The 70,368-nt window shown below is 41.6% G+C and overlaps 7 protein-coding genes across 9 annotated transcripts in view; 3 read left to right on the top strand and 4 right to left on the bottom strand.

Moving 5' to 3' along the window:
* Window positions 1-1,884, bottom strand: part of ddias (DNA damage-induced apoptosis suppressor) — a 7,093-nt gene extending 5,209 nt beyond the window's left edge. Inside the window, exons 1-3 of the mRNA XM_079294253.1 lie at window positions 1,633-1,884; window positions 1,224-1,385; window positions 683-782 (exon numbers count right to left, since the gene is read on the bottom strand). Coding sequence (XP_079150379.1) covers window positions 683-782; window positions 1,224-1,385; window positions 1,633-1,754 — 384 coding nt within the window. The 5' untranslated portion in view covers window positions 1,755-1,884. The remainder of the gene's footprint in view (window positions 1-682; window positions 783-1,223; window positions 1,386-1,632) is intronic.
* Window positions 1,885-6,900: 5,016 nt separating this feature from the next.
* Window positions 6,901-11,749, top strand: LOC306796015 (uncharacterized protein). 2 transcript variants are annotated; one of them, XM_079294778.1, is made up of 11 exons: window positions 6,901-7,030; window positions 7,126-7,190; window positions 7,274-7,382; window positions 8,475-8,623; window positions 8,767-8,909; window positions 9,055-9,208; window positions 9,457-9,504; window positions 9,751-9,844; window positions 10,002-10,080; window positions 10,420-10,493; window positions 10,575-11,749. In XM_079294778.1, the coding sequence occupies exons 1-11, from the start codon at window positions 7,017-7,019 to the stop codon at window positions 11,557-11,559; spliced, it is 1,914 nt and encodes a 637-aa protein (XP_079150904.1). In that variant the 5' UTR covers window positions 6,901-7,016; the 3' UTR covers window positions 11,560-11,749. The 2 variants fall into 2 exon arrangements, with proteins under 2 accessions (XP_079150904.1, XP_079150905.1); XM_079294779.1 differs by lacking the exon at window positions 9,457-9,504.
* A 19,447-nt stretch (window positions 11,750-31,196) lies between these two features.
* LOC306789999 (kelch-like protein 10) lies at window positions 31,197-32,931 on the top strand (the record flags this gene model as incomplete). The annotated part of the gene is made up of 1 exon (XM_079286104.1): window positions 31,197-32,931. Exon 1 carries the CDS (start codon window positions 31,255-31,257, stop codon window positions 32,929-32,931), a length of 1,677 nt encoding a protein of 558 aa, XP_079142230.1. The 5' UTR covers window positions 31,197-31,254.
* A 4,882-nt stretch (window positions 32,932-37,813) lies between these two features.
* On the bottom strand, window positions 37,814-44,537 carry cdc42se2 (CDC42 small effector 2). The gene is made up of 5 exons (XM_079294980.1): window positions 44,451-44,537; window positions 42,457-42,695; window positions 41,754-41,855; window positions 41,577-41,655; window positions 37,814-40,166 (listed from the first exon to the last, which is right to left on the bottom strand). Exons 2-4 carry the CDS (start codon window positions 42,508-42,510, stop codon window positions 41,581-41,583), a joined length of 231 nt encoding a protein of 76 aa, XP_079151106.1. The 5' UTR covers window positions 42,511-42,695; window positions 44,451-44,537; the 3' UTR covers window positions 37,814-40,166; window positions 41,577-41,580.
* A 32-nt stretch (window positions 44,538-44,569) lies between these two features.
* On the top strand, window positions 44,570-46,686 carry nip7 (NIP7 nucleolar pre-rRNA processing protein). The gene is made up of 5 exons (XM_079294966.1): window positions 44,570-44,713; window positions 44,831-44,917; window positions 45,001-45,139; window positions 45,732-45,872; window positions 46,263-46,686. The coding sequence occupies exons 1-5, from the start codon at window positions 44,658-44,660 to the stop codon at window positions 46,380-46,382; spliced, it is 543 nt and encodes a 180-aa protein (XP_079151092.1). The 5' UTR covers window positions 44,570-44,657; the 3' UTR covers window positions 46,383-46,686.
* A 100-nt stretch (window positions 46,687-46,786) lies between these two features.
* terfa (telomeric repeat binding factor a) lies at window positions 46,787-56,871 on the bottom strand. 2 transcript variants are annotated; one of them, XM_079294943.1, is made up of 12 exons: window positions 56,717-56,871; window positions 55,124-55,219; window positions 54,842-54,978; window positions 54,666-54,752; window positions 53,921-54,061; window positions 50,925-51,049; window positions 50,130-50,666; window positions 48,946-49,044; window positions 47,944-48,069; window positions 47,570-47,652; window positions 47,432-47,478; window positions 46,787-47,116 (listed from the first exon to the last, which is right to left on the bottom strand). In XM_079294943.1, exons 1-12 carry the CDS (start codon window positions 56,865-56,867, stop codon window positions 46,958-46,960), a joined length of 1,788 nt encoding a protein of 595 aa, XP_079151069.1. In that variant the 5' UTR covers window positions 56,868-56,871; the 3' UTR covers window positions 46,787-46,957. The 2 variants fall into 2 exon arrangements, with proteins under 2 accessions (XP_079151069.1, XP_079151070.1); XM_079294944.1 differs by lacking the exon at window positions 56,717-56,871 and adding an exon at window positions 56,338-56,445.
* A 526-nt stretch (window positions 56,872-57,397) lies between these two features.
* On the bottom strand, window positions 57,398-68,833 carry zdhhc7 (zDHHC palmitoyltransferase 7). Its single transcript, XM_079295871.1, has 8 exons — window positions 68,722-68,833; window positions 67,693-67,788; window positions 63,642-64,001; window positions 62,076-62,200; window positions 61,803-61,899; window positions 61,379-61,460; window positions 60,725-60,855; window positions 57,398-60,484 (listed from the first exon to the last, which is right to left on the bottom strand). Exons 3-8 carry the CDS (start codon window positions 63,993-63,995, stop codon window positions 60,302-60,304), a joined length of 972 nt encoding a protein of 323 aa, XP_079151997.1. The 5' UTR covers window positions 63,996-64,001; window positions 67,693-67,788; window positions 68,722-68,833; the 3' UTR covers window positions 57,398-60,301.
* Between the last annotated feature and the right edge of the window lie 1,535 nt (window positions 68,834-70,368).

The following is a 70,368-nucleotide window of genomic DNA, read 5'->3' as shown; positions in this document are numbered from 1 at the left end:
CTCTGTAGAGGCATGCAAGGCTTCTAGAGGATGAATCCTAAAGACTTTAGGGATCCCTGACCTTTCCTCCTCTGCCACCATGTAGTCGACGTCTGTGGTTCGTGGTTTTTTTTTCAAATGTATTTGACAACCGTTGGACGGATTGCTGTGAAGTTTGGTACAGACGTGCACATTCCCCTAAGAATGAATTGTAATCTCTTTGTTGATCCCTTAATTCTTCCTCTAGCCCCATCATCAGGTGAAAATGTATTTTTTCCAATATCAGCAAAACTAATGACATTCCCACCAGCCTCAACTTCGTGTTCTGTTCTATTTAGCAATTATTAAAATGCAGCTATGCTAAAGTAAAACATTAGAATACCAGATGTAAACATCTGCATATTAGCAGAGCAACTTTAGGATTGAGATCAACGTACAGCCTACTTAGCCGGTAGCATTGCTGTGTCGACTCTTAGTCTTGTTTTAAAGAATTTTGAACACGATACATACTAAACAGGTTGTTAACTTGTCACCGCTCTCTGGTGGGCCAACTATGAAATGGTGACTCTGTTTCCAAGTTACCAAAAACACTTTTTAGTTACCTGTTGGCCAACATAAACACATACACCTAGATACATATCTATATGTATGGAATGATGAGCTAATATCAGCTAAGTAGAGCAATACATAATTGCAATTGTACCTTTATACCAAAGACAAAATGTCTGCCAATGAAACAATCCTCGACCGCCTTCATCAGCAACGTGGATCTGGTTGATGGTCCATCCGAGTTCTCCACCAACCTACAGCATTACAGAAACAACAGAGACCCACAAGGCTTTCTACTGGACTGGCAAAGAGAGAAAGCACCGATATCAAGATGAGCTTTTTAAATGTGCCACACTTAACACGAGTAAAATAAACACGGGTCTTCCCACTGACTTACACGGGTTTCCCACAGTGTTTTATGACAGTTATGTCACCTTACCGGACACAAACAAATCATAAAGGGTTAATACACTTGCCAGATTAATACTAATAATCGTGTTGTTTAGGCCACAGTCTTGAGTCTTCTAACTACAACAAGATAACTTTAAAAAGAGCTAAGTCTTGAGAGAGTAATTGAAAATCTTACCTAAATAAAAGATGTTCACACTTAATATGGATACAAGACTGACGGAGGTTGACCGAGTAATAAGTGCAGACATTTTGAGTTGGTTGAAAGATAACTTCCCGTCGCTCACCTCTGTAAACCTCTTGCATGAATGCCAAAGAATGGGTTCAAGCAGGCTCCAAATACTGTTACTCCAAATATGGAGCTGTCCCGGGCCGCCCTCAGTGAGAGACGATATCTGTAATCAACCTGCTCCCTCACACAGCTGTAACCACACTTGGAACATCTGCATCTGTGGTGGACAGACAGAGAATACAGGTGAACTTGTGTGGATGTGTCAAGCGTGTTTTATCGATCTAATTTGCAATGCAAGAACACAGCCTTTATATCGTCTAGCTAACGGTACTTCAAAATGAAGTGCTGGAATTGATTTCAGTTCAATTAGTTAATGTAAAGTTTTGAAAATACACTTCATGGACCCACTGCTTCCCCTTCAGAACTGAAATGAATCTTCTTCGTTGGTTGTTTAGTGTGTTTACCTCGTCGTGTCCTGCGGCTCAGCATCAATCCTCGAGAAGCAGTCTTTACAGCACGGATAAAACACACAGGCACTCTGCAGAGACAGCACGACACAATCCACCAGAGCCCGTCTCACAGGCATCCAGCCGGCCTCTCTGGAGAGTAACGTTGAGTTACTGCTCCCTATATACAGGGATGGGTCAAATGCTGTCGTCAAATTTCGTGTATGTGTATATGACAATAAAAATGGTTTCTTCTTTCTTCTCTCTGAGGCACGGACCCCTGGCTGCAGCTAGCAGGCTAACGGAGTGCTGTATTAACTTAACGCTACATGCAACCTCAGCAACTTTAACACCAACAATTGTTCATAAAGATAGAACCATGTGTGGGTCAGAGCTAAAACACACACGCGTAGAAAGTAGGTCAATTTCAGATTCTTAACGTCTCTACCGTAGACACCGCGTACTTCTTCTGCTTGTTTTGGTTTAGTGGCGGCTAGAGAGCCAGTTTAGAGGCGCACGGTCGCCGCCTACTGGGTTGGATGTGGATCACACGATTGGCAGTAAAAAGCTCTGGAGGGATTTTAATTTAAAAAAGACTTGTTTTTTATTGATATGTATTTCACTTACTTGTAGACAGAGAAGAACAATTATCAAAGAGAAACAAAAAAACGCAGCCGTTCATCAAAAGAAAAGAATCTCACTTGTTCTCCTTTATTTAATTGATTTCATGGTGTACACAACATAAGGTTACATCACAGTTTACATTTAATCATTTGGTCAACCCATTGCTTGGTTACCATAGTAGTTCTAGTAACGCACGGCACAGAAGTGTTACAAATATGTTGTTACTCAATTATACCAAAGTGACTACATTTCCTGGCAGAAAAATATATAAAATATTTCTGTTTTACATACCATAAATAGCAGTTAATCTACTGAAAACACTTTGTAGCTATTAAAATAAGTTGTAAAATGTGAATGAAGAGAGTGACCATAGTCCCACTGATGGTTTGTGTTTTCTAAAACAGCCAGAAATGTGAGTGTTTGTTACCACAGAGGGGCTCTGGTCAGCACCCCTTTCCAGCTGCGAGAATCTGCCACCTTAAAACAGAGCAAGGAAGTGTGTGCAAACATGAAACCGAAAAATAATGACATGCAGTAAGAAATACAAAGACTGCAGAAACAGCGTAGAGACTTGGAGCATACATGAACATATTTCTGAGACGGTTGCAGCTAAATACTATACATTCTGGAAAATTGCAATTTGCAAGGTTTAAACATTAATTTGATTAAGTTAGGTTTTCTATGTTTGATCAGAATGACTAAAGAGGTAAAAACTCCAGCAGCACCTTCAACAAGGTCATGATCACAATGACTCACCTGCATTCTCTTATGAAGAAACCTCAACTTCTGGTTGAGACATTCAATCTCCTGCGACAAGACAGACACGAAAGTGTTACGCGGTCAAGTGGATGTGGAGATACACTATCACGGTGATGTGGTCACATTTTCACAAACAAAATCAATCAAATAACATGTCTGATGAGTAAGTGGCCAGGGTTACACTCATATGCATGAATGTGTTATGGTTATCGTTGTGTTCACTGTTGACGAAGGCCCAGAGAAAAGTACCTGGCTTAGTTTTTCGTTGCGTCTGAGTTTGATCTGAGGCAGAAGTTCCTCCAGTCTCTGAATCTGTAATAAAACATGGAATCTCAATGCAAGTTCTGGCAAGTAATAAAGCTTTACGATCAATACAGAATAAAACTCCCATGAAAATATAGTACATTTTAAAAATGAATATATACAATAAAACAAGCAAACTAGCTTGTGCTAGCCACAAAGAATCTACTCCAAATTCAAAATGCTGAATCTTAAAAACGTTTCTGAAAAATGATCAACACTATTACTTTGTTAATTTCTCATTTGTCTGAAGGAAAATAACTTCCCCCTTCCCAGAGAAGATGTATTTTTGTATTGTTATTGGCAGTATTGTTCTACATTAGATAATCTCATTGACAGTTTTACATAAATACTAAATGGTTATTTCAAAGGACGCGTGGTTGAACATTTTCTCCTCCAGAGAGGAAGGTCATTTTATGTTGGAGCAGCACTGCTGAGTGATTCTGAATGAATCATTCATAATCCTACCCTCTTGTCAATAGTCTGTAGCCTGGTCTTCATGCTCTTGTTGATCACAGTCATGGTAATGGTTCTGGGCTTTGGACGCACTGGGAACAGAGACATCACAACCGTGACAGATATCTAAAACTGCCTTTCCTTCAGACTGAATTTGAGTTTCACTTGAATATGAATATGGCTAATAACTGATTGAGGCAAAAGTAAAGGAGTACTATCACATTTCTGCAGCAACTATGTGTTCTAATGCACAAAGGAGAACACAATATACACTACCAACAAATCCAGATGCTGATAAACATTTGTAGCTGTGGACAGATGTGTAGTTAACCAGGAACTATATGACTAGCGATACTGTGTTGCCTTTTCTCCTCCTTTGTGACTCAAAATGTATTGCAATCCATTTTGGTTGAACCTGTACTTTATGTAACCAGGATTTATGTCATAATCTAAATGTCATCTGCTTCAACATAGTGTAATAGTATTTAACACTATAATGTAGTTGTGTGCAGCCATGCTTATTAATGTACAGTATTTGTAAACAATTATAACTTCTTCTGAGAGGACATATTTTCATATCACTACAACTGTGTTTTGTTATGTTGTCATTTATTATCTGTTTATACGGGTGCCCACAGACAAGTTAGCTTAGCTTAGCACCCAGACCTGACACAGAGGGAAACAGTGAGCCTAGCTCTGGCTAAGTGTAATAAAATGTGCCCACCAGCATCTCTAAAGATAACGATTTATGTCATATCTCGTTTGTTTCATTTAATTAAAAATCCAAATGGTAAACGATTAATTAATGGATGAAAAAAAACAAGATATACGATATTGTCAGCAAGCTTTCGAGGTGCAAAAAGTGAGTCCACTCTTACCATGCTGAAAGATCTTGGCTACCTCAAGCACATAAGGCCTGTGGTGAAAAACACATGACACCAGTAGTAATTAATAAGAGTATGCACTGAATAGATGTAGAGACTTAACTGTGTGCAGTCAAAGACTCCTTACATGTGCTTGCTGTTAGCAGGGATCGAGCTGTTCAGAGGGATCAGAGAGCCGCGGTGGTTCCTTAACTGCAAACAGACCAAAGCACAAGTCATTTCACAATTTCAGCTGCAACCAAAAACTGATTTTTCTTTCTTTTTTAACAATATTCTGCAGACGCATGCGTTTCTGTAGTAGGGCTACATCTCTACCATTAGGACAAAAGAGTCATTGTACCTTGAATATGACATCGGAAGAGTTCAGCCCAAAGGTAGTGGTGATAATCTGAAAAAAGGATTTAACGTGAAAATATACGACATGAAAAAAACACAGAGCTTTAGTTATTTATCTTTAACATTTCAATTTTTATATTTTGATACTTTGATGTTAAATAGGTGAACAAGAACATACTATAGTAATAAAAACAACAGGTGGAGTTCACTTGCACACCTGTATGATCACGGTGGCCTCAGCTGCTGGAGGAATGGACACTTCTCGAAGAGCCACCACTCTGTCGTCTGCAACGGACACAACATGAGATGCTACCACTATCTAATATGTCAACCTTTGAAAAAGTGTTATAACTACTGGCTTTATTGATGACGCAAAACAACCTGGCCCAACCAAAACATCTCAAGACAAAAAGAAAATAATTCCAAATATTGGAATGAAACCAGTAAATCATAAAGTAAAGTAAAGAGAGTACACGGTTACAGTCACATTAAGCCAGGCTGTGTCTGTGGAGACAGAATCTCACTTCTTACTGTACTGTGAGAAACAACCATTAAGATAATAAACATCACGCTCCAGTATGCCACTGAGGCTAGATCCATCACAAGTGTGATGTGGACAATTAAAACCTCCAGTACACATAAAGAATGTACGTTAACGTGAAGTGTGTCCAGTATTTAAATTTTTGACAGAAAGAAAATATTTGCATCTTTGTATATTCTGGATATTTCAATGAGGGAGCAGCAGTAGATGTAATTTTAAGAATTGTCCCTTTTGTGGAAAAACATATACCGGTAATAAAATCGCAAACACACACACACAGCTGGCCCTAATCATTCCGTTTTACCGTAATCCATATTCAGATTAAATTGGTGTTTATTTCCCTCTTTAAAATACTACACCAGAGAATAAAACACTTAACACTCAACAGTCAAATGCAGCTGCTGCTCTCCTCTTTGACCATTTATGGATACAAGCCTCATTAGCTACAGCTGACCAATTGCTGAAGTAGAAACAAAGTAAAAGAATGAAAGTATGAATAACGTGAGTATCCAGCATACTCACGTTATTCATACATGACATGACAGCAATATGAGCGTACAGTGAGTCTTTAATGGGTTAAAGAGGCTGGTTGACATGGACACCGACGCAGGCGGACACAAACAGAGAGCAGCGGCTGAAGAATAATCAATAACTGATTGTAAAAGTCATAACACGTGCAGAAACATACGAACCGTTTTTGTCAAGTCGTCTCAGCGCGATCCAAGCCTTTGATGCACGTGGTGATCTGTGAAAACTGACGTTAGACATTTTAATCATCCGAACAGCAACACGAGAGTAGCCTACCTGCGACTTCCGGTTAGGGACTTTCAGGGTACTTTTAAAGTCCTACATCAAACAGATTAGTCAAAATAATAACTGCACAAATGGATAATGAAATGACTTTGGGACACCAAGACAGGTCAGTTTTTTTCGACAAATGTTACATTTATTCCTATAGTCTGTTTTAATTTAATTACACATGCGAAACACCGATTATCCACTGGATGGCACTAGAGAGAGAGAGAGAGAGAGAGAGAGAGAGAGACAGCGAGAGAGAGAGAGCGAGAGAGAGAGAGAGAGAGAGAGAGAGAGAGAGAGAGAGAGAGAGAGAGAGAGAGAGAGAGAGAGAGAGAGAGACAGAGAGAGAGAGATTCTTTCCCCACTTTTAATCCATATGGCCACCTATTACACTGGTGTATCCACTTATTTACTTATTATTATTTTGCATCATTCTACATTGTGATTTATGTTCGTATAGCTTGTACTTAATTCTGCTGTCGGCTGGGGGAGTGTGTTGCCTTCTTTTCACTCTTTGAGGAAATGGGCGTGTGATGTGAGGCTCTTCCACAGAGTTAGTGGCGCAACATTTCCAGTAACAGCTTTCCATATCAGGATAACTGTGAGACTGTCATGTAAACACGCCTACGTTCCATTTTCACAAAATGCTTCGTAGGTGACTTGGATTGTTGTTTCGAAGGAGAAGTGGAATAATTGGTTTCAGCATGGATTCAAAGAGGTAATCCGGAGTCTTGGAAAGTGTCTGTGTTACTTAAAGCATCCAATCTGTCGCATTAGAGTGAAGAAAACATCTGCTGTTGTTTTTTCTTTCAGGCGCGTCCGAGATAGGATATCTTTTGTCCTGCTCATTTTAGGGAATATTGCAACAGCTCTCTCTGGTACGTATCGTGGAAATAGACATCGTTTGTAGTCTATGCAATAACTCATTATCATAATTATTTTCTTCGTGTGTCTCTTTCAGGCCAACATCTTGAATGTACCAACGACTATACTACGGGATTCTTTTGCCACTTTGGAGCACAAAACTGCACTGAATACAGTTTGACTCTCCGGGGCAACGACTTCAATGAGTGAGTTTTGTTTTTTGTAGTTGTTAGCCTATGTGTTTCACTGCAAAGCCATTTATTCTGTATTTTTTTGCTTTGTTTTGAATGAGTTCTGTGTCGATTCAGGCATTGTTTTTCTTATGTAATGTTAAATATCAACTGAAATACAAATATATCATATAGGCTATTTAGAACAGTGATTCTCAACTGGTGGGTCGCGGACCCGTTTTCAGTAGGTCGCGGGCCTTTGCCTGACAAAAAAAAAAAAGAAAAAAAAATCATTTTATTTTAAAGGGCATTTTTATGCAGCGGAATTATTCCAGCATTTACGGCACTTGTTCAGCGGTGCAGGAAAAACACCCCAATGCGTCGTGAATCACATCATGTGATGAAGCTCAGCCAATCAAATATGATTATTCTGTCAAGTTTCCTGACTTGAGTGAGATGTACACACACCGTGACACACGGGGAGAGACGAGGACATATGAGCAGAGCAGGACTGTTTATTAAGGTGTGAGTCGTGAAAGTCAAATCATAGGACGATCTCCAAAAGAGAGAAATGGCCAGAGAGACCAGAGTCATTACTCTGAAGAATTCACCGACATGAGTCTGTCCAGTCAAACACTAATTTCTCTTTTTAGAAGATGAGAAAAATATAAATTGTGGCTTTTTCACTTCACCCTGAATGAATTGAATTTAAAGCTGCAGGGCAATTCAGTGAAAATTATTTTGCTAATATGAATTTCATTCAGTAATTTCTTTTTTAATCCAGCCGTTATTTTACATGAAATGAGAAGAACATTTATTCATGTATTTCTATGTATTATTTATAATCCATCCAGTTAAATTTGAAAAATGAGAATAATATTTGTTAAAATATAATTGGTGTACTTTCTTTATTTGATTTGACAGTTGTTTACTACACAGAGACGTTACTACGACTAGACTTCTTGAATATAGATACCCAAATTATATAGATATATATATATATTTATATCTATATAATTTGGGTCGTGGGTCCCGGCTTGTCATTAAGGGGTGATGGTGGGTCCCGCAGCCAGACCAGTTGAGAACCACTGATTTAGAACATGATGTATGCCATCTTGTATTCCACAGGACTGGGAGTAGCACTTTCACACAGTGTGACAATGGAGGGTGTTGTTGCTCCGTTAAAATGAGTCTGATCTTGGGGGAGACTCATACAGCCACAGTTCGGAAAGGAGACAAGATCATAAAATCCCAAATCATCAGCGTCACAGACACCAGTGAGTTGACTTCAATACCTACAAATAACCTGTAGCTGCCAGATATAGACGGTTCCAGATCCAGGTGAAGAGTGAATGGATGTCAGACTGGATGGAGGTTATGAAACATTCCTCTTACTATTCTTATCTCTCTTCTTCTACAGTAAAGCCTAACACCCCAACAATCCGCTCAGTGGAAAAATCCGATGGGAATTTTGAAGTCACATGGGATACACACATGGCACCTTATATCAGGACTCAATTGAAACATTATTTGACTTACTATAAAAAAGGAGACACAAAAACGGTAGGAGCAATTTCATATAAGTTTCGTTAAACACTGTTAAACATTTGTCCTAGACTTAGTCTTGGCCATTTGGTTATGTCAGGTTGCCGGTAAGTTAAAGAGACTATGATTGCTGCTTTTTATAATTATTGTTTCTTCATACCAGGAACCTGCGGTCACACCAACTACAAATAATGAATGGAATTCCTATGAAATACTTGGTCGACACTTGGACCCAAGCACAACATATGTTGTCAGCGTGAAAACAAACTACTATGGCAAGTTCAGTGACAGTAGTAAAGAGGTGGAATTCACAACTGGTAAGTGTCATCTTCTCTGTTTTATTTACAACAATAGGAGAGCATGTCTTAAATAGGTTGATGGACCCACATAGACCAATCAGGTCACACTGCACTACACAATGACGTCTTTCATTCAATCAAGAATCATAAACATCACATCATGGCACCAAAGGCCTAAAATATCAGCATGAAAACATATACATACTTCAGCCATTTTCTCGTTTGCCCTATGGGGCAAATATGTGCTTTTCTCCTGGTTTCTGTAGGGGCATTGAGGCGGTATTATGGAGCTCTGCTGGCCAAATTTAGCAAACGTAAACAACGACACTGTGTGTGTGTGTGTGTGTGTGTGTGTGTGTGTGTGTGTGTGTGTGTGTGTGTGTGTGTGTGTGTGTGTGTGTGTGTGTGTGTGTGTGTGTGTGTGTGTGTGTGTGTGTGCGCGCGTGTGTGTGAGAGATTCCATAACCATATGAGCAAGTGGCTCTAGTTGTCTCTAGTTTGTCTCTCTACTGCATGTCATTTGTGATTTCTAAATGTACCTCATACATCTTACTTCACAGCTATGTCCCCTTTTATCCTGGCCTTGGTTATCATCATCAGCCTCAGTTTTGCTGCAGTCATCATCAGCGGTGTGATATTCATCTGTTATGTAAAGTAAGTCATGCAGATATGAACAGACATAAAGTAGTTTTTGCATTTCTCTATTAGTGAATTATATGCAAGGCTTTTTACTTCTACACTGTAACTCCTGTGTTGTGTTTATGTGACATGTTTGGGATTTTTGTTAATTGATTTGTCGAATTGATTTTAGGCTCAAAACAAAGTGGAGGGACGCAGTTGCCAAATGTCCAAATCCCAAACTTGGTGTTATTCATCCAAGCAAGCCAAAGGTGAGTCACCTATGATGTAAACTTGATGCTGGCTGAAAATACAAATAAATACTTGCAGCTTCAATTGTTGCATCTGTTTATCTTACTTAATTAATACATGTGAGCAGCATATTTTTTAATCCTTAATGCTGTTTGGTTTGGGCATTTTCGAACATTAGCCATTCAATGCATTTACATTCTGCATTCTACTCTTCAATTGAAACGTTTGAATACAGTATAGAGTTTGTATGGCTGCACTGTAAACATATATAGCAGTTCAAATAACTTTTACAAATTGACCCATTTCACCAAAAAGTTTCAAATCTGTAGTTGTAATTGTTTTTATCCTCCTTGTTGCAGGTCTTGGAGCCTGGAACAATCTTCGTCTCCCCTGCCTGTGTTGTGATCCTTGTTCCAGATGACAGCAAACTATGGTTAGTGTGGCTGCAGAACATTTCCTTAAGGATTTATATGCGTTTGTTTTTGGCTCTTTAAGTCTGTTTCTCTCTATTCAGGTCGAAGGGGTCACTGGGAGACACGAGCAGTGGAAGCCTTCAGCAAAGTAGTGGAATCAGTTCTGGCTCTTCTTGTCTCAGTTATGCTAATACAGAACCTGCTGACATTATAGCCTCTGTTGACGATGCCCTTAAAAAAGTCTTTGCCAATTTTGGCCCGTTCTCACCATTGACCACCAAAGACAGTGGCTTACTCTCCTCTCCATACAACCCTTGTGGTGTCCGAGCTGATGACATGAGTTGTTGGTCATCCGGCTTTGACAACAAAACCTATTCCATCCTCATTCCCAGCTACCCACATGAGATTCTGATGGACAGCTCTGAGGTCCAGACGCCGGCTGAAATGCTTTGTGACTCTGCATACCGTCCTAGTGCGGGTGACATTGTGACCTGTGTTGACCCACAGGCACCAACGTGTCCGCTTGTTAATTCACTACCAGGGGTTCCATCTATTATGCCAATGGACATTTCATACCAGCAGCGCAATGCAGATTCTGGGGCATTTTCACATGCAGAAGACTTCAGTTTGTCCGCCGTCTCCAGCGGCACCAACACAATTGGGTCATGTGATCCTGTGTCCAGAGTTGAGGCCAATTGTGAGAGCTCTGAGGAGGCGGTTCGTGGTGCGACAAAGCAACATGGAAAAACTGAAGGGGCAGCTATATGTGATGAAAACCCCTGCCACGGCTGCGTGCCTGCAGGCTCATGCAGCTTTCCTCCAGTGGATGACGACTACCAGCCATTTCAGAATCTGGTGGAGCAGCCTGATGTTTTGTTGTCCGAGGAGAGAAGGGATGAGAAAGAGGAACATTTGAACAGGTATACAGAGGAAGTATTGACCAAGATGCCTGAAAGCTTCCCTTGTTTCATTAACAATATCCAGGGAGGTCAGTGTCTCTCTGAGCTCCAAAGACCTTTTCTCTGTTTGATCCCTGCTGACCAGTCGATGCCATTAACCTCAGACAGCGGCTATCAGAGTGTGTAGGGCTGACTTTTTATGCATTCATTTGTTGTGTGTCATCTTAGCTTTTTTTAATTGCTGAGAAATGTAGATGATGAGAGTGAGGTAGAGGCGGACTTTGAGATGACATTAGTTTCTCAATTATAACATGACTGTTAAAGTGTATGACTGCCTGTGATGTGAAAAAAATCCCTGACGTTTGCACATAAAAATATTCACGCAACATTTCTGTCATCAACAGGATTCACTTGTTTTGAGTTTTAAATGTGTGCTTGAACAACACAGATACAGTTGCTCGCATGTCCGTAACTCACATGTCATATTCAAATATGTTATGTGTAAGGTCAAATGTGTTCCCTAAATGTTGAACAAAGCAAAGAGGACTGCGTCACTGTAAATCATGTCTAACTATCCAGTCTGTGCTGTTGTGTGTTCATAAGACTTCAGTAGAAATGTGAGTTAACAGAAGGCTCATTTCTGGGAGATAATTTCAGTCTCTCTCTAAGCTTACTTTGACTAGAGGAGTCAACATGAGAAAAGGGCACATGTACCCAATTTGGCCATCAATACTGACGAGTAAACGTCTGAAAGCAGACAGCTGTCATAATGAGCTGGTGCTATTCGGGCTTGTGAAATTACTTCCTCATAGCTCTTCTCTGGAACTGTTGAGCCACTTCCAAAGAAACACACATCGCTTCAGGCTATATTCGTCACAACGAAGACAACTCAAAGACAAACACAGACTCTTATTTCACAATGAATTCACGACACGCAAAGAGCTGGTGGTAGCCTCGTCTTTAATCAGCACTAGATCTCTTTAGTGAAACACAGGTTATTTCCCTCTTTATTTACCTCTGTTCAGGCACATTTCTTTGGTAGAAAATCATTCAGAATCAGATTTATTGGCCACGTATGGAACAGCTTGTGTCCAGGGTGTGAAGGGTCTGCAGTGATCTCTCCTGCCCGTTTCCTGACTCTGGAGGTGTACAAGTCCAGGATGGACGGCAGGCTGGAACCAGACCTGACAGTCCGTTGTAGTCTGTTTCTATCCTGTTTAGTTGCCGATCCAAACCACACAGTGATGGACGAACAGAGAACAGACTGGGTGATGGTGGAGTAGAACAGAATCAGCAGCTCCTGAGGCTGGCGCAGGAAGTACAACCTCTGCTGGGCCTCATTCAAATAAAGGTTGTTTATATTATCTTGTGTTTGCTTCAAAGGGACATTGCTGCTGAGTTTTTAATGTTTTCATCATTTTAGTCATTGTTGAGGCAGAAGACAAAATTCATCTACAAATGACAGTAAAACTAACCCCATGGCTAGATACAGAGAGATGCATTTTCTGTCAGTTGGCTGGAAGTACAGATACATTTACTTGACCATGAAGCTATTTTGATATTATAAACATGAGTAATCGTTAATTGTAAAACTAGAATATTATAATTCATTAAAAATATAAAGATCATATATCGCTTACTAGATCATTAGAGGTATATATATAATACAATATCCTTTTAGTATAATTACACAATGTTTTTATAATATAATATCATTAATCAATCGATTCATGTTGATATAATATGAAATAGTAAGAGATGAGTCATTTTATTATAGATTGTCATGTAGTGTATATGTGTAGTTTTACCATGAGAATGATTGAATATAGAATACTGTTTTAATGCCACTAAAACGGCTGCAGTGTTGACAATACAGTGAGTTATGTCCAAAGAACATACTATGTTCATTTAAAATGTGCACTGTATATATGACATTATATCAAAGTGCAACAGTGTTAACAAAAGGCATACAGATTAAAAGTTATTGCTTAATTCAACAGAATAATAATACATTCTTTCATATAACCTTCAAAAGTAAAAGTACTGTTGCAACATGCAAAGCTGCTCATCTGTCCCATTCTCTGAACTCTGCTTCCACCTGGTTGTTTTACATGAATACACACTGTCTCACTGCTGCCCGCTTCGTGTGGAACCACATGATAAACTATATGATCACCAAACTTTTAGCACCCATGCACTAGGTGGCTTTGAAGTGTTAACGGTGGCTTAAAAAGGACATTAAAGCATTAAAAGGACCTTCACAACTCATCATACTCCACGTCAGTCTCTGCCATGAAGAGATCAACATACAGTACAGTACTTCCTGTAATTGGAGGAGCCACCTAAGCAGCGAGGAAAGTTATTGGAGGGTTACAGGGATTGTCATAACTGTGAGGTGGTTGGAAGAATGCAGCGGAGGAGCGAGGGTGGAAGGGGAGGAAGAGTCACTTCAGTTTAAATCTGAGCTCCTGAGACATTTTCTGTTATTACTGAAACTCCCGTGTAGCCGGTGACACATCTCCACCTTTCTGCTCACCTGAAGCTTGGACTGTAGCATGCAACAACCAGGCCGGCTGAGGCTGAGGCCGTGGCTGGAGGAGCAGATTCATTCTGGGGGGTATCCAGGAGTCAGCTGGCTGGACCAGGTAGAACCCTCCATCTCACCCTCATCCCAGACAAACCCATGCGTGCCTGGGTGCAAAACGTTTTGCTGTAGATGAAATCACTTAGGGCAGCAGACAGAGAATAATGCATCATGAAATACTCCTGTCAACAATGTATTCCGTGTTACCGGGGTTTTATTGTATTCCACAGACAGCACGAATCTTCCAAATCCCGTGGATACACGCCGCTCGTCATGGATGGAGTATTGACCGAGACGCTACACTGTTCAGGAGTTGGGCCATGCACACTGGTAAGAGCCCCACATTAATACAAATGTGATTTGTTTCCAGCTGGATGACCCCTTAGTCCATTCAGAATATGTTTCAGTATCTTGGGTTGTCCGGCTCATATTCTATCAATCTAAGCACTTTGCCTGATACTTATTGTTATGTTCCTACATTTACACTTGCATGCTGACGCTATAATGCAGAGCAACAAATTAATAACACAATAGAACAAGCTTATTTTGTACTTACTCTATTATACCAAGTTTATATTTGCGATCTCTAGTAACAGAATGGACTGCTTGAGTCACAGCACTACATCCAGGCAATATGGTAGAAATCAATCTTATGATATTGATGATAATATCTTAATAATGTCAAAATATATCACGGGTGTCAAATGTATTAATCAATGCTAAATGTAATTAACAGTGTTTACACAAACAGAAATGTCAGGATTTTTATTTAAAACTCTTGCCTCACTTAGTATTTGGCATTAGTGTTTATAACTTTTAAAGGGTGTGCTGGTGTTCATAGCGTTCCTGGTTCAATTCTGGTCAGAGGTCCGTCAATTAAAACGCCTCAAAAAGATTGGTTTTACTGGATGACTTCCTTCATGACTCCAAAGAATAATCCTTAGAACAGAGTATCATTTCTTGAATTTACATCATTTCTGAGGCATTTGGTAATTTCCACTGAACGTTGGAAGTTATGACAACCATCATGAAGACATTTGCTGGCAGACCTGTTTCCTGCTCAAATCTTTCCAGTAGAGCAGCCACAGTTGTTTTGTTCAGTCCACTTCTTTATAAATGTTCAAGATTCATATCATCCTCCCAGTTTCCAGCTAAGGTATGATAATTGCACAAGAGTATTAGATATCACCAGTGTATGCCAATATATATATATATATATTTGCAACGCAGTTGCACCAAAAATATAGTAAACCTTTCAGTTCATGTATTTTGCATTTTCTCTAAGAAATCAGGACATGGATAGATAGATGGATAGATAGATAGATAGATAGATAGATAGATAGATAAATAAATAAAATAAACATAGATGACTATGTGTCCAGAATCCACAGAATAAGAAACATATACACTTGATTCTAATTTACAATTATTATTTTTATATTCATAATATCATAACCACATGTTTTTGCTCTATCAGTAATCTAATTCCTGTACGTTATGAGTAAGGACTTGAGTAAAGTCGTCATAAACACACATACACGCGCGCGCGCACACACACACACACACACACTTTGTCACACTTTGTGACAGTAGCTGCATCACATCATGGGAAAGCTCCAGTTCAGTTGCTGCGAGCGTGCAAGGTGATCGTATTGCTGTCAAAGTACAAACAGAACTGCTCTTCACAAATCTAGAAAAAGCATATTCAGCAGTTGAATAAAAGAGCATGAGAATTGAGCTCAATATTCAAGAGATTACAATGAAAAAAAAACCATGAAGTGAAAGATAAAGTACACAGATTATATAACTGAACCATCACTGGCTCATCAAGTAATTAATGACAGTGGGAGGTTGCAACTTGTGTGTAATATAGCTGCTGCACCTGTGCTCCTTTTCTTCTTGTTGGCCCTTGTCGGCTGTAAATGATCCTTTGTGGATCTGTTGAAGCTCCAGGGATTTTATTCCTGAAGCTGGTAATTATATTCAGAGGACTTGCAAAGATCCAAATCACACCGTGCTGCTAAATATGAGAACTCAGCACACTGGATGAAGTCGCACACTTGATGATTGATGGTAGCTAACACAGTTCAAGTTGTTACAGTGATGTTTCAGTCGGCAGAGTTTCTGCCAGTCTCTACAATGGAGGAGGCGAATGCAAACTTACCATATAACGGGGTCATAATGGCCACATTTACAAGTAATGAACTAGGTTTAAATACACAGGAACTCTCCTGTAAGGCACCATCAAAAGTCTTGTATCTGCTGACCTCCAGTGGTTAAACTTCTCCCCTTGCTGCAGTGATGCACAGGTTTACTCCAACACACGGTGACTCCACTGCTGCGTGTGGTTAGAGGTGCAACAAAGTACTCTGATCACACCAAATCACAGCCAGAGCGTGGTCAGAGGTGACACACACTTTAACTTGTTGCAGTCATTCCTGCTTTTTAGCCCAGTGCTACGATAAGTTACTCTTCACTTAACTCAAATTACTATTGCTGGGCAATGGCAATGGTTTGATTTTTCAGGTAGGCTGATTTGTCAACTGACAAGGGCCCCTTGGTGGGTCCTGCTTTATTAGCTAATCTTGAATGCCCCGACTTGAAGTGCATTTATGCATCAAAATCCTTTTTTTTCAGTTGTGTGTTTACAAATGTCATATTCCTTTGTGTTCGACCAACGCTTGTACTTGATTACTTCAGGACGATACCGTCCAGGCAAAGACAAGCCAGATCCCAAGACGTGGAAGGCAAATTTCCGCTGTGCCTTGAATTCCCTGCCTGACATCTGTGAGTTGCGGGAGCACAGCAAGAAGAGAGGCAGCAACGCCTACCGAGTCTACAGGATGCTGCCCAGCACACAAACACACAGACGCAGGAGAGGTAAGACATTTTAAAATGTATGTATCTCTTCAGAGGTCAAATATTCGGACATATTCTCAGACAGACCTCATGTGACAGTACTGCCTCCTTTTTTTTTAGGGTTGCGGTTGTTCAGCAGGCCTCGAGAAAAACAGGCGAGTTTAGGTGACGATACAGACGCCACGCATGCATGGCAACCCACAACAAGAGCCATTTCAGACACACCGCAGAAGGTGGAGACCCCGGCAGAAGACACATTTGGCAACATGCAAACGCACGGTGAGACACTTATTGTCAAAGTGCATTGTTGATCTGACTGTGATTATAAAAGACGTTGCCTCTGGAGCCTGATAACGATGATAGTTATTGTTGTTGTTCAGGGACGTGGGAGGCCAAACTGGAGGACCAGGAGCAGAATGAGGCTGTGTTTAAGGTGTCAGACCTGTGATGTACTGACTGTCTGAACATTGTGTGGCTGACACTATGGTAGAGACTCTCTCACTGGCAGAATGGCCACAAACTAAAAACGAGGAGGAAAGTTCGAAGATGAAACTGCATCCTATTTGACTTAACTGCTTAGAGATCATTTGCATGTTCCTGGGATGCAGTTTGGGTTCTGTAGGTGGTGCTCTAGGTATCTGTCTGACTGACTGTAAGTCTTTTGTCTCCCGTAGTTGATGGACCACTTAAGCAACACTGACGTCTGGAACCAGACTGGGGAGCAGAGAGGATGGAGAACACACACACTGTGGGACCACTGGCACTGTACGACCGCATATAACTTCTAAAGTCTTCTTATTGTTTTGTGTAATTCGGGGTAATTCAAAAATCTGTCAGATTGCATCAGTAGCAGGTTGACATCGTGTTCACAAATGAATGCAGGCCTGCAAAAAAAGATATATTGCAGATTAAAGACAAAATGTGGATTTTATTGCTGTGAGAAAGATCAACATATAGATGAAATAAAAGCACATATTTCTGAGTTGACCAAACCTCAAAGATCTACCCATCTAAACCTACATAACTAAGTTAGATGTGGAGGCCAAATGTCCGTGTTTGTGTACATGTGATAATTAATGCTGCAGTCGGAAAATAATATAAAATAAAATCCTGTAATGCTTAAAATAGCTTAGAGTTCCCATCTGTTCCTGTCTTGGCATGTGTTTATTCAGCTTTACATGTTGTTTTCTGCTCCCCAGGTGCTGGTGAAGATAACCTGTACTCTCTGCACACAGAGAACTGCAGTGATCCGTCTGGTCCAAACTACGTCAAGGAGCTCTTTGATTGGTCCATGCACTAGCAAACACTGACGCCGTAGCTGTACACCAAACAATTACTCCTCCTGCTTTTTTTTGTTTTTGCCAACCTTCAGCTGATTTCTTCCTGCCGTCTGTCTGCTGAGCTGACCACCAAAAAAGGGAAACAAGAGAGGCTGGGCGGACGGAGAATATTGCTCTGTCAGTCAGTCGGTCGGTCGGTCATCCTCTCTGCTGAGCATGCTGAGATGAAGATCTTGTTCCAAGCCAAGCTTTGTCTCTGTCATCATCACATGGGTTCACTATGGTTCAGTGCCTCAAACTCACTGACATGACACCAAGCGCACAGAGTAAACAGATCTCATTTCGCTTTAGTGCAGGTTCAGTCATTTCTCTACTCTCTCGTTCGTTTTACTGGATATTTAGCCAACATACAGTAAAAGAAGTGCAGAACAGCTTTTGGTTTAACGAGTCTTAAAAAACATATACTCAATTTTGTGTATTTTCATGCAGCACATGATGCAGTTTGTTTTATGTGATATTGTACAACCTGTTTTGTGTTTGTTTTACATTACCTTGTGATGAGTCTCACTCTTGTGTATACGTACTGTATATGACTTGTGTGTATCACTTCAATAAATTGTATATCCAGCAGTGGAAGTAATGCTATTCGGCAGTCACTCACCATCATTATTACACTGCTGTCAACTGATGTGATAAATACAAAGAAGCCAAACTGTAATGTGCACTTATTGTTTGACTTTTAAAGACTTGCCACATTTAAACATTTCCACACTCGAGTAATTCAATAAAATACAATTTGTTGTTAGCGCGTCACTATTAATAAATACGTTGTCAGACTCGCCCTATGACAAAAAATGTATTACTCACACTTCCTGGTTCAGTTAAAAAAGATAAAATCGACCTTTAGTCTTCTTAAAAGCTGCTTTTAAAGGCTGCTGACAGCTCAGCATATCGGGAATGTGAGGTCAATAAACAGTAGAGTACACGTTTATGTTAACAGCCGTACTTTATTACTTATAACTGACCAAAACCTAGATTTTCTCTGGTTATTTGTGCTTGTACTTTACGACCCACTTTACGACCCCACACCAACACCTGGCACGCTGTGCCCTCCATGCTGAACTCCCGCAGTAACTTCGGCATCGCAGTGATCGATGACCGTCTATTTGTTGTGGGGGGCTACGGCGGCTCCACCACCATCTGTGAGGTAGAGTGTTTTGATGCCGAAACATGCGAGTGGTCTGATGTCAGGAGCATGGAGATGTCCCGCAGCGCCCTGAGCTGTTGCGTGGTGTACGGACTCCCTAACTTGGCCGAGTACTCTGCCCCTCGTGGTACCCTGCCATTGCCCGATGTAGAGGAGGATGAAATGGAATAATCCACCTGACTATGAGTGTAAGAAATTTGACCAAAAACCGGGGTGGTTAGTAGATATAATAAAAGTGTTTAATAATTCATAATTAAGAATTCATAATTAGTCATAATCATAAGGGTTTTGGGAATGCATAATTAAGATAAACATAAAGTGTTGTAGGATTATAGAAGGAAGTAAGTCATAACTGACAGGATTTGAATGTGTTAGCTGCTCAGGGAGAGCGAGATGTGAAGACAGGCGTTTACTGAGGTGTGAGAGTAGGTAGCCAATATAAATTGAGATAGACGGAAGGGGAGGAGTCGCGAACGAATATGAGGGCGGGATATAGCCAAGCGTTTTTCTCTCCTGTTAGTTAGGGTCCGGGGGAAGACGTGTTCTCCTGGGACTGGGGAGAGTTTTTTCCAAAGTGGGTTAATAGTGTAATATTTCATGAGATGAATGTACACCATTGCATAACTGTAATTGCAACAGCAGGATTAAAATCCTTTCTGACGGTAAACCAGTTTCTGTAACGTTTTTAGCGCCGTGTGACTGAAAAGCTATCAGTCCGCGTGTGCTGGCCTGCTACACTCTCATCGTGAGGAGTTTTTCCCTCCACAAATTTGGACGACAGCGGCAGGATTCCTTGCGGGGCGAGACACGCATGCGGGACGGCATCGGTCGCTTACATCTCTGTCAACAAAAACAAAAACATACCAAGACTGGAAGCCACGGATCAACAGCCAGGGAGCATATGGTTCCCCTATTGACCCATTCCATTGCACCTATAATTACTTGAGGGCACCTGACGAAGAATATGCTGACGAATGGGAGGAAGAACGAGAAGGAGTGCAAGAGATGATCAGGATCACAGACATCTTTGTGGGTGCAGAAGGAGTTGCAGCACACTGTGAACTCACTGAAACTCAAGCACAATGGTATGAACTACACCATGAGAGTGAACCCCATGTCACGTTAGCCATAGCAGCAGGGCAGGAGGCCCGCTCACTAGGACCTATGATGAAGAGAGCCCAGGAAATAACAGACTGGTGTTCCACTGCCTCACCGCTACTTCATCACAGTCCAGACAAGACAATCTGGAAAATAGCACATTGCAGCAGGGAGAATGGAGTATCGAGAGGCAGGAATTGGAAAGACATCACGGCCGTGAGTTGACTGACCACCCCGCAGCAGAAGACTTGTTGAATGAAATGCCAGAACATCTGTGGGCAAAAGGCGACTATGATGTCGGCTGCACTCCACACCATTTGGTAACCATAGAAAAGAAATCTGGACAGCCATCGGTGTGGAAACCACAATATCGTCTTAGCAAAGAGGCTGTGGAAGGGATAACAGCCACCATTCATGGCCTGCTTGAAGCAGGAGTGTTGAGATTAGCAGAATCTCATTGGAACACGCCCATATTGCCAGTTCCCAAAGCTGGAGGAAAAGGTTGGAGGATGGTACATGATTTAAGAGAAGTAAATCAAGCCACAAAGACGAAAGGAATTGCAGTGCCCAACCCATATGTGGCACTACAGAACATAAGCCCACAACACCAGTATTTGACAGTACTGGATCTGGCAAACGCATTCTTTTGTCTGCCACTTGATCCTGCTAGTCAAGAGATGTTTGCATTCACATTTCAGGGTCAAAGATATACTTACAACCGAATGCCTCAAGGGTTCAAAGACAGCCCCGGCATATTCAATGCAGCATTGAAAGACGATTTGAAGAATTTGAAACTGCCAGAAGGAGTGACCCTAATACAGTATGTTGATGATCTACTGTTGGCAGCTCCGTCAGCAGAAAGTTGCCTGGCAGCAACTGGAGCTGTGCTAAGGAGAGTAGCAGAGTGTGGCTACAAGATCAAAAAACAGAAGACTCAAATTGGGAGAAGACAGGTGACATTCCTGGGAAGAGTACTCTCAGGAAACAAGAAAAAGATTTCACCTGAACAGAAATCAGCGGCATTGACCTACCCCAAACCCAAAATTGTCCAAGAAATGCTCGGATTTCTGGGAATGACTGGTTACAGCCGAAGCTACGTGCCAGACTATGTCAACCTCACTCAGCCTCTGCGCGACATGCTGACTAAAGTGGGTAACCGAAATCTGAAGGCAGAATTGATCTGGACAATTGAAGGAGAGGAAGCATTCATCAAGACCAAGCAGTGTCTGACTCAGGCAGCCGCATTAGCAGCCCCAGATTATGGATCTGACTTCCATTTAGATGTAGGGGAAAAGCAGGGGGTAGTAAACGCAGTCTTATATCAGATGAGGAGAGAGGGAAGAGCAGTTTTGACTTACCATAGTTCTAAACTAGACCCCATAGAGCTAGGACAGGTAGGTTGCACCAGACATTTGGCAGCAATAGTCAGGGCTGTCCAAAAGACAGCATATATAGTTATGTGCCACCCATTGAAAATGCACACACAGCATGGTGTAGTCGCCTATCTAGAGACTCAAGCCTTCACTCTAACAGCTACAAGAGGAGCTAGGGTATCAGACACATTGACACAGCCCCACTTATCCGTCACCTCACAGGGAGTAAATATGGCAACTGGATTGCCAAATGATGAAGGCACCCACGACTGTGCAGAAATGGCCGGAAAGGAGACCAAGTTAAGATCAGACTTGGAAGGAGAAAAAGATCCAGATGCAGAGATGACACTCTTTTGTGACGGCTGTTGTTATCGAGGACCAACAGGTAATGTGGCTTCATACGTGGTACTGGAGCAACTACCTGATGGGACATTGGTGGAGGCAGAAGCAGCCATCATTCCTCAACCTGCTTCAGCTCAACTGGCAGAAGTGATAGGGCTAACTCGAGCCCTTACTTTGGCCAAGGACAGAAGAGTAAACATCTACACGGATTCGGCATACGCTCATGGTGCAGTACACTTGGATGGACCGCAATGGCTGAGAAGAGGGTTTTTGACGAGTTCAGGAGCCCCAGTCAAACACCATGAGGCGCTGAAGAATCTGTTGGATGCTGTAATGCTGCCAACACAAATTTCTGTGATAAAGTGCAGGGGTCACTCGAGGGAGGATGATCAAGAAGCAAGGGGTAACGACGCAGCTGACCTTACAGCTAAGAGAGCTGGAGGGTACATTGGTAATGAAACACAAATGTTGGTAATAAGTGTAAACGAGCCACAGCAAGCCCCGGATGAAGGTGACCTTGTTTTGTTGCAGAAAAAAGCTGGTGCTTACGAGCATTCCCAGTGGTTAGCTCATGGAGCAACCTGCAGGGAAGGATTGTGGAGGTCCCATGATGGACGAATGGTAGCTCCTGCCGAGCTGGTACACTTACTAATGATTGAAGCACATGGTCCATCTCACGAGTCGAAAAAGCGAACATGTGCAGCGTTGGAGAAACATTGGTGGCATCCATATTCTAAAGAGATGGTAGAAAACTTTGTAACAAACTGTGCAACTTGTAATGGGTATAATAACAAACCAGTGTATAAGTGCCCAATGGGGAGCTATCCTGTACCACAAGCTCCTTTCCAGGAAATTTGTATTGATTATACAGACATGGGTGCAGACAACAGAGTGAGAGGGTTGCGATACATGTTGGTAATGGTAGATCGGTTTTCCCGATGGGTTGAAGCAATACCCTGCCGAAATGAAGATGGTGCAACAGTGGTAAAGTGGCTCAGGAATGAACTTGTTCCGAGATATGGTCTCCCGAGAGTTATACATTCAGACAATGGTTCTCATTTTGCTAATGTACATTTAGCAGCGGTAGAAAAGTGTCTAGGAATCCAACATAGGTTTGGATCAGTTTATCATCCAGTATCTCAGGGAATAGTGGAGAGAGCTAATCAAACTTTAAAAAGGAAAATTGCTAAAATCTGTCACACCACATCTATCAAATGGCCAGACGCCTTGCCTTTGGCACTAATGTCCATGAGAAATACAGAACACAATAGCACACACTTAACACCACATGAGCTACTCACAGGAAGACCTATGTCTGGCCCACCACGGACCAGCAGTCATAGTCCTAGCCTAGACTTGCTAACTCTAGAAATTGAGGAATACACAAGAGCGCTAACTAACATGAGCCGAGTTTTGTTTTCTCAGGTGACAAATGCAGAAGCAGCAGCTGACGAAAGGAAGCCGCCTCCTGTCGTGTCACCAGGCAGTCTGGTGTGGATAAAAGTCCACAAGCGCAAGTGGAGTGAACCAAGGTGGACGGGTCCATGGGAGGTAGTATTGGCAACCTCACATGCAGTAAAGGTAAAAGGTAAAACTGGAGCTACTTGGCACCACCTCACTCACTGTGCAGCAGCGAAGGTAACGAGTGAGACACTCGCAGAGACAGGATTGAACATCAGACAGGCAAAATTTGAAGCTAAAGACACCTCAAAAGAGGGTTTAGACAGTACTGACAATGACGTTTCCCCCACAGTTTAAGCGAGGCCTTCCATTGGGAGACTCTAGGTTCAGTAGGTTATGGAAGTCTGTAATTATTTTCTTCCTGAGTTCAGTAGTTTCCCTCTTAGTATGGGGAATTAACCACAGACATGAACCAGAACAAATGCATGACTACATCAGGATTCGAAATTTAGCCTCAGTAACTAATCAAACCGATCTCAGACCACGTAGAGAGGCTTCTCTGACGACACTCACCTATGAAAATGTAACTCTCACTCTTACGTTCAAAGAAGGTACAACATCAACGGTCCAGTTTCGACTTCTGTGAAGTAGTTTCCTGTCCCAAGTATGAACACACCTACGGGTGGATGACCAAAACCTTGTGCATCATAACTGACCAGTGTGGGCCCGCCACAAATAAGTATGGTAAGCTGTTATCATATTATGACTGTGATTGTGAAGACTGGGGATGGGCAACGATGAACACAGGTGGCGAGGGTTTAGGAAAAGACCCCAACCCAGGCCTTAAAGACCGACTAAAGATGTTAAATGCCCCATCTTCTTATCACATGTGTAGAAAGGGGGTGGGTAGATGTAATCCTTTAAGACTTACCTTAACAGACCCAAAATTGACTGACGGAGGACTTTACGTAGTACAGGGAAAGGCAACTACTGATAGTCCTGCTCCACAAGGGCTTATTAGGATTATTGTTAAGCCTGCCAAAAAGATCATGGATGACCAGGTTCGACATACGACTGACGCAGAGAATGAGGTACCGGGGGTGGAAACTGGAATGGCAGATGGGAATTTATGGCTCCGGTGGGTACAATATACGGCTTCAAGTCAGAGAAGTACAGATTGTATTGTGTGTTCAGGACCTAGACCCCTAGCAACACCAGTTCCTTCACGATTTAGACCCCTAAGCCCTGAATTTAGTTGTATTTTAACTCTGTTTACTGATGACACTTTGCCCCTCCATCACACTTGTCAGGGGCTGCACTGGGATTACCCACCTGTAGAATATAATACCCCACCTCTGTTCAAGGTTACAGAGGGTCCATTTGATTGTATAGTCTCAGATACAGCTATGGGGCCCAATGTAGGCAGTATTATTGAAGCAAATTGTAGCAACAGTCACAATGCTAGCGACTATCTATATAACAGTGTGTTACGACAGACAACACCCAGAGCTGATTTATGGTGGTGGTGTGGAGGAAGAATCATCTATCCAATCCTGCCTAAAGATTGGACAGGTAGATGTGCGTTGGTGCAACTTATATTACCATTCTATATCTTGCCTGTCAATGATGCAACTTATAGAGAACTCATCTCTCCACGGCCACATGCTAACAGAAGATCCAAAAGAGATGCCGGTGGCCCGAAGGGAGCTTTTGATGACCAAGTGTACATAGATGGCATAGGAGTGCCAAGGGGGGTGCCGAATGAATTCAAAGCCAGAAATCAAATAGCTGCCGGTTTTGAATCTGCATTATTCTGGTGGGTAACGATTAATAAAAATGTCGATTGGATCAACTACATTTACTATAACCAACAGCGTTTTGTAAACTTCACCAGGGACGCCATATCAGGACTGCATGCACAGTAGGGGGGAGGTCTCCAGGGACATTTGAGTAACTAACTACATTTGAGTAACTAACTCACAGTGAACTGTGGGTTAGGGGGGAATTGTAAGAAATTTGAGCAAAAACCGGGGTGGTTAGTAGATATAATAAAAGTGTTTAATAATTCATAATTAAGAATTCATAATTAGTCATAATCATAAGGGTTTTGGGAATGCATAATTAAGATAAACATAAAGTGTTGTAGCCCCCGGAGCCCTAGCTTAGAGTTGGACAAACTGTGGCTCGGTGGGCGTTCCTCCTCAGCCTGGTCTGATCTGCAGAGGGATCAAAGGTCAAAGTAGAGAGGAAGCGTTAGTGATGTTGGCAAACGTTCCTAAAAAGACCACCTTTCTCCTCCCGTATTAGTGACATTTCAGAATAAGAAACAGCCATTTAGACATCATGTGAAGTAATGTTCATACGGTTTGTGGTGCTGCATGTTCCTTGTGGAAACAAACCTCAAACATTGTTACAAAAGCAAAAGACTAAGTTTCTAAAATTGTGCTATAACAAATTATAGCTGCATGTGAGCAGCTATAAGAGCCAATTAGGGAGGGCTTAAGAAGAAAGACGCTAAGAATCAGAATCATGGGTAGTGTAGTAGCCAGGGTTTTTCAGAGAAAGATAAATAATGGAAGTAAAACCGAGCATATCTCTGGTTTTACTGCATTGATTTAGTTTTTCTTTTGTTCCAAATGATCAAAACCATATTTGCAAATTTCGATCGCTGAGTGCTCTTCTTAATTCTTACCAGATTGAAAAGTGAGAAGGACTTGTTTTAGTCTTAGTTTTAGTTCTCTGTCCAGTCTAAAGCTGGGTGGCTGTTACCATTTCCTGACCATTTAAAAGACGTGACTCATCACAAGCAGAGAGTGAAACCTAAATAATCGGTTGACAGCATGCACAGTCCAAGTGTCCACACAAACAACATGGGTGCTGACAGTCTGCCCGGAGCGCTTTTCAAACAGCCGACACATGATTAATTGACCAGCTCCTTAGAAACAGAACAGGAGATGGCCCGCTGCAGACCGGCTCCTCTACACCCTGTAATGGTGGAACATACTTTGTGTGACTGAGGGAAGACGATGGCTGATCTGCAAACAGGCTATCAGCACACCACCATTACGACCTGCCATCTGTACATTTTCCAGCCAGCACCCCAACTCCCCCCCCCCCCCCTCCATCACCCCCAGACCACGATGTCATGGCTCATGATATCATTTCCTCTTTTTTACGGCTCTTTTTTGACATACTAAACTACTATATTGTGACTTTTCATGACATTTTTTGACAGTACTTTGGTATGACTTTTTTTTTTTTACATATACCCTGACTTTATAATCTGCAGAGTGATCAACAGTGGAGTTTCTCACGATGAGATGTTTGAGGCCCCCCTACATACGCTATTAAAAAAAGGAATCCTTTGAATAGAAAAGTACCTTGGCCAAATGTGGAGCAGTAAATAAAGGGGCGAAGAGAGCAGCAATTGACACCCTTCCCACGCGGGCAAGCCGTGTATAGTTGGCATACGCTGACAGCCAATGAAATTGCAGCATTTCATATCACTGGTTTCAGCTCCTGGACGCAGATTCGAGTCTAACTGGGGCTAAGCCACTCATCAATGACAAAGAGCTATTCATAAATCAAGAAATGTTTATCCAGCTTTACCTTTTACTGATTATCACTAGATTGTAGTGGCAGATAGATTATCAAGTACTTGACTTATTTTTGGCTATAAACCTATTATATTGTAGTTTTTACTGTTGACTATAATGATTCACGTATTAATGAGACATGTGAACATTAGTGAATGAAATATATTTATTAAACACAACAGGGACAGTGAATATTGAACACAGAGCCAATAATGCAAGGTCACAAATACACAACACAAATATGTTAAACAAATATAATAATGACAAAACACTCCCCTTTTCTCTTACTTTCCCTTTTCAACCTCCCATCTCTTTTTTTCTGTCTCATAAAAAGCAGGTCGTCTGCTTCTCCATGCCCTGGTCTTTGTAAAAGGAAAAGACTTTACCAGGGCAGTAAATGTACTTCCCTATTAGTCCAGGGAACCCCGTGTGAATGTGAGGACTGTTTGGATCCTGCTTCAGATCCATCTGACAGAATCGACACTTGCGACCTGTGGGCTGGGATTCAGTCCTCTTCCTCTTCTGCTGTCCTCTGTCCTCCACCCTTTTCCTTGTAGCATCCAGTTCCAGCTGAAAGAACTTTGGAGGAGGAAGATCAGAGATGCTGTGGATTCATTCTGGCTGGGGAGGGAGATGCCACAATGACACCATCTTCATAAGGTTGCGCACAGGAAAGCAGCCTGGCCAGAGACCCATGGATTCCAGCTCTGTCTTCATCCAGATCCTCTGCTGCTGTGAACAGGTCCACTGGCTGACTTCATGGTCGTAGCCAGGGAGCTGTGGAGGAGGACGGGTGGGGACAGCTAACGGCCTGGGTGATTGCTCACCTAGTCAGACAAGAATAAACGGAGCAAATTAGTACGATTCTGGGTGAGTCTTGATTTAATCTTTTGACATGAAAAACCTTCTCACACTAACTTTGATCTCTCTGTGCAGGTGACAGTTGAGCGGGCTCTGCAGACGTCTCAGGAGAAATCAGGGGGGCCTCTGACACTATCGAGAATATTAAACATGTTGTCATTATTATTGACAGTAAGATGAAGCAAGGATGTAACATGACATCTACACTGTAGTCTGTGAAACTCAGCAAGCTGGACACTGGAGTGCTGCCTACCTATTGTCTGAATACAGTGCAGCAGCAACTGTATAGAATTAACATCAGTTTTGATGAACACTACATGAAGTATATTTTTAAGATGCAAATACAGGTCAAATAACACACACCAGGGTCTGTGACAGTCGCCTCTGTTGCTGGACGACCCGCTCCTTCTGGCAGCAGACACGTGAGCTCCTGAGGAACAGGCACTGGTCTCCTTACAGTTACAGCGGCGGCTGCAAGGAGAGAAGGATCACAAAACACAATCAACGGTTTATAACAGATATGAGCACAGTGAATATGACAGATGTGTTTACATGTTGGATGTATTTACCATCTACTTGTGAACCCTTCAGATGAGTTGGTGCAGCCAGTGTAGCAGATGGTTCTACAATGGAAAACACCTTGTCAGTAATTTATATTTTGACAAAGAAACACAACTGTTAGTATCGTTACTTCACCTTTCTCAGCCGTATCCAATGACAGACTGTTTCTCACATTAATATATAAAGAATATACTTCATTCATACACGTGTGTTTGTCTTTCAATGGGTTAATATTCAGTGGCCAGTCATTGTGATGTAACCTAGGCAGGTGAAGCAACATGGCACACTTCAAACACATGCATTCAGGTGTTAGTAACACAGCAGTTTCAGACATGCATATTGTTTCTTTTTATCCATATAAGAAAACAAAGAGTGATACGTACCCTCATCATGACTGGTATCAATTCATAGTCACAAGGACAACAAGCAGAACACCTAAACATGAGACAGAACAGTTCAATGCTTCATGTGGGATAAGAAGTCATGGTCCCATGCTTGTCTGTTGACGGCAGAACGTTTTTGGTGAAAAACCTCTTTCTGTTCCCGGAGCCTGTTGTTGTCTGGCTGTCATCAATGCAGAAACAGCTGGTAAACAAACAAAAAACATATCATATACACTGAATAGAACACACGATTAACCGTTCAGCAAACCGGCTGAACTGTAACTGATTTTAAATCTTCAGGTGGTAGAAATGAAAGACATCAAATGTTTACTCTCAGCTCTGCACATGTGGGTTTGAAGGAGATACTCAGCATCCCTCTCTCCAGCTCTTCATCTTCATCCATCACTGAGATGCAAACAGACGAGAATTAGAACTTCATTAAATTAATATCTTCTTGCACTTCTTGTACATAAACATTATTTTAACAGTGATGGAGAAAGTCTACACATCTTGTACTTCAGTAAAAAAATAGGTATTAATACCACCACATGGTGTAAATACTCTTTAAGTGAAAGTCCTGCATTCAAATCTTACTTACTCAAAGTCTGACTTAAGTAAAAGTACAAAAAAGCATGTGTTCATCACTTTAATGACTTTATATACTGCTGGTAGTTTAATCTGTAATAACACATCATTTATTAGTTGAGTATATTTTGTCTGATATCCTGAATCTGCCAAGTAACTAACGTTAGTAACTAATGCTGTCAAACACACGTGGAGCAGTTAATGTACATAACTATGAACTACATGCATTAATGACGATACGTGACGTGATACAACGGAGACGTGCGTGTTTATTTAACGTTAACGTGATTCACATGAACCACCGGGTCCGGTCACAGCTTGTTGTTCTTTTGTTACGTGTCCGTAAAGTAACAGAGTATATCTTACGTTCACCACAACCTCAACCGGCCGCTGCTCAGCCTCTATGTTCACTGACATGCGTAGTAAACGCTAACTCATTTTAGTTGAATGCACGTTCGTGTTAACTTGTGATACTTTTGGTCACAAAAACGCATCAAAGTCGGACATGAATTAACCGATATGAACCGTTAACGGCTCCAGATTACGTTACGTTGTAAGGTAACGAACTCATACAGAAGTCCGCCTTCGACACAATAACACAAAAAAAACACAACTAACTTTATCTTTGAAGCTTTCAAGTGAATGTCAGACAGCCCAGACTAATTGTCATGACATTTTAATTCATTGTTATTCATCTTAATGACTTACCGTTCAACGTAGTGTCCACCCAGCGAATAGATCCGGAAAATGCGGGCTGTCGATGCTCTTTCCAGGCTCCGACTGACTGACAAACACCGGAGAAAATCTTTCTCTCGCAAAACGGCACCACAGCGCTGCTGCTGCTGGTGGCCAAAGATATATTACATCCGTACTGGTTTAGGACTACCATTGAAAATGAATGGGAAACGGTTTAGGGAGTTTTAGCTAAAGAATCCCCGGGTGCCGCCCGCATATTTTTTTAGTTACTTTGGAAAAAAAATATATTTTTTTAGTTACTTTGGAAAAAAAATATATTTTTTTAGTTACTTTGGAAAAAAATATATATATTTTTTTAGTTACTTTGGAAAAAAAATATATTTTTTTAGTTACTTTGGAAAAAAAAATATTTTTTTAGTTACTTTGGAAAAGAAATTTTTTTTTTAGTTACTTTGGAAAAAAAAATATTTTTTTAGTTACTTTGGAAAAAAAAATATTTTTTTAGTTACTTTGGAAAAAAAATATTTTTTTAGTTACTTTGGAAAAAAAAATATTTTTTTTAGTTACTTTGGAAAAAAAAATATTTTTTTAGTTACTTTGGAAAAAAAATATATTTACGCCCCGGGTGCCGCACGCGGACAGCTTCTGGCAAACTCATAACATTCATTTTATGCATGTGTTTTAGGTTTCTTTAGTGTTTCAGAGCAACATTGTATGTCTGTAAATTAGCAGCTATACCAAACATTGCCACACCTGGCTTGTGTTTAGGGGATTCCCTTACCCACTACAGTAAAATTTGATTCAAAAAGCTGTCATCATAGAATTCTTTTTTTTCCAGAACTTGTCATTGGAATGGTGGCTGCTCATCATTCTCTGATGTCACAATAGTGACATCAGAGAATAGTGACATCAGAGTGACATCAGAGTGACAATAGTGACATCAGAGAATTCTAGAATCCTGTCATGTACTGTGTGGCAGAAGGGTCACTTATAACTAGAGACAGTTGTTGAAAGTTAGGAGAGAAACCTGCACAAGTCCTCATACTGAAAGCAAAGATGTCGGTGTATAATGAGCTCCGTTTGGAACAACAGCTTTGTGACGCGGTGATCAGAGTGGACAACTTTGAATTTCCTGTGCACAAGATCATCCTCTGCAACTGCAGCCCATACTTCATAGCTCTCTTCACCCGCTGGTCAACGCCCGACAGTCGGGTCTTTTACATTCCCAATGTGTCGCCTGACATCATGAAGCTCATCATTGAGTTTGCCTACACTGAATTTGTTCCGCTGACACAAGGAAATGTACAAGAGCTTTTTGTGGCAGCAGACCAGTTCAATGTAAAGGGCATGATTCAACCCATCTGCCACTTCCTGGAGGAGCACCTGGCCCCGGATAACTGCATCAGCATTTGGAGGTTGATGGACGTCTACCCCAAACTGAACCACAAGGCCTTCCTTTACACGATGAATCACTTTGAGGAGATTGCTTTAACGTCAGAAGAGTTCCTGCTGCTCTCCGTGCAGGAACTGGTTAAAATCATTGAGAATGACCAACTCAATGTCAAGCACGAGAAGGTGGTGTTCAGGGCCATCCTTCGCTGGATTGCCTGTGCAATTGAGGAACGCAGAGAATACATCTCTCTGCTTTTGTCCAACGTCAGACTGGCTGTTACTAGTGTGGAATACATCGCAGAGAGCGTGAGCAACAACGAACTGGTGCGGGGAAGTGAAGAGTGTCGACCGATTCTCACCAGGGCCCTGCTTGACCTCCACACAAATATCTGCCCACGACTGCCCCCTGCCATCCTGTTGGCTGTTGGAGGCTGGAGCGCTCGCAGAACCACAAATATCATCGAGGCGTACGATATCCGTGCTGATCACTGGGTCAATGTACCAAACAATGAGGAGAACACTCCCCAGGCCTACCATGGCGCAGTTTTCCTCGATGGATCAGTTTACTGTGTCGGTGGCTTCAACGGTGTTGAGCAGTTCAGCTCTGTGCACCGGTTTGACCTGGGCACGCACACCTGGCAGCAGGTGACACAAATGCATTCGAGCCGCTGCTATGTCAGCACAACTGTGATGGACGGGTGCATATATGCCATGGGAGGTCATGATGGACATGAACGACTCAGAAGTGCTGAGCGCTATCAGCCCAGAATCAACCAGTGGAATGTAATTGCTCCAATGCATGAGCGGAGGAGTGACGCCAGCTGCACAACCATCAATGGCAAGGTATACATTTGCGGTGGCTTCAATGAGAGTGGATACCTGTCAACGGCGGAATGTTACGACCCAGAGACTAACCAGTGGACACTGATTGCCCCCATGAGCAGCAGGCGCAGTGGACTTGGGGTCATTGTCTTTGCAGACCTTGTCTTTGCAGTTGGCGGTTTCAATGGAATCAGCCGTCTGGACACTGCCGAGGCCTACGACCCCCACACCAACACCTGGCACGCTGTGCCCTCCATGCTGAACTCCCGCAGTAACTTCGGCATCGCAGTGATCGATGACCGTCTATTTGTTGTGGGGGGCTACAACGGCTCCACCACCATCTGTGAGGTAGAGTGTTTTGATGCCGAAACATGCGAGTGGTCTGATGTCAGGAGCATGGAGATGTCCCGCAGCGCCCTGAGCTGTTGCGTGGTGTACGGACTCCCTAACTTGGCCGAGTACTCTGCCCCTCGTGGTACCCTGCCATTGCCCGATGTAGAGGAGGATGAAATGGAATAATCCACCTGACTATGATATAGCCAAGCGTTTTTCTCTCCTGTTAGTTAGGGTCCGGGGGAAGATGTGTTCTCCTGGGACTGGGGAGAGTTTTTTCCAAAGTGGGTTAATAATGTAACGAGTCTTCAAAAACATATACTCAATTTTGTGTATTTTCATGCAGCACATGATGCAGTTTGTTTTATGTGATATTGTACAACCTGTTTTGTGTTTGTTTTACATTACCTTGTGATGAGTCTCACTCTTGTGTATACTGTTACGTGAATCTGGGGGGTGACCCCTCACGATTTTTAATTCGATAATAGAAAGTATTTGAAAAATGAATGAATTAATTATTTTTTTTATTATTATTATTTCTATTTGGGTTATTAAAACTAGATTCCTTATGTAAATGTTTTCAATTCATCTGGAAATAATTAGTAATAAGCAAATAGGAGGCCTTTCGTGTGAAACCCACAAAAGTTTGAGCAGAGGGTGCTCCGTGTCAATCATTGATGCACAGAATGACAGAAGTTTCTGCTGGCGGTGTATCAACCCTTGTGATACACCAGAGGGACCCAGACTCCACGTGACCCGTGCCCGGCGGAGCTGGCCTCTCCCTGTGTGTTCTCCTGTTGCCGTAAGAGTTGGCTAGAAGGAGGGGATACGTTTTAATCCGTTCCCTATATGATTTTCACACCTTACCTTGCGGGAGATATTGGGGAAAAAGGGTTCCCGAATTCTTCTCCCTGTTTTGCCTCGCGCACTGCTCTACTCTAAGATTGACCTTTACCGGGCTCTAATATTGTACCGAATATTCTTTAATTGCCGACCACCAGCCCGGTCGAAGGCTGGCTTACTGTCTTATCTGAATCGATCCGCAGTAACTCACATGGACAGTGTAGTCGGTCGCTCCGACTATCATTTGGTTTTATAAGAGTCCAGTATTTACTTGTCTCTTTTATTTAATTTTGTTTAGATTTTTCTTAATCCTTTCGTAATTGATAAGATCCTGCTTGAGAGCCCAAACAGATATAAAGCTCTTTCAAACGCAAGTGGGTCTCTCCTGGTGTCCTCTCTTAAACTAGAGCGAAACTAATTCGAATAAGTATCAGTATGTTTGTGCATGTAAAGAATGCAATCAGTAGTGTGCCGAGCTGGATCAAACACAACTTACCTCAGGGGCTGAAGGGGATCTGCTGAGGCGTAACCCCTCTCTGGGCTGGCTCCTCAAGAAAATATGAAGAAAAGGATTTGGTCGAAGAAACTAATTCGTTACTTATTTATTTGCATTGAAATCAAAGTGTAATCTCTTGGTCCAAAATACAGAGAAAAAAATCGTTAATCAAAGTATAATCTCTTCAGAGCAGTTTACAGACAAATGATCTTTAAAAGCCCTGACTCAGTCAGCAGACTGGCTGGCTGTGTAGTCTACGGAGGAAAGAGTTAATGATTAACCCAGCGCAGGAATAGACCGAGTGAGCTTTCTCTCCTGACTCAACTTCAAAAAATCTTCTAAGTATTCTTAAAAACTCTGACTCTCAAAGTCTGGAGATCTGCAAAAAGTTAAAGTTTACCTCCGTGCAGGCAGAAGCCCGCACAGGGTTCGAGACTCCTCACACGACCGCTCACACAACTCCGCACCACTCCGCACAGCTCCTCCGAACCCCTCTTGGTTTAAAACTGTCACTATTTATACTCTTCTGGGGCTGGGGGCCCCTAGCACTTCACACATAACTTGATTGATGACGCATAAATTCCCCCTTTCTCCCACGTGACTGGGTATGCTTTGATATAAGTACCCGTCAGCATTTTCAGTGACCTTACTGTCAAGGGTATGTTTATTTATATGTACCCCGGGGCCTAACTAATGACCTTAACGCCCTCCTGTCCGGCACCTGTTCAAGGGCCTCTTTCTTTCCGGCCGACATGGTGGCGCCTCAGTCTTCGCCCTCTGCTTGAACTTCGGGCTTCCCCTTGCCCTTCTCATGAACCGAGAAGCATGCCTGGGGGTGTGTGTGTGTGTGTGTATGTGTGTGCCCAACCGTACACGTCAGTGCAACAGGGGGTTTTGGACAACAGAAGCCTGTCTGTCTAACCGGTGCAATCTTATAAGAGCCTCAGAGTCATATGCCTGATTTAACCACGGCTTTGCCGGTAGAGACATCACGATTTTGCAAAACCTCCACCGTGTTCAACAATACGTACTGTATATGACTTGTGTGTATCACTTCAATAAATTGTATATCCAGCAGTGGAAGTAATGCTATTCGGCAGTCACTCACCATCATTATTACACTGCTGTCAACTGATGTGATAAATACAAAGAAGCCAAACTGTAATGTGCACTTATTGTTTGACTTTTAAAGACTTGCCACATTTAAACATTTCCACACTCGAGTAATTCAATAAAATACTATTTGTTGTTAGCGCGTCACTATTAATAAATACGTTGTCAGACTCGCCCTATGACAAAAAATGTATTACTCACACTTCCTGGTTCAGTTAAAAAAGATAAAATCGACCTTTAGTCTTCTTAAAAGCTGCTTTTAAAGGCTGCTGACAGCTCAGCATATCGGGAATGTGAGGTCAATAAACAGTAGAGTACACGTTTATGTTAACAGCCGTACTTTATTACTTATAACTGACCAAAACCTAGATTTTCACTGGTTATTTGTGCTTGTACTTTACGACCCACTTTACGACCCCACACCAACACCTGGCACGCTGTGCCCTCCATGCTGAACTCCCGCAGTAACTTCGGCATCGCAGTGATCGATGACCGTCTATTTGTTGTGGGGGGCTACGGCGGCTCCACCACCATCTGTGAGGTAGAGTGTTTTGATGCCGAAACATGCGAGTGGTCTGATGTCAGGAGCATGGAGATGTCCCGCAGCGCCCTGAGCTGTTGCGTGGTGTACGGACTCCCTAACTTGGCCGAGTACTCTGCCCCTCGTGGTACCCTGCCATTGCCCGATGTAGAGGAGGATGAAATGGAATAATCCACCTGACTATGAGTGTAAGAAATTTGACCAAAAACCGGGGTGGTTAGTAGATATAATAAAAGTGTTTAATAATTCATAATTAAGAATTCATAATTAGTCATAATCATAAGGGTTTTGGGAATGCATAATTAAGATAAACATAAAGTGTTGTAGGATTATAGAAGGAAGTAAGTCATAACTGACAGGATTTGAATGTGTTAGCTGCTCAGGGAGAGCGAGATGTGAAGACAGGCGTTTACTGAGGTGTGAGAGTAGGTAGCCAATATAAATTGAGATAGACGGAAGGGGAGGAGTCGCGAACGAATATGAGGGCGGGATATAGCCAAGCGTTTTTCTCTCCTGTTAGTTAGGGTCCGGGGGAAGACGTGTTCTCCTGGGACTGGGGAGAGTTTTTTCCAAAGTGGGTTAATAGTGTAATGAGTCTTCAAAAACATATACTCAATTTTGTGTATTTTCATGCAGCACATGATGCAGTTTGTTTTATGTGATATTGTACAACCTGTTTTGTGTTTGTTTTACATTACCTTGTGATGAGTCTCACTCTTGTGTATACGTACTGTATATGACTTGTGTGTATCACTTCAATAAATTGTATATCCAGCAGTGGAAGTAATGCTATTCGGCAGTCACTCACCATCATTATTACACTGCTGTCAACTGATGTGATAAATACAAAGAAGCCAAACTGTAATGTGCACTTATTGTTTGACTTTTAAAGACTTGCCACATTTAAACATTTCCACACTCGAGTAATTCAATAAAATACTATTTGTTGTTAGCGCGTCACTATTAATAAATACGTTGTCAGACTCGCCCTATGACAAAAAATGTATTACTCACACTTCCTGGTTCAGTTAAAAAAGATAAAATCGACCTTTAGTCTTCTTAAAAGCTGCTTTTAAAGGCTGCTGACAGCTCAGCATATCGGGAATGTGAGGTCAATAAACAGTAGAGTACACGTTTATGTTAACAGCCGTACTTTATTGCTTATAACTGACCAAAACCTAGATTTTCACTGTTTATTTGTGCTTGTACTTTACGAGCCGTTTTCATGGGAGACATTTTGCTGTTCGATAGGACTAATACAAAAATAACTGGCTTTTGATATCAGACAGACATGAATACAGTTAAGTGGTAGACAGCAACTGAGTACATTTAATCAGTTACAGTACTTGAGTATAATTTTAAAGTTCTTGTACTTTACTTGAGTATTTCCATTTCTTTTTGTACTTTTCAGGGAAATATTGTACTTTTTACTCCACATTTATTTGACAGATATAGTTACTATTTCATTTTTAAAAACACAATAAGCTACATTTCTGATGTCAATGACTTGTTAGCAGTTGCACCCGAGACATTTCCCCTCGAAACTTCTCAGGCGGTTTAATTTAAATGACGGTCAAAGGCCCAAAGAGGTCAAACGTTCGAAAAGCAGAAAAAAAGAGATCCTTTTTTTCATCTCCAATTAATCATTTCCCGGCACCTCAAATATATCTTGTGAGACCTTTGAGGGGCCCAGACCCCCAGGTTATGTGCCACTTGACTAAACAACACTTAACTATCCACGGCAGTTAAAACTACCGGTAGCTCCACCTCAACCAGCAGCAGTAGAAGGATACTTACAATATCATAGGGAAATATTAATCAGTCACAGGGGCCACTTTTCAGCAGAGGGGTGATTTTAAGTAGGATTTTGAACACAGGACTTTCACATGTAGGAGAGTATTTCCACATTGTTGTATTAGTTATTCTAGTTAAGTAAATGATCTGTGCACTTCTGTTACCTTTTAACATTTGACAAGAAGGCTTTTTGTATTTTTGGTATTAATTGTTTGTGCTGTCCTGCAGAATGAGCTCCCCCTCTCTCTGGCTCGAAGTGAAAACATGGAACACACAGTTGGTCAAACATCAACATTTAACATTTATTTCTTGTTGTTTATTCTGAAAAAATGCAGAAAAAAAGACAGATGAACTTCCCTTAAATCAGAGAGTTCCTGAAGTAAAAAAAAACAAACAAAAACACTGCTCCGACTCTCTGCCTTCCCAGTGATGGTATACAGAAAAATAGCATAAAATATGCATGACCCTGAATACATACAAACGATGGATCCATTACTTTCATGTTACATATTTACAGTATCATCATAGAAGAAGTCCAATTACAAGAATCCAAAAGGAAACGAATTTTAAAGTCACATTCAACCAGTCCACAAGCACAGCCTGCTGGTCACATGATATACTGCAGCCCCGTCGTACACGCCACAGCATTCTGCACAGAGCTGGGAAAACACAAACTAGTCTACACACATGTGGATCTCTTTTCACACAGGAATCACTACAGAAACATTTAAAGAGGAACAGATGAGCACTGACAATATTTTAGCACGATGAATCGCTGAACTACATCTGTGTTGGGGATTTGGCTACCAGCACTTTTCAGGCCGTAAATAATAAGATGTTACAAATGTGACTCTATTCATCAGGTAACTTGTGCTGCTGGGTACCAACACAAAATATGTTCTCTTTCATCATAAATAGAATGACAATAGGATGCATTTAACACCAATTTACTCACTTTTGCTTGACTTGTTAATACCACCACAGTGTTGTTAGTGAATCATAAGATGTACAGATAATGACATGTATTGATGAATCCAGGCCGGCTGGTTCGCTCCACACATTTGACGTTTTGACTCAGAATGACAGTAAGTATTGATGAGCAGTGTGTACATGATGATCACCCCAAGTAGCAGGGGCCATGCATTAAATATTCATACTGCAGCTGCTCTGTCACCATTTAAAAAAAAAGAAAAAGAAGGCATTTTCAATGGAGCCCGGTTCCGAAATTTGGACTACATTTGACAATACTGAGGGACGACAAGGCCAGTCAATAAAAAGGGAGAATGATAACACGCTCTGATCATTAGCACAACTGATAACCAGCGTAATCTGGCAATAAGAGCTGCACTCATTTACATTCCCCTACGAGAGGAACCCTTTATAGAAAGTGATCTCTACTTGAATGAAACATCTTTTAACATTGATGCAACACTGCTACAAAAGGTGGGTCGCATTAGGTTGAATGCTATTTAGTAGCACGTGTCAGCTTTAAGAGGTCCGACATTCGAGTTTTCAAAAAAAACAACATACACTATTACGATCTCCAGAGGGACAAGATCATTTGTGCCAAGATCATGGGTGGATCGACCCAAAACGTAAAGAAAAAGGATTTAATGTCAAGCGAAATATAAGATGTTATGACAAGACACTGTGTGAAATACAAACTGTGCGGCGGAAAAAGGAACAGCAGCACAACGAACCAAAGAGAAGGCATTGATGGACGTACAGTAGGTAGGTTTGGTACAGTAGGTTTGAAAATACCACTAACTGTATGAAACCCGGCCCACATTTGTGGCTGCGTTCGTGGTGTGATTTAGTTCCAAGTATAATTCTTGGTCTACTGTTGGTAAAAATAGAAAAATATGAATCCCGTTGGAACCAGAGCTCAGTATTTGCAGCATCAAGCTGCCAAACGACACAAGTAAAACCAATAACGAACATGACTTCAGAAGGCAGATAAAGAAGTTCATAGTTTATTAAAATTCTATATGCTTCAAATCTAAATGAGTATAAAAAAAACAAACAGTTGAAATCAATGCAAAAAATTCCTAAGCAAGTGTGAGTGTACAATGTATGATCCAGTGTACTCTACTCATTTCAAGTTTATTACAAGACAGCAATCTTTAACCCTGAAAGCAACTCAGAGAATGAGTATTTCTCAGAATAAAAACAATGAACACATCGCTTTTTGCCTCGCCACCTCTACCTGTCCTTTGATAAACCTCTGAACATTAAAGAAAGAAACTGAATGTTCCAAATCTCCAGCGTGGCCCAGCCACCATGAGGTCCGTTTACAAATCAGATAATAAATACAGGCATCCAAATGGGCTACAACAGCAAATATTTTTGAAAATATTGTCCTCATGCATACATACAAGCATACTTCTGACTGAGATTATGAGCTTTCTAAACCCTCTGATCTACTCTTAACAGTTACTCTTTACAGTATGGCAGCAAATGGATAGCAGTGCTTTCATTAAAAAAAAAAAAAAAGGAATGGAAAATAAAAATATATACAACATTATGGAAAAGCAGTAGTTTCATCTTTTGGTCCTGCGTCCATTACAGACAGAACTGCTTTTTGAAAACGCTTCCTCATATCAACAACAGTAGTTTCCACAAGACTTTGAAGGGCTGCGGGGGGGGGGGGGGAGAGAGTGGAACAAATGTTAGGATCTCAATTGCTGCTGATAGTGGAGGTGTGTGTGTGTGTGTGTGTGTGTGTTGAGGCCAAATCACAATAGTCTACCGTCACATCTGAGCCTGTTCAGTCAAAGTCTGGGTGAAGAAGTCACCTTTTGTGCTCGCGTCTTGTTTTTCCAAACATGTTCGATATTGTTGGGCTGAAGACAGGCGAGGTCGATAAGTAGAAAGTGACGGTGGCAACATCCAGCGAGAGTTTAAAAACAAGGCAGTGGGCAACATTAATAGTTAACCAGTTAGTTGCCTGAGGCCAGTAGAAAGGAATGCTACTGCCTGAATGAGGCCAAAACCAAACTAACAAATAAAAAACGTACGAATGAAAACAGTCTACTGAACACCGAGTCACTGTCACAAGGAAAATATAAGTAGTTATCAGCACAACAAAGCTAATCAAGAGGAAGGACATTCATTCCTTCAAGGGAGAGTGCTGAAGTCCCCTAATAAAACATGACCATATACAGTACAGTGCAAACATTTGCCGAGGCGGTCCACCAGTTTCCTTTTAAGGCTACTTAAGACCAGCTTGCCGTCATGTGGAAGCATGCTTTGCAATCATTATCTCCCCCGGGACGATCATGCGACCAGTCGCGTACATGATTGAGTGTGCCCCTCTGTCTGTCCACGGCATACACTGCATTATGTTGCATCAAAACAGCTTTTATTGCCTGTTGTGTTGTGCCATTGACTGCCTGTTGACTCCGCACGCACTCCTCTGAACCGCCCCGCCCTGCCGGTAGGGGCCGCTAGTGACAACACAGTTGAGTCCGCTCACTTTTAGAGTTTCGGACAGAGTGTTTGGCTAACAGCTAACAGAACTTCCGGTGCTCACACTGCTGAGCACACTGCTGCTACAGCTTAGTGACTTTAATTTTGTTTTGGCACGATTGCATGACTTGTCTTTTATGATGCATTCGAGTCTTGCTGCTTACACTCCGCTTGTTTGAATGAAGTGTGTTTTACGACAACTTACAGCAGTGGCAGCTGCAGACACACCTGGCAGAGATCTAAACTCTGAGCGCAGCTTTCTAGTTTGTTATGAAATGCATGGGCGGGGTCAAGTCAGGGACTTTTAGTTGTAGATGTTAACTGGGAAGTCTTTAGATTCCAGTCTAAAAACTATATTTGTATTTAAACACTGGATTAAAGCATGGAAGTTGGAAATAAAGCTTCTCACATTCTGCATGTTGCTCATGTTATAAAAGCTGTAGGTGATCGAATGTTCCTGAAAAACAAACTTGAACTTTAAGTACTCACAAATATAAATTTGCAACAAGTCCGAACAGGGCGTGTGTGGCTTTGTGGTCTAAGTTCTGTGGTTCCACTAAGTAGAGAATCTCTCACCTTGTTACAACTGAGAACCTTCGGATCCTCCGTGCACGTAGCCCCCTTTAGATTTCATCTGGGCTTGAACGAGGTCCACCTACAGACATCAAGGTGTAAATGGTAAACAACAGAAAGCTTATTTTTTTCTTCAATCTGTTTGTCGAATATTCCGAAAAGATGACGAAAAAAACGTACCGATGCCAATCCCAGGCCCATGTCCCCGGAGCCTACATGTGTGGTGTGAACGAAGTTTGTCGGCTCCCCGATCATGGAGCGATCGATCCGTCGCCGCCGTTTCTGAAAATGAGTACCATAAACAAGCGCTTTAAAAAAAAAACGGAAGATAATAATAATCAGAGGGGATGGAGACGAGGTAAACAATAGCCTGCTCAGCCCTTTCCTGTATAGATTCTGGCACTTTCTTTCATTCGTAGTGAACCTGGAGCTTAAACAGAGACTGAGGTCGACATTCGTGGTTGCCTTTATCTAATCTGTTAGCTGACAGACTGGATGACTACACTGAGGAGCATCGTCACAAAAATAAACTTCATTCATTCTAAGTGTTGTGTCAGACAGCAGGATGTGGCTAGCTGGGGGCCCTGTACCACTTTCTTATTTACTCTTTAGTAAAAACAAGTGGATGTAATATATATATATATATATATATATATATATATATATATATATATTTCAGGCACGACACAACTGCAATGCCTCGAAGGAACTTGATCTGAGAATGGTGGATAGTCATTATTGTCACAGCTTGAGTCAAGTGGAATAACACTGCCCTGTTTATTCACCTAGATATTAAAACACATGTCGGACAAATTTCCCCCACTTGACCCCGACATTAAAAATTAGTAAATCAATTTGTCTTTGGAGTTGATTTCACACTCACGGGTTGTGGCTGCTCTGCAATGCAGCAGCTGAAACAAACCCAGAACTCAGTCATTCTGAGGCTGACGAAGAAGCCGCAGCAGTTTCCGTTCTCAGTTGAGACGTCTCTCTGCGTCTGTCTTCCTGTTCAGTGTTGCCACAAACACGCCGGAAACTGATGACAGACGCAGACCACTGGTTAGTCTGGGGTGAACCGTTGGCACAAGAACTCTCCCCTCCCCAACACAGGGCAGCACGTTCCTGTCAACACGCGAAAGACGTAGGAAAAATAAATGTATTGAACGCCAACATACTTTGATACATAGTTGATGTATACCACCTAGTAACAATATTTAAAAGTGAGAAGTAGCATCATGTGCTTGGTGCTGGTTGATTGAGAACCCAGTTTTGTGCCTAGCGTGCAACTTCCTAAGCAGGTCTCTCTTTTGGCAAGACCAACAGATAATCAGGTTAACCCTAACGCCATGGACGTTGGTGTATATATATATAGCTCATGTGATGAAAAACAGTTCCTTTTTTTAAACTCTTGTTACATTTACCGTACATATACATTTGGGGGTATTCCAAATGTATCATAGAGTAATTAGTTGCAAGTAGTAAAACATTAAAAACTACTGTACAATTCTCAAAATTGGCTCACAGCGCACTGTATGTTTAACGTGGGATTCTGAGCAGTGTCCTACTCTAAACACAGGTTGTCCAAGTGATCAACATGATTTACTTTACCTTCTGTAAGTCATCACTTGTGTGAACAACAAAGTATTTCATTATAAACACGGCCACTGATCGGCTTATGCTCCACTGTACATTCTGCTGTTATCATCACCGCTGCTATTATAAGAAATCCATTTTTTATATCTCCCCCGGAGCCGAAATAATCTAGAGACAGACAAAAAAAATGGAGAACAGAAAATTTGGAGCATCTGACAAAACGACTGAAACCACCTCTGCTGCCTGTTACTATTCAACATTGTATGACATATGACATATCATGGGAGACACACAATGCTCGTAGAATACAGGATCTCCAAATGGTGACTCAGGATTTATCACATGTGTGAAGACGTAGAGTGTATCTTTAAAGACACAACATACAATTGAATATAATGGCTGTCCCACACGTAGTTCATCAGGAGCAGAGGCTTAAAAGGTATTTTAATGAATAAGTTGTACAATTTAAGTATGACTGAACAGCAGCAGGATCAGAGATATATATATATATATATATATATATATATATATATATATATATATATATATATATATATATATATACACACATATATATATATATATATATACACATATACATAGATAGATAGATTAGGCATTTAATTCAGCCATCATTGCTTTCAGACAGAGAGTATCAAATGATCTGCCAAATGCTGACAAAGTAGATTTCCTTATTTGTAATTCCGGCTGACATTGAACACTGTGCACTCAATGCAGGTGAATCATTGTATGAGTAGCCTGAGGTTGAGCGCACAGTAGAAGTGGTTAATGTTGATCTAAATGAATGATGAAACCCTTAAAACGGACCCGTTGCTCTGCCTCAGATCACACGCAAGTGATCGCTATTAAACAAACAAATTAATGTTATGTAACTTCGCCCCGCTGCGGCAAAGACTCCCGTCATCACGCGGCGGATCTGAGCTAAAAATCACAACCGAGTGAGAGTTGTCAAAGATAGTTACTGATGGTAACATCTATGAGTGTATTCAAATAGCTTCACTAGCGAGCGGTGGTTGCCCTGCAGCGATAACCAGCGTTAGCATTAACAGCTGCTAACACTGTTAGCTCCCGAGCTAACAGGTTCGTGTTTTTTTCCACTGACAGCTAGCTAACCAGGCTAACTGAGCCCGTTTTTCGAAGGTGTGACTCAAATGTTCAACAAAAAAAAAATGTAAAAACAAATGAATGCTCACGTTAGTGTTCACCAGCTCTATACATAACACATTATCAAGAGTTTTGATGATTTTAAGTGAATAAACTTACCAGACGACGACCGGTTTATCGGAGTAAAGACGAACGATCGATTGAAAGCTAAAGAATGCTAAAAAAATAACCAGGAACTACGCTCACTGATGACGTCAGCCGACTTCCGCCGTAAAGTGTGACTGTTTCCGTGTTGACCCACGTTGTCACGTTTACCCACCAGAGATACAACTACTCTCTGATTAAAGTAGCTTTTAGATATTCAGGATGAGGCCACTAACCGACGAAGAGACGAAAACCATGTTTGAGAAACTTTCCAAATAGTAAGTGGACATTTTTGCTCACCTATTAAGACTCAAATTATATATATATGTAAATATAAACATGGTAGCATCCTTGTTAGCCAGCGTGTGTGAGCCATGTCTTTTCTCCCACAACAGTATCGGTGAAAACATCAAACTACTAGTGGACCGACCCGATGGTTCTTACTGTTTCAGGCTGCACAATGACCGTGTGTACTACATGAGGTAATCCAGGACACAACACGTTGTAACTATCCGTAATGATCGTAAATCATTCAGAAATCCAAAATATCATCGTCTCTCCACAGTGAGAAGATTCTGAAGTTGGCCACACACATTTCTCGGGACAAGCTCGTGTCGGTGGGAACATGTTTTGGAAAGTTCACAAAGACAATTAAATTCCGCCTGCACATCACAGCTCTGGATTTCCTGGCGCCCTATGCAAAGGTCAGTATGGGTGCTACATTTATATTATTTGCATCCCTTCTCACTGCCAATGAGGTGCAGCGAGGAGCTGGATAACGTGAGGCAGTACACGTGTTGAAGTCCTTTTCAGTAGAGCCTCATTTTGCGTTGATGTCAAATGAAGTCTATGAATAAAGTTTATAGCACGAGCAGTGTACTCTGGAGGGCCACAGATTAGACCACCCTTATGGTCAATATGAAGATTGTTTTGCCAATAGGGTATTTAACAATAAAATACGTTAATATACTTACATTGTTATTCTCTGTATCCCATCTTGTCTTTGCTCCAATGTTATCATCCTTGAATTGCAATTTTAGTTGTATTTTTGGCTTCAATAATCTAATAATGAACATTCTACAGCCCCAGATGTTTAGTATGTGTATGTTTGTCAGGCTGTCCCGGTGGCCCTACCTTCAATAATAAAGATTTGTGTTGATAATTTACTGGCATATGGCTGATGTTTGTGCATACAATGTATCCTGTTCTATTTTTTATATATATATATATATATATAATTAGAACATTTTATCTCATGCATATGAATTACTTGAAGCTTCCCGTCATGTTTTCTAGTTCAAGGTGTGGTTGAAACCTGGATCAGAGCAGTCTTTCCTCTATGGGAACCATGTGCTGAAATCTGGGCTTGGGAGAATCACTGAGAACACAAAGCAGTACCAGGGAGTTGTGGTCTACTCCTTGACAGATGTGCCTCTGGTAAGCTTTGGAAATATGGTGCCATATTGTTCACAGAAATCATTCACTTTGTGACCTCAACGCTTTCAATCAGAACGTTTTTCTTGTTAACCTATGAGTGTTGGAATGCGGTTCACCTATTTAGTTTCCCAATGATTAGAAAACTTAACCGTTTATTTTGAAGATATAGTGGTCGACTAATATGGGTCAACATGAAGGCCCTGGGGCCACTCATGCTGAAAATGCACATGGGATCGTTGCTCACATAAGAGCATATGCTGCACTTAAAATAATGCATCGTTCAGAACACCGTATTTGCTTGAATCGTTAAATTTAGATCATGTGACAAACAGATCTTTGTCCTTGTTCAGAGGGGATTTCTGAACCAGTCATGTGTCTTTTATTTCTCAGGGTTTTGGAGTGGCAGCCAAGTGTACCCAGGAGTGTCGGCAAGTGGACCCCATGGCCATTGTAGTGTTCCACCAGGCCGACGTAGGAGAGTTCATCCGGAATGAAGACACATTAACATAAAGATCCATCAACGGCTTCTTTTCTCAACCCATTTCATACTCAGCAACATTCACAGAGTTTCACACCCAGAGCAGCCGGTTTCTTTTATCAGGAGAGGTTGGATCTGAGAGTGTCTTAGTAGCAGATGTAACAACTGTCCTATGATTCCAATGCACAGTCTAGGGACTGAAACAAAAAACACAATTGACTCTAATCTGCCCAGCTACAGGATTCCCCATTCAGAGCCTCCTGATACTGCCTGAGCAAAATGATTTGTGATCTTCTTTTGTAAATGTCATCTTTAAAATAAATCCATAATATCTTTGTCTTGGTAAGCTTGCTACTGAAGTATCGCTGCAGTGAAAATGCATAGGTGACACCTTTGCAGTTTTTTTTTCCTATAAATAAAGAGACGACTAATTCCACAAATTTAACCCTGAAAATTTATTGAACTACAATAAAATATAGAAATAGGAGAAAGACATATGAACAAGAGGAATAACACATTTAACTTTAGGAACCAAGAGATTAATGTCGAGGTGGAAACTGTTCATTGTAGCATGTCCATCTGGCCACTTGAACTTTTCCTGAACGACTCAAATCATGTTCAATCTCTTCAGTGTTCTCCATCGGTCCTTAAGGTTGACGTTTGTTCGGTCGTTGAAGGAGTAATGTGCTTTGATCTTTGTCCAGTATCCTTCCCCAAATCTTTGGACCCCTTCTTTCAACATATTTGTCTCACTCGCACTCCACTTCTGCAACACAACAGGAACACGAGGTTACTGTGCTTTGTTTTATTTGAGTTAATGCAACTGAACACATTCTTACATTTTTGTTCTGCTTGTGTGGTGTTGGAACAATCGCATCTTAAAGCTGCAGGATGGCAGCAAATGTTTAACTTTTTGAACGCAAGAATAAACAAAATTGCTTTTAGAAATATACGTAAGCTGAATGATGGTCTTATCTTGTGAATGTAGCCAATTCTCAAGACTTCCCGCCAGAACATGAATGCACCACAACAGATTATTTGTTGACTTGTGAGTATTACAAACACGTCTGGTTGTGCTTACCCTCTTCCTGTGGCCTGAATTTGAAATGGTGCTCTCGTTGTGCTCTCCTTTGGGGAAAAACAAAGATATGTTACCACATGAACAAGATGCTCACAACTATAAAAAAAAAAAAGGATTATGTAGAAGCAAAAATATTACTGGTATTCATTCTGGAGCTGGGACCGTCTTCTTCGTCGCTCCATGTTTCCTTGCTCTCCTTTGCAGTATTGTACAGCAGTTTCCTGTGAACAAGAGCAGACATTATTTTCAGGCACCCCGAGTCATGATGCTAATTGACAAACAAATAACCATCTTTGTGCTGCATTACACAATGGCATTGACTACAGTTGTCAAAATAAAAACCAATGAATTTTGAATTTAGGGAGGAAAATTGATCATTTAATAGATACATTGTCATTAGTGGCAGTCTTATGTTTTAAGGCACCCAAATGCATGCTGAATTATCTTTTAGTAAAGGTTTAAAATACTTAGTTTCATGTTATGCTTTAGCTGCTGGTTTAATGTTCACTAACCATTTTGAGTGGCAAGGAGCTTGGTCTTCAGAGTCCTTGCTAGGAGTGGAGCTCGTTCGGGGGACGGGGGACAGTTCTATTGAGTAGTCCAACGAGGAATCTATGATACCGACGGCTTCTGGCATCCTGCATGAAAACATAACGTTTATCAAATGTTGACAAGTCATTGAATCATGAACGAACATAGTGACATCACATCAACGTTTTTATTTGGACTTGCTGAGAAGATCGCTGGCCAGTTTTCGACGAGGTTTTTCTACTGGTGTTTTGCAGAGAGCCGTCGACTCCTGTGGGTCCTCCTCACCGTCTGATGCAGGCTGTTCTGACTTAGTGGAGTGACTCCATGATGAGAGTCGAGACTCAGTCAAGCATTACGTAAAGAGGATTTCATTTCCTGCCGGATCCCATAAAGTGGAATCAAATGTGAACCACAAAAGTAGTGTTGCTTTAAGGTTCCTAGTTTTAATTGACATGTTGGAATAACAAACCGGAATGTCTACAAAAGTGCCTTATAGTTCCCAGTGAAGTTGCAGAAATTAGTTTGTGGTTCCACAATATTCCTGGAACGTTTTGTTGATTGAGCAGATGATTTTTTTTTACGTTTAAGTTTTTTTTACCGACACTTCATTCACTCCCGTGACGCGACCTTTTTCAATTCATTAGGTTCGGAGCTTGTGTCAAACAAGGAAAATTGTGGGAAGCAGCAGCGTGCACAGATCCGAATCTTAAATAAGATATCAAGTGCACGGTAGTGGCGAGGATCAATAGAAAGAAAACAGAGACTCAGAGATAAAGGGTCTTCTTATTTATTACGGCACAAAACAAACGTGTTTCAGCTAGAAGCCCATAATAAATAAAAAGCCCCTTCATCTGTGAGTGCCGGTGTTTTCCCATCTGATTGTTATGAAAGATGAGTCACTGCTATCCTAACCAACATACCTCCGGATTACAACATAGTAATAACCCATATAGCAGCCCTATGTGAGCGATATTGTCCATCACCTGCTGAGTAAGCTTTCGGACTGGTCGTGGTGTTTCCCCACAGAGCCAGGCTGGTCCTCCTCGCCGTCTGCTGACAACTCTGCCCAACTAGTCGAGGCTCTGCATGACAAAACAAGCTTGAGTGCCGTACACTCACCGAGCAACACAGAACAGGAAGCTATAAAGTTAGGTGCAAAAAATATTTTGAAATGGTGCCACTGTGTGTCGTCAGAACCTGCGTAAAAAACATTTTTGCCACTTCAACTTGGAATGTATTTTTGGGGAAAATACAGACAATCAATGTCATGTTCGTCAAATGGGACCAAATACTGACGACTTCATTCCTGTTTTCAAACATTTGTGAATAGTTCCTGTAAAATTCAATGCTTTTACCCTTTTTAACAAACTGGACTCACTACTACAAAATTATGAATTCCTTTATTGGAATAGTTATATATTTCAGAACTAGTATTATTGGAATGAGTGCTCTGTGTTACACCCTGCATACTTGAAGAACCTCGTCTTGTCGCACGCTCAGACAGGCCACCATACCTGAGGTGAGAGTAGGGTTGGGTACCGAAAACCGGCGCCGGTACCGGTTCCTATACGACCGGTATATACCGGACCGAAATGCAACCCAGATTTCGGTCCTTCCTTTCGGTGCCTGAGCCGATTGAAATACTTGTTTTACACTACTCGTTAGCGCTAGGCAGGCTACTGACTTCCTCCTTCGACATCCGGGTACTTAGCGTTGCCGTTCATAACAAGCACAACATTCGGCACGCAAAACCTTCTTCTTCTTCTTTGAAGCTGTAGTTTGAAGCCAAGTGTTTTGTATTTATTTATATTTATAGTATACTTTAAACAGTTAATATATTGTTCAATTTGAAGAAAAAAGTATCGGTTCAGGCACCGGTATCGTTTTAGCACCGGTATCGGAAAAAACCCAAACGATACCCAACCCTAGGTGAGAGTAGCTCAAAGCTACCGCCTGTATGACAGCATCTTGAGAGCCATCATCTCCACTAATTAATTAAAGCCGTCTGGTGGAGACGGTAAATATTTTGAAAGTGAAAAGACACATGCGCAACTTATGTGTGAAATTACAGACCCCGACCAAATCACTCGACTCCGTAGTATTCTGTGATGAAAAAAGTGACTTCTAAATACAGCCAAAAAGTATGCGTCTTAAAAGAAATATGTACCTGCTGCAAATTCTGTTGGCTCGTCTGGGGATCTTCCGCACGGGTTTGGAAACCTCAATATCTGCCACCAGGCTCTGAGAGTCGTTATCGGGTATAGCCGGTAGCTGTGGTGACCCCTCTGCTCTGACATCTGTCTCCTGCTCCTCTGAAGCTGCTGTGCACTGAGAGCTCCCCTGACTGTCCGGCTCCACCACCAGTCGTGCCACAGTGTGAAGGTGCCCGTTTCTCAGCACCGGGGGCGTCTTTGGGAGCAAACCCGACTCTGTTTGAGGGGCAGCATCTGTTTGAGGTGGTTGGTCTGCTGGGGAAGCCTCCATGGGGCTTCCAGAGTCTCTGTGAAATAGCCCATCCTGCTCCGAGTCCAGAATGGTGCCTTCCTTTGGAGCAGTTGAGAAGCGTCGCGAAAGAGCTGCCTTTCTCGCCTGCTCTTCCTCCTCCACTTCATCCTCCAGCTGAGCAAATATTCCCTCATCTGAACTTGCAGCCAAAGCCTTGTAGGCCAGCTCCAGCCTGCTCTTCTGGATTATTGTGTTTTTACTGGTAGATAAGACAGAGACAAGAAAAAGAGGTCGAATGGGGTGAAGAAGAGTCTCCAGTAAAAATATTAGCTTAGAATAGGAAAGGTTCCCATACAATTATACTGGAAGGATTATAGCCTGTAGAGAGGTGTTGGGGACAAGACCTGGCTACAGGGAACACAATGGATATCTTTGTGTCACATTTTCAAACTGTAACGTGTCCGTTTTGCCACTGCCATTATGCAGTCCAATGATGAAATGAAGCGAGAGAACCTACCATGGGACAAACTGAATGGTGTTTGCTGGTGGACTAGAGGAGGGGACTGCTTCGTCTTGCTCATCAGGTCCAGCGGCATTGACGTCTTGCTCCGCAATCCTTTTATCACGAAGCTTTGTGGCAGCCTGTTACACACACACACACACACACGAACCACATTATAAGTCTCAGGACATTTACCAACAGCAGCAAAAAATCAACAGTGGTGCATCTGTGGATTGGGTTAACAGATGTGTAAGTCATTACAGGAAAGGCTTTCTTATTGGACTTAAACCATAAGTACTATTGATAAGTTAACAACTGAATATGCTTCTAAAGATCTTTTGATGTAATCACAAAGTGTGTGGAGTCAACTTTGAAGGGATTTGAAGCTTTGAAGGGCTTTAAAATCTCAAACCGAAACTTTTAATTTTCAATCATTCAGCAGAAATATCTCATCAACATAAAGAAAGCTAGAAAAATAAATGTTTCAATGCAACAAGCCTTTATCTTTTGCCTAAAACAGCGGTTCCCAAACTTTTTAGGCCGCGCACCCCCTTCTACATCCCGACCGGGTTCACGCACCCCCAATCCCACACATCTTAAAAAAAAGAAAGAAGCAACAGAGCCTATTTATCGCCGCATAGAAATCGGACCAATGAGAGAACAGTTTGCTCGCGCGTTGCGTTTGTTTACAATATTTAGTCCGCTGTTAAATGTTGCAGTGTGAACACAAACCGAACAAAGGGGCAACTGCAACATTGTATCATATTAATCCCTGAATCAGAACAAAGCAAACAAACTGAAGGTGTGAAAACGCCCTGAAACACTGCAACAAAGTTTCAATAACTTTCAGTTACACAAGGAGTCACTTTAAAGAGCAATAAGGATGGCGAGCACACATGCACAGACTCAGAGGCAGATTGCATCACATTTAGTTTACAATTAACCATACATAGAATGAGACTGCAGTTGTTTTGGGCTGTTTTGTAACTCCTCCAATTTTGATATAAAAAATGTAAGGGGCTTTTGACTTGCACTGGCATGCTTGGTGTTTAGGTGGCGACGTAAATAAGAGGGTTTCAGACAGCTGTTAGCCAGAACCTCACTGCACACCACGCACTGTGGCTTTGGGCAATCTGCATTGGCAATCCAAGTGAAGCCCAGACACAGATACTTTATCCTCTCTTTTTTCCCAGTCTGATGCTCTCTCGTTTCCTTTTTTACCTTGACTCCGCGATGGGCCTATGTGCTCCCCATTTGTCTGTGCAATCCCTTCCTCCTTCTCATCTTCCTCTGACTCCCGTTCGATTTCTTCTCCCGGTCTCTCCCCAACACACCGTTCCTCTCTCCTCTTTTATAACTGATGGCTTCAGATGTCCCACCTGACAGTTTCCCTGATTTTCAGCCAGTTTAGTATATCTGCATGAATGTTGCTGAATGAATGAAGTTAGCTGACGTTAGCTGCACAAGCTAGGCTAGCTAGTGTACGTAAAAGACAGTCTGGCGGCAGGAGCTGAATTGCATTTATTTATTAAATTGTACGTTTTTAATTTTAAATTGAAATCTTACAAGGGGAATTTTTATAATGCATGTAACCGAGCGTCTTGGGTTCGTGTATAAGGGCTCTTATTATACAGTAGTAACTGTAGTCGGGAGATTAGACATCTTGTATCAGCCCACGGCTACTCTCTTTATTATTGTTTTCTCCTTTGGCCAGAGGCGGGGGTTGTGCCTTCGCTACGGCAACCCTCAAGGGACATATCATCGTCAACACCAGAACGACAAACATGAGACAGTCTGTTACATTCATGTTTTTATTTTGTGAAAATTATATTTAATATTAATTATTACACCATTAGACCACCATTACATTTTTCCTCTCGCGCACCCCCTAGAGCAGGGGTGTCCAAACTTTTTTCAAAGAGGGCCAGATTTGATAATGTGAAAATGCCCAAGGGCCAACAGTCCGTGCTGACATTATTTTAAACAATACAAGTAGCCTATACATACATTGTTATTTAATCATTTTATTTTCAATGACAGCAAATAGCAATGTGAACAAATCTCAACAACTATTCTGCCTTTCTTTCACATCTTGAAAGTCGGATAACAAAGAACAAGCCATCTAAAAGCTAATTACATAGGAACCGATCAATATTCTCACCTCAAGACAATCTTAAATATGACTTAGTGAGGGTGATGAAAAGTTCTCACATTTAAATTCAACACACATGAAACAGGCTAACGAAAAAAATCAAGTTGTCTCTTAGTATCTGATGATCGCTCTTCAGTGTTACGAGCCGGGCAAACATCAGCAAACTGTCTTCTTCTCGGGGCAAATGTTTTCTGCTATTTTCATAACAGTCTTTGATAAACTCACATTCCGTAAAAGGTTTGTCATGTTTAGCAATTAGCACGGCCACTCCGTAGCTTACTTTGATGATGTTTTCATGTGAAAGGGACCGCTGCTGTGTGGCCAAGTTATCTTGGAGTTGCTTCACTTTTCTAGCACGGACGCTCTCTGATAGCTTGTTGTAGCATTAGCACGTTTGGTCTCGTAGTGTCTCTTTACATTATATTCCTTAAACAAGGCAACAGTCTCAACAAATTAGGCAGACACAGTTGTTTCGGTTTTCGGTGAAAAAAATATTGCGATCTCCACCTCTCCTGGAAGCGGCGGCCCTCATTATCCACTTTCCTTTTTTTACTTGCCGTAGCCATGACAGTTCAAGGGTCAGAGCCAATTTCAAACAGCCAGACAGTTACAGAGTGGTGCTGCCAACATGAGGTAAAAATAGGAATTGCATGTTGAATTTGTATGATTTATTCATTCCGTTTTGACTGTGCTGGCGGGCCATAAATAATGCATTTTAAGACAGAAGGCGCGGGCCGTATAAAATCTGACCTCGGGCCGTGATTGGCCCGCGAGCCAGACTTTGGACATGCCTGCCCTAGAGGCAGCTAGCAGTGTGGTGCGCGCACCACACTTTGGGAATCCCTGGCCTAAAACATACCTTGTGGAGAAAGGGAACGTTGAACGGGCAGAGCCTCTGGCAAAAAGCCAACATTTCTTTCTTGAACCGTTGGAAGTCGATTTGCTCGATGACTTCATGCGCGTTACTCTTCTTCTTGATGAGACCCATGAATATCGCTTTCTGCAGAGAATACAGACATCAAGTGGTGTCACATACACGGCATGCACACCAAAAAATGAAGGAGGCTCTGGGATCCATCAACTACAATCAGCTGATTGAAGGAGACAGCGAGCAAAAGGGTTCTTCAAGAGGTTTGACGAGGAGGCTGCTGCTCACTCATCCCCCAGCTGCTCTGATTAGCTGATTTAGCTTTTATGTACATAGAATATATAAATAAAACCGTATATACAAAAAGGAAGAACATACCATGTCAATAAGTCGAGACTGCTTGTGTCAATTTTAAACAAAAATGCAGAAGTCCCATGGTTGAGAATAAATACCGACAATCACAAGAAGAAATATTGATTTTCATTAGAAACTTATGTTTAGCTTATTTATTATTCATCATTATATTTCATTAGTTGCAATATTGTCACATGGATGTTCACGATTCAATATACAACATTTGTGTTTACAACGGACACTGCAGCTTTTCCATAACAATGCACTCATAGTGCAACTGATGACCACATGAATGCAGTAACCAACAGAAAGGAAGTTAAATGCTGATTTATTGAGTTATTGAGTTATTGTATGAACGTGCTGTTGAAGTTTATTAACTCACCTTACCAACCATTGATTTGGGAAAGTTTTTGTTCAGCACCTCTTTTGCTTTGTCGAACTGATTGTTCTTAATGAACAACCCCACCATCTATGGACAGAAGGAAAAACACATTTAATTGAGCTGCATCTTTTGATTTAATATGCATTTGACAAAAATAATAGCACAAACCCACTTACCATCTCTTTCAATGAAGAGTGTACACTGTCAAAATCCTGCTGTGGCAATGACGTATTGTACTCCTGGGTTATATCTTCTAAGACCATTAAGGCCGATTCTAGAGGAGTGAGTGACTCATCGGACTCAAACAACAGGTCTGTAAACAAAGACAAAGCAATGTTCACTGTGGTGTTTGGGTCACCACCTACCAGCATTGAACTCTGTTTAACAGTTAGCATGTAAGGATATACTTTCATGGTCAAAGTTAGTGATATGATGAATGGAATTACGGTTGATCTCACCAAGATGTTCACCGTCATTTATCCTAGAGAGGAACTGCAACACTCGGATCTTTGTTTGCATTACGTCGGAGGACTCCAAAGGACGAGCCAAGACACCTACAGCGAAACAAGGAGTTAGCTTGACATACCAAATAAATACATTCACACTCATAGGAGGCTCTAATTCACTCTACACTGTGTTCGTTATCATAATATTGGTGTATGGTCCAGTGGGGTTACTAGGGCAACCATCACAGACGTGATATGTTGCCCTAAAGTCAAAAAAAATGTACATCAGTTTTTCCATGCTCAGTTCATCCAAGAATCCAGAGCCACAAATTAGAAAAGTTCAAGTTGTGGCAAGTAAAGATACCATCGTCCATTTTGACGAAAGGAAAGATGGAGGTCCTTGTATCAAAAAGTGCCAATGTGTGTGATGGCTTGTGTACGTGCAGTATATTTATGTGTTTCGTAAATAAATAAAAAGTATATATGCTAATTAGTATACTGTCTGCTACATCAGAATCAGCTTTATTGGCCATGTATGCTTACGCATACATGTAATTTGTCTCCAGTTTCCACTCCGCTCTCAATGTCCAAACACAAATTTACAACAAACAAGAAAATATATGTATAAAGAATAAAAAGGGCAGCAAAAAAAGTAGAACGGATGTAGGTATAGACATTATATAGACATATACATATATATATATATATATACATACATATACATATATACATATATATATATACATATTTATATATATATATACATATATATACATATATATATATACACATATATATATATACATATATATTTATATATTTATATACATATTTATATATTTATATACATATTTATATATATACATATATATATATACATATATATTTATACATATACATATATATATATACATATATATATATATATATATATACATATATATATATACATATATATATATACATATATATTTATATATAATATATATACATATATATTTATATATAATATATATACATATATATTTATATATAATATATATATATATATATATATATATATATATATATATATATATATATATATATATATATATATATATATATATTTATATTTATATTTATATATAAATATATATAAATATAAATATATATACACACACACACACACATAAACCTATAGACAATGGCTTGAGTTGTAAGTGGTGGTAATAGTGTAGTATAACCTATTTATTGTTCATGAGAGTGATGGCCAGTGGAAAGAAGCTGTTCCTGTGTCTGGTGGTCTTGGCGTACAGAGCCCTATAGCGCCGACCAGAGGGGAGGAGTTGGAACACCTTGTGTCCAGGGTGTGAAGGGTCTGCTGTGATCTTTCCAGCGTGGAGCATGGAGTTGGGGGAGGGTAACAGAGCGTACATTTGCAAAAACAAGCAGTTAACATTAATCCATAACCCTAAAAGTTGATCTCTTACCAAACAGAAACATACCGTTTGCCAGGTATGTTTTTCTAACGACAGTGTTGGTCGAACACAATAAATTAAGATAGCATAACAAACTCCTCGTCGGGTGAGAATCCAGCACACGGTGAAGCAGTGCGTTACTTACCGTGAATTAAATCTCTAATAGCACAGAACTCTTCGTATTTCTCGGCTTTAAACAACTCCAACGATATAAATGAATAGTAGTCGACTATCCAGCGGTTTACAGTAGCTTCCACTTCAGCTTTGTTGCAGACTACGATTTCCATTGCAGCCATATTTACACCATCAACGGAAGCTGGATGGAGTTAATCTTAACGATCTCTCGGCGAAGGCGGGGCTAAAGTTGGATGGAAAAAAACCCTGAGTATGTTCTCTCAGGCAGCTCTTCGTCTGTGGTGCGGCGCCATAACAGGGGTAGACTTCTCATGCGTTGAATATGAACGTAGTCGTGGCATGACGTCGTATGTGTCAAACTTAAATATCACAATGCAGACAATAATGAGACAATAACTGATCATAATACCTCATCAAGGCTTCGGAAAAGAGTACTTCCTGAAAGATTATGTGCAGGGCAATACAGCGCAATACAAAACCAAACCCTATTTCCTTTCTGAACTGTTATACTGCCACCTACTGGACAGAAAGAACTGTTCTCATGGTTTTTGTTTTTGTATTTTCCATGAAGTTAAAATCGTTTTCTAGAATTTCACAGAGAATCTTTTATTTTTATAAACTTCGGGCAGATCTCCAACATGGTATGTCGGTTAATTATGTGTGATGGACAATCAATCACCATTCATAGCTTCATAAGTTTATTATGCAAAATAATGACATTGAGGATATAAGACATAAGATTGACACATTAATAATAAAAAAAAGAACTAGAATAAAACACTCCATTTATATATTGTTAATGGTAACCTTTATACTTTGTAAAGCTCAAATACTTTTGTTCTAGAGGAAAGATTCCCCCAGGACAGTAGGAAGCAAAAGCTCTCTCGACTGTTCATAGAGATATTAATGGTAATTCATCCATCCTGGTAAGAATCATCAACACAAAATGTTCAACATTTTCTGTGCTAATCCACTTTAACTACAAACTAGTATGAGAAGAAAAACTTTTGCTCGAATAGTGTATCTGTTTACACAATTTTGCACATTGTCAAACAATCCTCTCCCCATGTTGATTGTATTTTAAAAGTCACACAGCAGAAGGTGGAGAAAATACAATTATCGGTATAACCCTTTAAAAAGCATCACTCATTGATTCTAATGCCGACCATGAATATAAAACTACATACCCTGTAACTGAATCCCAAATTAAGACATTATGACAACAGCATGAGTTAGGTCATGAAACAAGACCATCCGACTGTGAAATACTTGTACACATTAACCAGGCTTACCCAAAATAAACCAATCAACATCCAATATTCATACGCAGTCATCACAGAAACATTTGTCAATCCATAAATAGCGCTGGCGTTCTGCTACGTCCTACAAATACCACTAAAAGTTGAACAGTGCCTTAGTGCCTTGCCACTGTTACTTCAAGTCCCACTTCAGACATCAACGTTTTCGCTCAAGTAACCGTTTGTGTGTATTAGACTGGTCCCCTCATTGGCTCGGGATGTCATGATTGCATATGATTGTTATGGATATGCTCTGTGATTGGCTGAACCTTTCTCCCTTGCATTGTGCACCTCATTAATTACACAACAGTGCATTGAGCATGTTAGGATATGATACTTGCTGAATATAGAGAACGTATGACATGAATAAGAAAGGGATGTTGTCCCAACATGTAATCTGAAATAAAATGCAGAATAAAATTAGAAATGAGAGGCCAGCAGTAATAACATCCCCTGATATTAGTTAGCTTTCAGTGTCCCTTAAGTCCCACAATAGATACGTTTTACATTCTAATGACAGCATGTCAAGGGCATCAGATATCATCATTTAGTGTAAACAGTAGAGTTCCTTCTCCTGACAACCACAGATGAGAACACACAGCAGTATATATCGTCCAACGCTTCAATCCTGAAGTCACAGCCATCCAGTGCAAACACGCCCATTGACTATGCAGAGTGAAAATAGGAGACAAGTTGTCACAGAACGAAAACATAAATATGGCAATCATGACAAAATCTTTCAAGCTGAAAAACTCCCTTGACAGAGTGGTTTTACAGGCACGGGCAAGTGTTGGATAACTTATATCTGCTTCTGTCCTGCAACTAGATGTTACAGGCTGGACATTTCTGGAGTGAAGTAGGAAAGCTCCCCGAGACTTTGTTCAGTGTTAAAACTTGTACAACGAACCCGGTACCCCAGCCTCTTTCAGCAAAGCAGCCCCTTTTTAATTCTACAGGCTGACTGCACAATGGAGCTCGGCTCTGGAGATCAGCGTGAGCTCCAAAAGGAGCCAAAAGGAGGTTGTGCATGCAAAGCCGCCACGTCTGAAACTCTGCTCGGTCTAGTTTAAATGCCATGAAGTCTTTTCCAAGAGTTCTAGCGTATGGATTCCTGCCACACACAGAAGTAGCCTTCAGTTTAAAGGGGAAAAAAAAACTGTGCACGAGTAAAACTATTCAAACTTAAAAACATTCGGTCTTTTCAGCAGCAAAAGTTGTTCAACCTAAATGACTTCTTTATGAAAACACAGGGAGGCATATGAGTGGTCTGGGGGGGGGCACTGATCATTGGTAGAGAATGAGACGTGGAGCAGCATGTAGGAGTGGTGGAACGGCACATTTATGGACACACACATGTATGTACAACTTATAAAAAACTGGGTTTTTTAAATCTAAATGAAGATTCAGTATAACAGTTGTCATCTCCTGTGAGACATTATTATGGTCGACTATTGAGGAGTTTCCACCGAGATGAAAGGTAAAGACGCTTCAGACGTCATTTAAAAAAAGGGACAATACATTTCTACTGGCCTGAGTAAGCTAAAGAATCAACAATTCCGTCCAAATGAAGGAAATCATGACGAAGAGGATGAACAGATAAGAAACACCACTCGGTCCTCTTGAATATGAATGAGGCTTGTGTTCACAGAAGCCCCTTCGTTCATTTGAACATAATGAAAGCCTCAATTCCTGGCTGCGATGCGGACTGATTGAGCCGTTACACATGCAAATCGAGGCAGCGCTGTGCTGCATAATTCAGACGTACTCTCAAGTGCCATGTAAGTAGTGTAGGTCCTCGACTGCGATTCCTTTTGTCTGGGTCCAACGGAACAAGTTTCAAGCATTTCCCCATGTCCAGTGATGACGAACGATATGTCGCCGATTCAAACGCTCGTCTTGAATCTTGTGTGCGCAGCGAAGAAAACAAACTGCTGGAGTTGTGTACTTAGGGTGCATGAGTTGAGTTCAAACAGCACCTTGGACGTCTCACAGGGAATAAAAGACTCTGTCGAGTCACATACTGCATGCTTTACCTAAAAAACATACACAAAGTTGGTCACAATACTTGTGCAGACCAAAAGGACTTGGGTCTACATCAGCGTGTGAGAAAACAAACTTTCAGTGGTGGTTGACTGGGGGTCCCACTGGAGCAGCCTGTCTCCCCGTCACCCACACGTGAAGCACAGCCTCAGGGAGCAGAGGTCCATCCTTGCCCCGTCCCGAGGAGGATATACAAAGAAATGTTGCTTTAGAGACGGTCAAGTGTCGGTGAGCGGCGTCACATTCCGTCACTGCTCTCAAACAGAGAACTCAGACCCGCCGCGGCGACCGTGGGTCAACAGCAGCAGGCGCCGCAGACGCAGGCCTGTGAATGGATTGCACCACAGCAGGGAGGGCGAACCCCCAAACACAGCTCTCATTCCATCCCATCGCATGCGGCGCTCCCATGTGGGCTTCTCATTTTTAAGACGTTCAATCTCCTGCAAGACATTCAAACCCCTCTGTGAATAAAAGATTCCTCATTAATTAAGTTACTGAATCATATTGCTACTTTTGTTTCCTCACCGGGGAAAACAAGGCATTAAATCAAACTAATAACATATTCGATACACTTGAAGAGCCAAACACAGTTATCAAGACTACGGTACCCTTGTCATCGTTCTCCTAGCTATTCAACCTGAGAGGAGCAAAGCTGGGGGGGGGGTGAAGTGGATACTGACCGTCTCGTCGTTGCAGATGGAGTGGATCTGCGTACCAAACATTACAGCTGTGAAAGTGAGGAAGAGGATGGCTTCGAGGCAGAGGAAGATCAGCAGCAGCACAGACACCCCTGGAGAGAAGGCACTGCACTCTGGTCACGGAGGGAGGGGAAGAAACGTGATTTTATATTTTGCACCGAACAACTGAAATGTCAAATGAAATGAAGACTAAATTACCGATGCATATATTAATATACGACTGGAAGTCTAATGTATCCTCCCAAAACTGTTACCTGATTCTAACAAGCTGGAAAACTAAATCTATACCCAAAAAAGCATCATATCGTAGAAGCTGCTGTACGAAGAATGAAATAATATCTTCATTTTCTGGTTCATTCCTGCAGAGATCCACAAGGGAGCGGGACAAGATCAATGGCAGCTCTGTGATGATTGTGCTGCACAACTCCAATGACTTGTTCTGTTCTCTCGAACGTGATAACGATATCTTTCCCTTTTCCCCTCTGCTACGTCTGTCTCTCTTCACATCTCTAAGCAGTCTCAATCTCTTGTATAAATAGCTGTGTTTCTGAGTCATCGCTCTGACATTCTCCGGTGGTCTTTTTTTCACTCAAACACAAGTCATAGTTGTCTCTGCAACCCAGCGAGAGGCCTTACCGTTCCACTGGACTTTAATACAGGTGAAGAAGTGCATGCTGCTGAGGCCCAGGGCATGGGCAGAAATCAGACTTATGTACATCTGCAAAGAGAGGAGACAGGTAATGAGAAAAGGTCACTCTTGTCCCACTAGGTTGGTTTGCAGACACTGTTATTGTAGGCTAGTTTATTGGTGCTTGTTTCCTACAGTTTTTTTGAAATGATCAACCTCTCTATTAATGGCCATCTGTAAGGAGCACAAACTAAACATTTCATCTCACATGTGTCCTTGTATTTCATTTAAGTAATTCTAAAATGAATGAATTAAAGAACTTGAAGTAATTCAAAGTAATTGCTGTATCCATAAACTGTGTATTTCCTATCTTTACCACAGCCCTTGTTCAAATTAAAGAGTACTACACTGCAAGTACTTCTGTATACTTACAGTGAAAAGTACAAAGAATCTCTGATTCTTCTCTCCCACGCAGTTATTGACCCAGGGACAGTGGTGATCCATCTTCCGGATGCATCTTTTACAAATACTGCAGCCAGGAAAGAGAAGACGTTGATGCATGACTCACTGACTCGGTTAATGTAGTCACCTCTACTGCTGCTGTTTCCACAACATGTGCATATACAGGTGTTTTCAGAAGCACAATTTGGATGCTACAAGGCGGGGGGGGGGGGGAATAAAGGAGCATGTCACAGTTAAACTGACCTGCAGTGGTGTGCCCTCTCAGGCTTGATGCTGCAGCACTTTGGGCACTTGTAAATGACCTCGCCGGGCTTCAGCTGTAAGCTCTCCATGTACTCCTTGGTTGCGTTACCCTTAGGAACCGCACCCTAAGACAGACAAAGACAAACACCGTCAGGTACAAATGTCTGAATAAATGCATTGTGCCATTATGGCTCAGGGAACTCAAGCTGTGGGTATTTTTCTTTGCAGCAATTTCAAAAACGTTTATATGTTTCTAGGACGGTGAAAAAGGCATAAAACACCAACCACCTGTACACACATTCCCAATTATTACTCGTCTTTGGGAGTTAATTAAGATTGGATGTAAAGTAATGTTTGGTCTGGGAACCTGATCCATTACCTGAGTGAATCATAAAGCACCAGTGGAGCCGTCGTCACACATCTAGCTTCTCTGAGTAAACAAGAGTCAACACTGCAGCAGCAGCACAACAGTGTTTGACCCACAACCCCCCCGAAGCATGAATCGGCTGAATTCACAAATAGTCACAAAGTATCAGTAACAAAGTGCAGAACAATCCCTGTGGCACTTATGTTTGAGTGTCGAAGAGAGACCACGTGTGTGCACATACAGGTAAATATGCTCAGGTGCAAGACAAAAAATACTGAACTACAGGGCACAGAGGATGTCTGCACATCGTGAGGCTCCAAATAAATAGTTCATTTCTCTCTCTCAACTTAAATTGGCGAATTTAGTAGACTGCTCACACATCTTTCCCCTCAGCTCAGCTTCCCATATTACACCAGTGAGTGACTACAACCACTGCCAAGGCAACTATTACAGTACGACTCCTCCTGAGCAAAACTCTGTCCAGATTGCACCGATATCAAATCAATTTGTATTTAACTAAAATGATTAATTTAGCTTTAACTGTAAGTACAGCATTCATTTAGGATAATTGTTTCAGGAGCTACAAATGTAGGGTGACATTTATTATCTTGTGTATGACTGTCTGTCCGTTCGGCCGTGACTAAGTGAGTTACACCTCTGTGTCTGTCCATGGAAAATCGCAAATTTTGCTGCAGCAAAATGCATAATGTCTGTGGGTGCCCACTTATGGCTGCATGCTCAATGACCTCTCATGGTTGCAGTGACTCACAATTTCTCAGAACGCCTTTTATCACTTCTTTTAAACTGGCATTGACCGCGTGTGCTTACTCCTCACTTACGACTCTTAACCGGCCCCGGATCACACAGCTGAGTGCATCGCCGCTACTCAGCGGCTAGAGACGCAGTGGGTCAGCAACAGTTTGCACACTGTTATTGTTTTGAAGAGTGGCTAACAGCGAACGGAACTAGCAGAACTCACACTGCTGAGTAGCTGTCGGTTGTGCTCAGTGGCTGTTGCAGACACACCTGGCGGAGATGTGCGCTCTCCTGAGTTCACCGTTCTAGTTGCAGTGTGGAGTTTGTTTTGTAGACACACAAGCTTCGTCTTACTCACCGACTACGTTTTCTCTTCCTCTACTGCACTTTCAAACTCTGCTTTCCTCCTTCCCTCAACCGTACTTTACTTAACTTAGCCTTACCGGGTCAGTCATCATGGTGCGCATATGAGAGGCCAATGCAAGTACAGCCAGGGAGTTGAAGGTGGCCCCGTTCAGCAGCGAGTACCAGAAGTTCTTGCCGGGCAGCAGCATGACAAAGTTCACCACGAAGTCAGCGTACAGCACCAGGAACCAGGTTATGCCGGCACACACCATCCCGCAGCTGTCCTGAATGAACCACATGGTGCGGTTCCCCGCTGCGTGGCCAGAGTGGGGACCTCCAACCATCACCCCGGCTGCCAGGCTTCCCGTCTCGACATCTGCCGACCCACCCGCTGCCGACAGCAGCGGGTGGTGCTGCTCCATGTCTCGCAGTCGGTGGTTTGAAGACTGCATCCTGCCCTAGGGTTAGGGGAAATATTTAAAGCACGATTAAAGGGCTACTGTCTCGGTCTTCTCACGATTAAAAAAAAAAAAAAAAAAAAAAAAAGGACCAGACATATATACAGTATTTTATAGTAATTATTTCATAAGGATGGACAGTTATCACAGTAGCTAATAACATCAAAGGAACGACAAGACTCACAGTGAGAACAGTAGTAACAATACTCTGATATACAAACTGCACAAGTAGGAAATAGCATTTATCAAGTGTACTGTGTCTCTGAAGGTACTCTCAACCAGTGATTCTCAAAGTGGGGTCCGTGGCAATCTGCCAGGGGGTCCGAGAAATAATTAGTTAAAGATGATAAAATTGTGCTGTATTCTTGTGTAGTACATATGTCTACAGATGGACAAGCATACTGTGTCCATTACTCCCACCCACATTAGCTTTGGGCCAATAGAAACTCTGATACGATTATGACACACAGCAATAAGTTCATCACTTTAAATTTGAAGCACTTACTGGAAGTCAGCATGAAACGTCTGGATTTATTAGCACGATGCCATTATTGCTACTTTTCATTTTCTGAAAGCTTTTGAGATCACTAACTTGAAAAGTTTTTTAAAAAGCTGTCAAGTTGAGTCCAAATTAAATTAATATGAACTTCCACTCTGTTTAAAAGTATATCAGTGGTCTTAACATGATTTAAATATATATGTGTTTATGTCACTATGAAACAGGTCTGAAGAATATAGGTTGGTTTTAACCCCTGTAACCCAAAAAGTTTGAGAACCCCTGCTCTACACAGTACGAAGAGCAGACTAAATCAAGAAGAATTACAAGTCATTCATGACATAAACATGTCAAAGAGGCAGTGTACAGCCTTAGGAGACCTTTCAGAGAAAACACAGTTAAACTTTGGTGATATTTTGTCACAAGGTCACCAAAATCAGCAGGAAACATCACATGAGAACCCTGAATATCTTCTTTTTTTTCCCCCATGTTTAATGCAAACTGTCCAGGAGCTGTACAGACGTAGCTGTACAGATGCTCACCATCCTTAAACCACACCACAAGCTGGGCAAATGTAAATGCCATGCAGCTGTTATCCCAACAGACCTCAGTCATTGGAGTTCATCTGTATTTATGTCACGCTCACAAGAGAACGTCCATGACCCACCCGTGAGACAATGTCCGCCGCTTTAAGATAAATCAATGGCTGACCTGATCCCTTCAGGAAACTGATCCTGCAGCTGAGGAACATGTGAGGAATACGGGCTAATAATAATCTATAGACTCAGTAGATGCTGGCAGACTTCATTGTGACTCGCTGAGACAATATGAACCGATCAAACAAGGCAGTACAAAAACATACTTTGTGTAAACTCACATTGCAATTTACTGTATGATTAGCCAAAGGTCAAAAACATGCATCTCTCTCTGCCCAAATTAAGCATACTCCATAAGTGAAAGGGACAAGATTAAATTCTGGTGGCTACTGATAAGAGTGTATTTAACTGCATAATATAAAATATAAGTAGACTGTATTGACATAGCCGTGAGATACCTCTCTCACTTTGAAGTCTGTCGTTGTCTAACACAGGAACGGCATAATAAACACATGTTGTGCTGTCATGACACAGCCTATCTACTCCTGAAATGTCAGTGGCACGGTTTAAAGAACATTGCCTGAATATCTGATATTTAGCCACAGAATTGACTAAAGTTGTGAGTCAGAGGCACTTATTGCATTCGTTGATGCATTGTTGTGGTGGACTCTGATGTAATGCTTTGAGGCAAAAGACTGCTTCCTTTCGCTCAGCTTTTTAATCAAATGAGACATTTTCGGCAAGATGGGTGGTGCAGAGCTACGGCGGCCTTCCAAGCACCACCCTGCTGTTTGTCCCTGCTTGCATCCAAAGGCTTTCCGTGTCAGTGGGTGTCATCTAAATTGCTTGTAAAAATGGAAATGCCAACGGAGGCGAGATGCGTTTGGCCTGCAGAGCTGCAACCTCACACCCACAAAGATGTCCTCCTGACAGACAGGGAAACAGAGGTCCAGCTAGAAGTCCAGTTCAGGTCACACATTTATTGAGAGAAAGAATAATTGGTGAGTCTGCTGCTCTTGGCTTTCAAGAGGATGTGCACTAAGACAGGTAAGTGGCAGTTAAGCTTGTAATCTTCACGCAGCACTTAAAATGAATTGGTTAAAGGCTTGTCGTCGCTGGTGACACAACAATGGAGGTTCTCTGTGAAAATAGAATTGGTAGTGACTTTCAATCTGTGCTGCTGTACTGACTTTAAAATCTTAAATCACAATACAAACAGTACATCACTTAAATGACAACATTGCTCCATCCAACTTCCATCTGACTCGAGGTCTAATCGTGAGAGTAACTGAAAACACCTCTGTGAGTGCGCACGGGCCTTTAATCACAGGGATTAGAGACCGATTCGTCTGGCTCATATGTTTGCTTTGCGGGATTGAATTAGAGCAGTGTGTCGCAAAGGCAGGATCAAATGATAGGAAGTACGAGACACAGGAAGGGGCTCAATCAGTAAAATCAACCACTGTAGAGTGAGTTGTACAGGGAATAACTCATAGAACATGCTCAAGCACATAGGTCGGGCTACATGTGTCCGAAGGAAGTTACACTGAAGATTGTTGATTGTTTATATTCATAAAGCCGACGACGGAAGGAAACCGTAGAAGTTTAGGAAAAATGCCAGCAGACATTTTTGGACAATTAAAGTACTGGTACAAAACCCATTCTCCTAAATATGGCTGATTAAAAAATTAAAGAATCTCAAGAAACATTACTGTTCTGCAATGCTCTCTGTAGAATCATAAGTACCAGCCAAAGGGTCTCTGTCAAGATGACTTAAAAAGTAATTTGTGTTGTTTACGATGCATCGCCACCAGCGTGAACGCTGTTTTTCTTGTTGAGCGGGAAAAATGTTTTTAGCATCTTCCTAAAGAAGGCAGAAAATGCTCTTGACTCAGCTAATTCATTCTTCTGTGGTCAAAAAAAGCACACCAGCTGGTTGTCCAGCCGTCTGTCCTTCCCACTGGTCACCGTCTCCCCTCCTTATCTCGGACATACACAACCAACAGTAACCTCTGTGTCCTCCTGCTCAGATCACTTTGCAGGATCACTCTGTCGCAGATGCATCACACACACTATAAGTCATAGCCAGGGCTGGCGTCGACTGTCAAAGAAAATGACATGAAACAATAGCCAGAAATATTCCTGAAACAAATGGGTTTCGATTTTCTAAGTGAGTTTGTGTTTCACTGTCGCATTTCCAAATTGCATAAACAGTTTAAGGGCCAACCTGATGTCAATACGACTGAAAACAGTGAGAACTAAAAATAAAACCACCTCTGGGTGAAAATGTTGACACAACTGAATACATAAAAAAACAATAGCCAGAAGTATTACATACACAACCAATACATGACATGCTATTCATATAGCCTCCTCTGTAAAGAAAACATTGATTCAACCGACAATATCAACAACAAACTAAAAGACGTTGTATCAAGTACCACACGGTCCAACTGAAAACTCAAAAGCTCTCCTGTATAGACAGTTAAGTCTAGTATGAAATGTTCTTTTCGCAAAGTGAAAGCCAAAGCGAGGGATGCCACTCTTTCAGCTCCTCTCTGTGTAACATGCACATTGGGAAAACTGTGGGGCAACCTACCTAATATGTTGTCTCCTCACAATAACATGCTGTGGCGTGTACCTCCTGGACCAGCATTCAGGATGAAGACATGTACGCTGGCACGGAGTCCGACACCTGAAAAGGGACACACAAACAAAACTTGTTTCACGTTAAATTAAAAACATATTAAACACTCCGCCCGTTCATTATACACTAAGCTAAACCCTAATGGAGTCTACTAAAATTGAATGTCGTGTTTTGTTTTTGTTGGAACTGTGTTTATATGGAGTGTAGACCACACTCAGTATAATGCTATACAGTTTATCGGGATCGCAAACTACAGCCTCCATCACGACCATACAGCTGAATAAAAACATGATCAACTCGATGCAGGAAGGAGTTATCACAGGGCTGTTCTATGAGATTACCACACATTGACACCGTTTGTACAAGGCTTGCTTCCTCCCCAACTCAATGAGTCTGTGTGGTGTCCAGGATTTTTGCATGTGTTCCCTTTTTACTCCCAAAAAACACACCCATCATGACGGCTATTCATAGCAATGTGGTAACACTGACAATTTATTGCTGCTTGTAGTCTGTTGACTGACTTTCCTCTTGAGTGGTAATGACTCCTGAGTGTTTTGACCACCTCGATGTAGCCGAGGTCTCTGTGCAAACCACAGCAGGACCACCGACATGCAACAATTACTGATGCCAACAGTCGCCATCAACCGTGTTTTTCTTACTATTACAATAGTTTCCACACTGAGATGTAAGTGACATTTTTTACATCTATCTAATAGTGTAAGTGGATAACTAAGACCTGTCCGGTTAGATAAGACGTGATTTAACCAGACAACCCACAAACTGAAGCACCTCAACAGACGTTAGTTAGGTGTGACGTTAGAGAGCCCTTCTTCTACAGTTTGCTAGTCTGACACTTCACATTCATGCGGACTGGATGGTAAATCTCGCTTGCTAACTAGCCGAAGCTAACACAGCTAGCATGCTATGTGCGAGCGACGAGCGCAAAAGCAGAGCCTCCCGAGCGACAGCTGAATGACATACCTTGATATTTCTAATTTCTTTAGCTGGGAAAGCCGTATTAATACATCTTCAAGCCTTGTGTTTGGGCTAAACTCCAGGTGTAACGCAGCCGTACCCCCGGCAGCAGTAACACATCGCTCCAACAACGGGCTGACAGCCACCAGTAACGACGGAGCTTCCGGGGTTAGCCTCGGGTTTCTCCGTTACCGTTCGGGAATGTCCGGGGTAATGATTGTTAGTTAAACAGCGTCACCTCGTGGATTGTGACATAGTTGCAACTACAAAACTGATCATCTCAGTTCTCCACTCGCAGGTGCTAATTTGCTAAATGCAGTAACATTAGAGTGACACTCCACGAGTAAACTTGGAGAAACTATCTTGCATTGAAGTTCTGCTATTTAAAGGTCTAGCTAGCATGATTGAGATAACTTGTAGTTTGTAAAAGTGCAGTTGTCAAATCTTGCATGCATGCATGTATATATTTGTTAAATCTGATTATTTATTTCAGCAAATATCTCATCACGGTCCACTTAGGGTTGTGCGCTGAGTAAAACATCTGGTGTTCATACACAGCCCGGGGCTCTGTAAACATGAAGCAAACCAAGTGGCTTCAACCGAGCCACACAACACAATTCCAGCCAGTCAGCAACCGGGGTTGTTCGTGCTCATGCACGGGACAAGGGGAAGGCCATGGATGCATGAGATGAAAAGCAGTGACTTCCATTAAGGCGCCATACCAGTGTTTTTGAATTTGAATTGTGTAAACCTTTACAGTGAACATCAAGTCTGCATTCATTTCTGCTACCGCTAAGGTTGCATGGACACTTTTCAAATCAACCTGCTCTTGAACTGCTGCAGCTCCCCAACCTTGACCAGGATAAGCAGGTATAGAAAACGGAAGAATATTTTACAGTTCTGATCTGAACCCAGTCTCTCTCAAAAGAACAACCTCACTGAATCCTCTTGCAGCTCTACAGTGACCATCACTTTGAACTTCAGCAAAAACCTGTGCATGAGGAATTCAGCAAAGCAGAAAACTGTATCTGTTCTGCTGATGCTAAAACGTTCATGCATGTTACACTTTTGGTCCAGTCAGTGATGTCACAACAGGTATTTTGTGATTGACAGCTGAAGAGAAACACTGTCTGAGTGAAATATTTAGCTTAACCTGACCAGGGTCTCCTGTGGTCAGCAAGGGAAAGGGGCCCACTTGTAGCAGCATGTCCCCAGCAGGGAGCTGCATGACCTTCCTGGCCGGTCTCTGCTGTCACATGTCTTTCCCAAGAGTGGATTATAAAGCCAAGACAAAGCAGCTTGGCCCATCTCTGCCCTGTGTGTGCAGCTGCGCAGTGAAAGCTCAAGGCAGGATTCTCCCCTCTCCTGTTCTGGTTCAGAGCCAACATCAGCTGTCTGTTTTAGAGAGAGGGAGAGAGAAAATACCCAGCAATCCTCTAAAGCAGCTTAAAGGCTGAATGAGCGGACTGAAGCCGTTTCCATTTCCAGAACTGTTTCTCTCACTCTCTCCATTATGGCTAGATGAGCTTCTGACTGAGTGCCAAAAGAGCAGTCACAACGGCTGCATGTAAACTGTCTTCTTATATGATTACCCCAGCAAACCAATTCATTTTGATAGGATGCATTTCAATCTACTTTTGGCATTATCTATTG

Source organism: Melanostigma gelatinosum, assembly GCF_949748355.1.
Source record: "Melanostigma gelatinosum genome assembly, chromosome: 2".
In the NCBI taxonomy this organism is placed as follows: Eukaryota; Metazoa; Chordata; class Actinopteri; order Perciformes; family Zoarcidae; genus Melanostigma; species Melanostigma gelatinosum.
This window is presented reverse-complemented; position numbering and strand designations above follow the sequence as displayed.

Excerpts from the sequence above, each read along its gene's own strand:
- nip7 (XM_079294966.1), top strand. The coding sequence starts at position 44,658 with ATGAGGCCACTAACCGACGAAGAGACGAAAACCATGTTTGAGAAACTT. Across the intron at positions 44,918-45,000 it reads GACCGTGTGTACTACATGAG|TGAGAAGATTCTGAAGTTGG; the intron begins GTAATCCAGGAC and ends GTCTCTCCACAG. Across the intron at positions 45,140-45,731 it reads TCCTGGCGCCCTATGCAAAG|TTCAAGGTGTGGTTGAAACC; the intron begins GTCAGTATGGGT and ends CATGTTTTCTAG.
- LOC306796015 (XM_079294778.1), top strand. Across the intron at positions 7,383-8,474 it reads CGGGGCAACGACTTCAATGA|GACTGGGAGTAGCACTTTCA; the intron begins GTGAGTTTTGTT and ends TGTATTCCACAG. Across the intron at positions 8,624-8,766 it reads CATCAGCGTCACAGACACCA|TAAAGCCTAACACCCCAACA; the intron begins GTGAGTTGACTT and ends CTTCTTCTACAG.
- cdc42se2 (XM_079294980.1), bottom strand. The coding sequence starts at position 42,510 with ATGACTGAGTTCTGGGTTTGTTTCAGCTGCTGCATTGCAGAGCAGCCA. Across the intron at positions 41,856-42,456 it reads TTGCAGAGCAGCCACAACCC|AAACGGCGGCGACGGATCGA; the intron begins GTGAGTGTGAAA and ends ACTCATTTTCAG. Across the intron at positions 41,656-41,753 it reads TGGGCCTGGGATTGGCATCG|GTGGACCTCGTTCAAGCCCA; the intron begins GTACGTTTTTTT and ends TGATGTCTGTAG.
- zdhhc7 (XM_079295871.1), bottom strand. The coding sequence starts at position 63,995 with ATGCAGTCTTCAAACCACCGACTGCGAGACATGGAGCAGCACCACCCG. Across the intron at positions 61,461-61,802 it reads GATTCTTTGTACTTTTCACT|ATGTACATAAGTCTGATTTC; the intron begins GTAAGTATACAG and ends CTCTCTTTGCAG. Across the intron at positions 60,485-60,724 it reads CCATCTGCAACGACGAGACG|GAGATTGAACGTCTTAAAAA; the intron begins GTCAGTATCCAC and ends AATGTCTTGCAG.
- terfa (XM_079294943.1), bottom strand. The coding sequence starts at position 56,867 with ATGGCTGCAATGGAAATCGTAGTCTGCAACAAAGCTGAAGTGGAAGCT. Across the intron at positions 50,667-50,924 it reads ACCATTCAGTTTGTCCCATG|TAAAAACACAATAATCCAGA; the intron begins GTAGGTTCTCTC and ends CTTATCTACCAG. Across the intron at positions 47,479-47,569 it reads CAGCTCCAGAATGAATACCA|GAGAGCACAACGAGAGCACC; the intron begins GTAATATTTTTG and ends TTTTCCCCAAAG.